Raw genomic sequence first — 72,089 nt, forward strand, 5'->3', positions numbered from 1 at the left:
CTAAGCCTTTGATTTTCTGAGGGACCAGCCTTTATATTAATTTGTGTACCATTTTAATTGATGTCTGGAAAAACCCTTCATACATACAAGAGAGCTTTGTGTGGGCAATGAAGATTTTATTTAAACAGAGAACCAAACTGGCACCACTCAATGCAATGATATAGCAATAAGGTTAAAGAAGTCACTTGGCTACTTGAACCTGTCAGAAAAAAAAAAAGCCATGGGAAGCTGTGTGTGTGGCTTTCATGGAGCAGACCAATCCACAGCCCACAGACAGTGGTGCTCAAGGAGATGGGACTCGCTCCCTGGTAATGAAGCTGTCTTCAGGACAGGGCTGGTCCAGGAGCCCACAAGAGCTAAGGACCAGGCCATTCATCATCAATCCCAGCTGACAGGACAAATAAACCATTCTGTTTCCTCAAGATGCTTGCAAAAGAGCTCCCAGGCCCCAGTGTGCACGGAGCAAGCTGCTCAGAGCCAGTCGTGACCAGGCCTCTCAGATCAAAGATTGGTTTAGGGCAAAAGGAAGTTTTGAATTTGACAGGATTTTCCTGGACACGTTCAAAACAGGAATAACGTGACAGGCTGGGGGTAACAAACTCAACTACATGAGCCTCTTAAGGGCCACAAGGTTGGGTGCATGGGGGCAAATTCTTCAGGGTCCGAGGTGGTCCTGGCTTAGAGAAAAGCTGCAAGGCTGAAAACTGGCGCTCGGCGCAATAATCCACAAAGCTGATGGCGAGACTGAGAAGTCAAAGGAGAGGGGAGGGGAGACAGATGAAAGTAAGCAAATGAATACTTTGACATATGCCTTACGAGTTTTGACACTTTGATAGGAAGAATCTGTTACAGTGCTTAAAAGTTCCAAGCTCACCCCGCAGGGTATGGGGGAAAGAAGCAAAAAGTTCAAAGCGAGTAATTACCTGTTATTGATGTATTATATTTAAAGACCCTGGCTAAGGATTAAAGACGCTCTCGAGGCCGTTAACAGCCTGCAGTAAACAAGTCATGTTTCAGAGAGGAGGAGGAGAAAAGAATTTCAGAAGGATTTCCTCCACCAGTCTGGAACCCTCTGGAGGTAAGGCCGAGTGTGCATATGTGCCTTACACAGAAGGACATATTTAAGACCAGGAAAAGAGACATCAAATACCGCTGGAGCTTTGTCTTGGTCCCTGGGGTTTCCTCCTATGAACTTTACTCTTTTTCAAGGACTTTGGCTTACTAACCATTGTGTTCCTGGCATCACAGAAGGATGCACGTCCAGTAGGTACGTGATGGGTTTTGGTTGGTTGGTTGGTTGGTTGGTTGGGTATCGGTGGGTGGTTTCCTGGTTGAATTCATTTTTCTTTTTCTTTACACTTTAAGTTTTTTTAAAAAAGAAAGAGTTTGTCAGTGAAGTAACTACCTGGAGGCAGGTATAGAGAAGGGAAGGTCTCTCCTGAGTAGTCCTTTAGAAGCCATTGCTGGGTAGGTCTCTCAAAGATGCACTTGACGATCCCCTGTTCCTGTTTCTCCTTTTGTGGTATCTGATCTCTCAGCTGAGGACTATTATTCTAATGAGAAACACTTCCAGGAAATCAGTCCAAGACAGATTTAATTTGATGTGGAAAAGAATTTCAAATGCACGTTATGTCCATCGGAAATTATGACCAGCTTTAGCTTTCAAGTACTCAGATCTGAAGATGCCACAGCACTTTGAAGGACATGAGGAAGAGTACTTCTTTGTTTTTTGTTTTTGTTTTGTTTTGTTTTCAGCAAAAAGTGAAGAAGGAAAAGAAGAGACATCCTTCCCTCCCAGGGAAAGTTCTGATCAACATAATCACAACCTTTGCACAGGCAGTGCCTAGCCATACACTGAAGCCACAAAGCCACATGTGCCTGCTAGAGACTGTCAGGACAAGTCCAGTCTGCACAGAGTGTGTCTGGTCCCCAGAGGCCACCTCTATTGACCCACACTCTCCTATGGCACTCTGCTGCTCAGGAATCTCCAGCCTCCCCACCTCAAGGCCCTGAGCTGAGAATCAAGGCATCCCCAGTCCCCTTTACCTGAGCTTTCCAAGTCCAGCCCCCGTGTGTGCCCTAAATAAACCATGTCCTATATCCTCCAGGTTTGCTCAGAGCTTGTCACCAGAAGACACTTCACCCAGCCTTGGCCAACCCCTCTCTCTGCCCCTTCTACCCCAGAAAGGAATGATTTTTAGAGCAAAAAGGAATGTAATCAACACTGTACCTAAGTTCCAGAATAATAAAATAAAAACATTAGATGTACTTAGATGCCACTGTCTCTCACCTCTCAGCTTTTCAAGACTCAGCCTCAAGGTCCTCCTCATTTGTCCTTCCTGGACTCAGAGGATACACAGTTAAATCAGACAAGGCTCTTGCCCTAGAAATTCACAGAGGTTTACAAATACTCTGAGAACCATCATGGTAAATGCTATTTCTCCACTTAAATATTTTCTAATTGTGGTGAAATGTATATAACAAAATTTGCCATTTTAACCATTTTTGAGTGTTCTATTCAGTGGCATTAATTATATACACAACGTTGTGCAATTATGATCAGTTTTCAAAACTTTTCATCATCCCAAACAGAAACTCTATACCCATTACACAATAGCCCCTCCCCCCGCCTCCTTCAGCCCCTGGCAACCTCTGTGTTACCTATTCTATATATTCCATGTAAATGGAGTCATACAATATTTTTCCTTTCATATCTGGTTTATTTAACTTTAGCATGATGTTTCAAGGTTCATCCGTGTTGTGTAAGTATCAGATTTTCATTCTTTTTTAAGGCTGGATATTTTCCCATTGTGTGAATATCCTCCATTTTTTTAATAAATTTATTTTTTATTGGTGTTCAATTTGTCAACATATAGAATAACACCCAGTGCTCATCCCATCAAGTGCCCCCCTCAGTGCCCATCACCCAGTCATCCCCACCCCCTGCCCACCTCCCCTTCCACCACCCCTAGTTCGTTTCCCAGAGTTAGGAGTCTTCATGTTCTGTCTCCCCTTCTGATATTTCCCACTCATTTTTTCTCCTTTCCCCTTTATTCCCTTTCACTATTTTTTATATTCCCCAAATGAATGAGACCATATAATGTTTGTCCTTCTCTGATTGACTTACTTCACTCAGCATAATACCCTCCAGTTCCATCCACGTCGAAGCAAATGGTGGGTATTTGTCGTTTGTCATGGCTGAGTAATATTCCATTGTATACATAAACCACATCTTCTTTATCCATTCATCTTTCGATGGACACCGAGGCTCCTTCCACAGTTTGGCTATTGTGGACATTGCTGCTAGAAACATCGGGGTGCAGGTGTCCCGGCGTTTCATTGCATCTGTATCTTTGGGGTAAATCCCCAATAGTGCAATTGCTGGGTCGTAGGGCAGGTCTGTTTTTAACTCTTTGAGGAACCTCCACACAGTAAAGGATACAGTCAACAAAACTAAAAGACAACCTACAGAATGGGAGAAGATATTTGCAAATGACATATCAGATAAAGGGCTAGTTTCCAAGATCTATAAAGAACTTATTAAACTCAACAGCAAAGAAACAAACAATCCAATCATGAAATGGGCAAAAGACATGAACAGAAATCTCACAGAGGAAGACATAGACATGGCCAACAAGCACATGAATATCCCCCATTTTGTTTATCCATTCATCCATTGGTGGGCACTTGGGTTACTTCCATCTTTTGGCTCTTGTGAATAATGCTGCTATGAACACAGGTGTATAAGTATCTGTTGTTTGAATCCCTTTTTCAATCCTTTCAGGTATTTACCTAGGAGTGGGACCGCTGGTCATCTTTCCACTTACATTTGATGGATGAACAAATGAATGAGCATTTTCAGCAGAGACACCAGTTGGTGCAGAGGTACCAAGGCATAGAACAGCCCAGGTAACCTTGTGCTGCCAGAAGCCATTGGGAACGATCCACTGGGGAACTCACAGATGAGGCCATAGGGAAAGGAACTCTCCTGAAAACTCACCATTTCCATCTTCTGAGGGTGCTTAATCCAAGTAAGCTCCCAAAACAGCCAAAATGGGACTGGTTCCCAAACTTTCTCCTTCCTTGACAACCAGGAGAGAGGTCACTCAAAGAAGCAAAACACCCCATGCACCGATAACAAAGTGGCCTTAACTCTACTCCTTTTTCTATCAATCCAGAAAGGTCTCAAGCTAAAGAGACGTGTTCTTCAGGAACAATCATTCTTACAGATAAGAAAAGACCAATGTTCAGCATTTTTGTCTGAACACCTTTGTTGCCCACACCCCAGTCAATAGAAACAAGTTACCAGAGGTAGAAAGAGTCCTCTACAGCCTCTGTCTTGTGGATATTCCCCATGATGGATCAGCTGACTTTGGTGATGAGCTACATTAGCCAGGACAAAAATATGGGAAGAGAAGAGGTTTGGGGAAGACAACAGTAGCTTCATTTTTCATATAGAGACTGAGACATGACCCCCCCCCCAACCCCAGTAGAGTAGGAGCTGAGGACAGATCTCCAGGGAAAGGTCAGCCTTAAGAGACAGATGTGGAAGTCATGGACACATGGGATGGGACAACCCAGCTAGAGCTAGAGCTTCAGAAAGAAAGAGTACCAAGGCCAGAAGAAATTCTATTTAAGACAAGTCATCAGAGAGATAGAAGAATAGCAAAATTTCAAGGGAAGCAGTTCAGGGTGAGGTGATGAACAGTATCCAAAAGCATGGTTCAAGGATCCCATGGAGTCTTACAGCCAGGAGCAATCTCAGGGGAGCAGCAGGCATGATATCCACATTGAACAGTGAAGGGAAGGAATGAAGTGGATTCAGAGTGGCTGCCATATTTGGTAACAGAGGCAACATGTGGTCAACACTCAAATGTTTGTCATATATGTAAATGAGGGAATAAATACACACTTGGAAAGAAGCAATTAAAACTATTGTTACTGCTGAATTTATGACTGTCTATATTAAGAGTGGGAGGTGGGCATATTGACAATTGCTAATAAGTTACAGAAAAGCCTTGAGTTTTTATTTTTTAACTAGATGAACTCTGTTTATTGATACGACTATAAAGTTGCCTATGTTTGTAATGAATGCAGTAAATCAGATCATGAAGTACACTAGTAAGTGACTATTAGATACTCAGGCTTTGAAAATCTGATGATCTAAAGAAGACCTTGCTCTGACTCAAGTAAAGGTTTATTTTCCTCACCTAGCTAAAGACAGAGCAAATAGTCTAAATATTTTTGGGTTATCTTAAATGTTTAAGAATATGGATAGAAACAGAAAGGACAAAGACAATAAAAAGACCAACCATCTGAATTCTGGGCTGCTTTACCAGAGAATAATAAACTGAGAACCCTCCTTCAATCCTCCCACTTACCATAAGCTGAGCAGTGTGATGAACTCAACTCCATGCACTTGAGATAAAGAGAAAAGAAAAAAAAAGTTAGTAAATCTCCTACATTACACAATTTAAAAACTTCACATCATCCTTATACCTTACATTAGTTCAAGAGTGGGTCTCACTAATAACCTGAGAGTATCACTGGAAACACTAGAGTCAAGGCAGACAGAACCAGCATTCCACTATGGGGTCCTGGACACTTTTCTTGCTTCAAAAGGAGTTGGTGGCGGTGGTACATGGGCAATAGACCCTCCAAACTGGCCCTTCTCTATCCAACCTCAGTGTCTTGTTTCCACAAGTCTATCAATTTACTCCTCTTAAAATACAATTTCAGGGCAGCCTGGGTGGCTCAGTGGTTTAGCACCTGCCTTCAGCCCAGGGCATGATCCTGGAGTCCTGGGATCAAGTCCCATGTCAGGCTCCCTACATGGAGCCTGCTCCTCCCTCTGCCTGTGTCTCTGTCTCTGTCTGTCTATCTGTCTGTCTCTCTCTCTCTCTCAAGAATAAATAAAATCTTTTTAAAAATACAATTTCATCCTATTACTCTATATCTCAAAAGTTTTCAATGAATTTTTATTTCCATTTAAAAAACAATTCAAACTCCTCAGGCTAATTCCATGCTAGTTCAAGATTCCCTAGATCCTGGTCTTATCTGTCTTACGTGAATTCTGTAACCAAATTGACTTGCCATTGTCCCTCAGAAATAGACTCATGGTCCTGCCTCAGTGCCTTATCTCATGTGAGCCCCTCCCTGAAGTGTCTTTCTCCACTAAGGGCTTCCTGCTCACAGGAAGATGTATATTGAATTTAAGTTTCTTGGGGATGTAGGCTGAGCGTTAAATTCTTGTGTTTCCCACTGTGTGGTGTGGCGCTACTCACACAAAGGCTCAGAAAACACAACTGAAAAATGAGTAGAAGAGTGAATGGATAAAATAAAATCCAAAGTTGGAATGATTTTTGGAAAAAAAAATATGTACTCATTGGGATGCTTTTAACCTGCACTCAAACTTCCTTATGCAATAAAGAAATGTGCCATTTCTTATTATCACATGTAACTGGAAGTCCAGTAGGAGAAAGAGTATCAGAGCCAGCTGCTAAGGGACTCAGCACTGTCATCAGAAATGCAAGCCTGTCCTATCTCCCTGTCCTGCTTCCATCCTACTGGCTTCATCCTAAGCAGGTGACCCTGTGGCTACGAGATGGCCGCCAGCAGCAACGAGGGCCATGTGTGTTTTTGTTCGAATCTGGCGGGAGATAGCCCGCCTCCCTGTGCACATCCCAGGGGAGTGGCTTGGGCCAACCAGCTTGGACTACCTGAGGGGGAAGTCAGCAGTACTGAAAACATTGGACTGCCTTGGCTAGGTTTCTAATGAGACTAGATAGACACTCTTGCTAATAAGCAAGAGGAAGGGTGTTGGTAATTGATGCTCATTAGATAATCTAAGTCCTTAGCAGAGCTAGAAAGGAAATCACAATGCTCTTACATGCATTACCTCATCAAATCACAACACTGAGCTAAGCGTGATTGCTCCTACTTCACTGAAGAGGAAACTGAGGCACAGCAATATCTAGTGACTTGTTTCAGCTTACACAAGTCTCAAGCAATAGAGCCAAGATTTAAAACTTAGGTTCCAAATAACTTCATGGCTTACAATATGACCCAGCCGGGAGGCTGCAGAAAAATGCTACCCAAAACAACTCTATTGTTTACCAATGGCAGGAGCCAAGACAAATCAGAACCACCACCCCATCCACCCTGCCCTCCAATGAGCAAAAATAACAAAGCGTGACTTATTATTACTTGATATGCTTGAAATCAGGTAGTCAGATTGAAAATTAATCACAAAAAATAACTAAATGTGGACTCCAATAAAAAAAAAGCTAAATAGGTCCCAGGCACTATACTAAGCATGTCTTATGTATGCTTTCATTAAATATTCACAAAAATCCAATGAGGTCATATTATCCCCAATGTGCAGATTGAGAAAGTGAAACTCAAGGAGGTTAAGTAACTTGCCTAAGGTAGTCAGCCAACAGTAGGTAGAACTAAAATGTGAACCCTTCCTCTTAAAACCTATTCCGTATCCTTCCATACATTAATAATTCTTATATCTGTCATCTCTTACAGAAACTTGGGAAACTCATTCCTAATTTGCTTAGAATCCATGGAAACAGTGGGCCACAACCTCTGTTCTTTCCATCCTTCCAACACCTCTACTCCTGTCTCAGCAAAAGAAAAAGGAGACACCAGGTATAACCCCTTTGAACCAGGTAAACTTGTTGGAACACTTGCTTGGACCTCCAAAGTCCACATTCTCAAGGTAGGAGACATCACCTCTAACGGGGCACAAATTAATTCTTTGGCACCAAAGACATTTTCTATAATGGTTTGTGGCCTTCCGAAGTGCAATGCTACCCATCAAAAGCTTATTTTGCAGTATTTCATTTCTCTCAATAGGGAGAATTTTAATCTAATCTAATTTTCCTCCTCAGGAAGATGATAATGAAAAAAGTAATTGAGAATCCACTGGGAAATGAACTGAGATTGAGAATGGCCCCCAGGGGCCCCACCTGCACCCACATTCCTTCCCTGAAACTGGGTAGTGTTGGCTGCTAACCAACTAGAGTGTCTTTTCCGACCTTCTCAATTACTTGCAAGAATACAAATGTGTTCTTCACATACACATAAACCTATGTATAAGTGTTCCCAAAAAGGAAGAGTTTTCGAGAGTCCATTTGAAGAATTCTTAGTTAAATGCAGTCCAGCTGCTTTCTATCCTGCGGGACCCACCAATGGACACAGTGACTCTCTGAGAAGTGACCCTGGCACAGCCAAGAGTTTAGGGCACACTTTGGGAAATGCTGCTTCAGGCAAGTCACCAGCCCCAGGGCCTGCCCACACTCAGGATGAGATGGGAGCAAGAGAAACCCTTGCTGACTGCATTTATTTCCTTGCCTTCTGAATTCAGGACGGCCTGATGCTCAGCTCCGCTCTAACCAGGCCAAACCTCAGAAATAAGTGACACAATAGGAAAGCAGAGAGTGTTTTTTGTTTTTTTTTTTTTTAATCCTCATGGCAATCTATTCACAGCAGTGTAAACCATGCACCCCCCTCAAATACACACTCTGTTAGTACATTTTGAAGGGTTTCGGGGAAGTGTCAATGAGGATATGTGGATTGATTTATTCAGCAGGAACATAGTTACAGACAAGAAAGAAGGAAGAAGGGAAAGAAGCAAAACTGCCAGGAAATCCTCTTGCAAAGGGAACCTGCTGAAGAAGATGAGAAACAGAGACCAGAGAGATGGGGTAAATCCCCAAAGTTTCAGGGAGTTAGCAGCCAGGCTGAGCACACAGCCCCAAGAGCCAAGCCAGGCCACTCTCTGCCGACCCGCACTACATCTCACAGACAGGGGTTCTTTTAATGGCATGCACTAGAAGAAAATACTCCAGAACGGCGAAATTGCCAGAATGCCAGCAGCCTTTATAAGGATTTCCGTGCAGCCCATTTTCATTTCCTCCACGTGGTGGGCCCACCTCCTTTGTTCAGATTTCACCTGCACCACCCTAACCCGCAGACACTTGCTATAACATAGTGTTTCCAAGCTGGGATTTTGGAGGAGGCCTACAGGCTATCTTTGACCACTTCCTCCCTTTTCCCCTCTAAGCCCAGTTGGTATTTTCTGAGTGACACCCTAGCCTGGTGTCCACATGCATCTTTGACTGATGAAACAGATATGTCTCCAGCATGATTTTTTTATTCAGTCACTTAAATATACCTGTATTGGAGTCTTCCTGGCCAAGGATCCTAACGTCCCTTGTTTCAGAAATTGCACCCAAGGCTGCAAGAACTCCTAACTGCACAGCATCTTGCTTTATGTGGTGTTTTCCACTGACGTCTATAAAACTCAAAGTTTAGTTTCCATCTTTGGGACCATTAAGTATTTTCATCAGAGATTTTTATTTTACTTAGTGTTTGTGTTTGTTTTTTGGTTTTGGTTTTGTTTTGTTTTGTTTTGTTTTTGCTTAGTGCTTTCTTTAAAGAAAGTATTTTGCATGTGTGCTTGTATGCAAGGAAAGAGTTTTTGAATGATGTTTCTTTGATTATCTCACGTAATCAGCAACCCCCAATGTCACCCCAGAGCATCTTATGCATTGCTAAGCCATGTGTTTGCAATCGGCAGTTGCTCTTTGAGCCCAGCCAGCATATGTTTTTGGCTTTTGAATTCAATTTCAGCAACCTTGAGAAGGCACAACATTGCTAGGCAGGAATTTGAATGGCATTGGCTTAATTTGGATTCTATAGAAGCCAGACAACTGTCCACCCGTCTGTCTTCTCCAGGATGTCTACTCAGGATGTCCCTTTGCATGTGCACACCAGTCACTCACTTAGTCCTAGGCCTCTCAGTCTTGTACATATACAGTGAAAGGAGCAAAAAATGTCCACCGTCTGTTTGATGAAAAGCCTGCAGGGTGGGTCTGCATGAAAAACCCTGCACATTTATACACGATGAGGATAATGAATCCGGCAAGGGTTCTGCTGAGCTCTGGCTTTTAATTAGTCAGTGAAGCTTGATAAATTGCTCACCTCTTGGGCTGTATCTCCGTACCCTCAGACATCTGGAGGGAAACTGGAAGGGAAATGTTCTGCTCATTCCAAAGAGCCAGATGTGTGCCATCACGCGGAAGGAATGTCCAGATGCCGGACATCTCCACTGCATTCCTCCAAGCGAGCCTTTCCCGCAGACTTTTTGGAAGTCAGATGAAGAACTTCTTATTGAGGCTTACCCAGTGTGTTGTAGAGCACTTTCTGCCACTTCAAATCCTTTCAAAGAGATAGGGGTGTAAGTAAATAAACTCATTTTATTATGAGACTAAGGAATTATTTCTTTTTCAAATTATAATTCTATGTCCAAATAGACTTCGTTACCTAGATGGAGTGTGTTAGTGTTAACCAGAGTGTGTGTGTGTGTGTGTGTGTGTGTGTGTGTGTGTGTGTGTTGGCTAGAGCAGGGGTTTTCAAACAAAGCTGCCAGTCCTCGGGCAGTCCCAGTGGTGCAGCGGTTTAGTGCCTCCTGCAGCCCAGGTGTGATCCTGGGGACCCGGGATCAAGTCCCACATCAGGCTCCTTGCATGGAGCCTGCTTCTCCCTCTGCCTCTCTCTCTGTCTCTCTCTCTCTCTCTCTGTATGTGTGTGTGTGTGTCTCATGAATAAATAAATAAAATCTTTTTTAAAAAAAAAAAAAAGCTGCCAGTCCTCATTACATGAAAATCTTTCTAGAAATACAGATCCCTGTACCCAAACTGGACCTATTGAACTAAAGTCTCCAGGTTTGAAATTCAGAAACCAGTACTTTTTAAAAGCACCCAGTTGGTTCTATAGTCAGAGCACAGAGTGGCATTTGGGAACCAGAGAGTGAGGTACATATAAACTAATACTAATGGCCAACTTTCACTGAATTCCTACCATATGCCAGGGCACTGATCTATGTTTGACAGACACCTGACTTAGCTTTGACCAGCTCCATATCATGGAGGTACTCCAGTGTCTCCATTTTAAAATTGAAGAAATTGATGCTAAATCACAAAGCTGGCAAGTGGTGAGGCTGAACATCTAAGATCCTGGTCTGGAGCTGGAGGCTTGGTTCTTGTTAAATTACAAGCTCTTGCCTAGCCAAAGCAGACGTCATTCCCAGAACACTTCCCCTCAGCCCTGAAGTCTCCAGTTGATTAGAGCTGAATCGGGAGATTAATCTATCCTCTGATCTAGCCCAACCTGTTTGTTTTACAGATGAATAAACTTTGACTTAAAGAGAATAAGTTACTCTTCTGGGAACACCCAGATGAGAATGCAGATTTCCTGATTTTGTCAGAGTTCTTACAAAAGCACCACACTTCTGGTTTAGTAACTAAACTCTCTCTGATTTAAACATTAAAAAGTCCCCTTGCCCTGCAAAGATAGCCAAATATGATGGTGCTCAGGTAATTTCCTAAAAGTTCCAGGTGTAAGGATCTCGGCAACTAAGACCTTCTAGAATCCCATAGTGCACCCTTATAGGGCCCGGGTTTTGTTTGTTAGGGGTTCTAGATAAGAAGTCTTTCCAAATTCATCTTAGAAGTCTGCTTTAATGATCGCAGTTCCATGAGCATATATTTAGGGGTTTCAGGAATAAAAAAGTTTTAAAATGGTTGCCTCGTGGCATTTTGAAACTCCAGACACATGTTTCAACAGTTTTCCCTGAGTCCCCCAACTCACATGTTGCTTATTGCCAAACTTCAAGTTAATATGACTGCTTGAGATTTAGACCTCAACAATCCACCCACTGACATACACTGGAAGCTTCCTTTCTCCATCCCACACACAAGATTTCACTGTTGACATTATTACATAACTTTCCTCAAACTCAGATTGCCAAGACTGGTGTGTAGGACTTCTATCGTCTGCTAAGGTGGGGCCACAAATCTGTCTGGATTCACAGTTTTCTCTCAGCCTAAAAGTATACATTCAGACTCAGATCACTGAGATGGAAACTTCATGCTTAAAACTTCTACTGAGAGGAGTGCTAGTGTGTGTCTGCAGGGTAGCCAAGGTGGAAAAGGCAGACAGCTCAGTGATTGGCTTCCTGTTGTGCTCTCATGACAATGGCCAGATTTGCTGTCATTTCTTCAAGGATTTGGTGACTCTCTCTCCCTCTCTCTCAACCTCGATATCAAAGTCTTATTTATTAGAGAAATAAAACCTCACACAATTGTGGGAAAGCTAGGGAAATAGAGTCAAAAGAGGGAGTCATTAACCAGAAATGTGGAGGCATGGCACCAATAGACAAGTCAGCATTTGCCAGAGTTGCTGGGACCAGGCACATCCATCTACAGAGGTGGGATGGCAGAGAAGAGCCAGTGGAGAAGCCTGTGGAAGGGAGGCCTGGCTTGCTGGTGGCCAGCAGGGCCAACTGCCAGAAAGACGAGCTGAACATGGAGTGAGGCAAAGCAAGGACAAGGTTGCCCACTAGCAATAGTCTGACAGACTCTCATGGAGGAACGGAAAGAATAGCCCGGAACCCACTTGTGTCTCTACGTTTGTCTCTCATTACATCTAACCACAACCATCTTCAGAAAGTATTGGCTGCTGTTTTCTTTCCATCTTTCAAACGTCATGCAATTCCTCCTTGAGTGGATCTAACTCACACCCACACACTGATTCTTGGGAACATAGTTCCAGCTTAGGTAAGTTGACACAGTACAGAATCACCACAGTCCACCCCTTTTCCCCAAGACATCCACATACAACTTTTGAAAACATTTTTATTCCCGAGTAAGAGTGATAGCAAAAGAATGTTTTCACCCAACATGGTGCAACTACCATCACACAACCAGAGACATACTAAGTCTCACCCTAAAACAACATACAAAAGCCCATGTGTTACTTCATCCATCTTTGGACGGCCATGTCATCCAAAACCATTTCTAAACTAAGACTGAAGGTTTTTTTTTTTCTCAGTAAACCAGTCATAAGGAACCCCAGTGATGCCATAAGTGGAGGCTGAGAGAGAGGAGGCAATATAGCAGGACTAGGAGCCGTGAGAATCTGAGCCACTAGTTTGTAGAACTTATATGCGTCTTTAGGACCTGCCCACACCTGGTATTGTACATCTTACTTCCACCTGATGACAGAAGGCTGTCCCTGCCAAACTTTATGGCTTGACCTGTCAGAAAACCCTCAGTTCACAATGGGCAGTACAGATTCCACGGTCAAGTGTTCAGTCTCTGCTCTATACAGATATAGGGATTCAGTCTCCATGGCCTTGTAAGGAGCCAAAAGCTATTTTTCAAATGAATAGTTATCAAAGTCTTGGTATAGCATCCATGTGTCAGAGACACATCGGGTGTCATAAAAATCCTTTATTCCCAGGCCAAAGTGACAGCACAGTTTGCAAAGCCACCTGCCACAGAGCCTTCTTTTGTTATGGGACTCACTCAAAACTGACAACAAATTATTCAGATGACATGATCAAATGAAGTGCATGCTGCCTTCTAGATCCAAAATGGCCTGCTAGACTTTGTGTTGTCTTCTTAGTGGAGGAAATGCTAGATGCAGAAAGTTCTCTATCAGCATGTTTTAAAGCATTGAACCTCTAGAAATTTTCACCGAGATAAAAGCTCCTAAATTTTTGTGGGATCTATATTCACCTCTGTTACACGTATGTCTTATCAAAGTGTCTAGGTCAGTTTCCTCCAACTCACTTCTTGCTCACTATGTCCAATCAGCATGATATCATCAATGGTCATCAGTGTAGTAGATCAGTATGATGTCCCATGGGATAGAGGGACAAGCAAGAGCCCTGCGGATTAGGTTATGACAGAGGACTAAAGATGAGTTTGATCAGTGAAGGTACATTGCCAGCCCTGCCTGCTAAAGGCACACTGCTTCTGATAACCTTTACTAACACACACAGAGGGGAAGAGGCATCTGCAAGCTTGATAACTACATGCCAGATGCTAGAGGATATGAAAAATGTACACATCTGGAAAAGGAACTGCAGTTGGAATCACTACCTGATTGAGGGTACAATGATGCACTGTGGGTTCCTAAAATCCATCTGTCTTCTTCACAGGCCAAAGAGGCAAGGTAAATGGATATAAGCATAGGACAGGTCGAGAGACATCCTTGGCCCACTGTGAAATGGACCTGAGTCAAAACCCTATTAACCACTTGACCACAATAATCTGCTACTCTGGCTGATGGGCCATTTTGAGTCCCTAGAAGATGGTGTCACCTCACAGCCAGTCTCACTAATTCCCCTTCCTTAACAACAGTCACCTGCAAAATGGCAGCACTTCCTCTAGAGAAGGCCAAGGAGATTTACAGTATACACTTGTGGTTATGCTTTAGGGTCAGCCTCACTACAGACGAGCAGTCACAGCTTTGCATGCTCAAATGGTAGGCACCCTCCCCATGCTGATGGACTCTTGCACAAACTTGTCCTCTACACACCGAGGACACCTTCTGCTAGGCCTCACAACCCCTGCAGCACCCCTTATTTGGGGGATCTATGTCTCTGCGGCAACCCAGAGGGAAAAAGGCGGCTGCCTCAACTCTGCACCTACCTTATGAGAACATGAGCCCCTAATGAGATCCTTTGCATATAAATCTGTTTGCACCTTAGTAAAAAAAAAAAAAAAAAAGAGGCATTTATAGGTATACTTGTAGGTATTTATAATACTATTACCTATAAGTAATAAAAATACTTATAGGTATTTATAACAACTATAAGTCAGGTATTATAAATCCCTCCTGAGTTCATTTCCTAGGCCTGTTGGAATTACTGGCAAACTAGGTGGCTTAAAACAACAGAAATTTAATTTCTCATAGTCCTAGAGGCTAGAAGCTAGAAATCAAAGTGTCAGCCAGGCCGGGCTCCCTCTGAAGGCTCTAAGGCAGGCTCCCCCCTTGCCTCTCCGGCCTCTGGTGACCCCAGGCATTCTCTAGCTCATAGTGGCATCACGCCAAAGCTTTCTCCATTGTACATGACCTTCTTCTCTAGGTGCATCTCTGCATCTCCTCACCTCTTTTTATAAGGACCCCAGTCATTGGACCTAGGGCCCACCCCACTATAGCACAAATTCAGCTAATTACTTCTGCAAGGACCCTGATTCCAGATAAGATCTTATCCTCTGGCTCAGGGTAACCATCAATTTGGTGGGGTTGTCGGAGGGACACTCGTTAATCCCACAAGCTCTCTAAGAGTATTTCTCAACCCTAACTGCCTTGCAAGCACTTGGTGGCTCCTGTAGACTCAGGCAGCGCAGGTCCCCATCCCACCTCCTGAGATCCTGCTTTAGTCTTGCTAGGATGGAATCCAGGTATCAGAACTTTTGTAAGCTCTTCAGGGGAGTTTTACTGACTGTAGCCCAGTGGCCCCCATGGTGTATGACCCTTTCCAGCCATCCTAGATCTAAGGACAACCAAGGTCTCTGCCCACCTTAAAGTCCGGCTCCCAATCACCGCTGACAGCCACCTGGCTAGCCCAGAGGGATTCTGCAAGGCCTACAGTCACCATTCAAACTTTTGCCTAAAACTAAAAACACAGGACATTGCACCCCCATGGTCAGACTTAGGCCCCCTCAGGTCTACTGCATTCTGGCACCATGTTTACTTTGGGCATCTACTCTATGTTGTTCCCTGAAATACTCCAGGCAGCATATTTCCAGGAGGTGATGGCACTTCCTTAGCTGACATCTTTGCCACACAATGCACCCAATGTGCACAGTAACCTCAGAAAACATAGCCCCTCTTACTCCTGATGCTCCCCCAGGAGAGCATCTCTTGTAGGTTAGGATGTCCCTGGGGGGTGGAACAGGACCATTTGTATTCTTTCCTATCCCCAGTCCCCAGCCTTCAGGCCCACCTTCCTCCCTCCCAATATGCACACACGTACCTAAGTTCCCTTTGGCTTAGCCTATGCAATGGCCCCACGTTCCTGCCTCCCCTGGTGTTTGCACATCATCCCTAGCCCAATGTTGTGGCAATTAAGCTTCATAGATTAAATAAATCTACATTTACTTCAACCCTGAATGCTCATAAAACCAGGAATCTTCCATTTTAGAGTTGCCCCCAAATGGGCTTTCTAAATCAGAGCCTTGTTCACCAAAGGACTGCTCTGACTCTGCATGCCTTCTTGTTGGGCCTGGTTATTGTGTCTTCTCTCGATGCCACTACTTTTGACTGAGCAGCAGGGAGGTAGGACCAGCTTGTCCAGTGATTGGCAGATGACAGTACATTGTTCCCAACACTTCCTAGAATGATCAGCTAATTCTGACATGTTTCGTATCAGATAATAAAATGAATAATCATGTCATATAATATATAATATCATAAAAATAAACTATGTTTTGCATCACCTAGTAGGCCATAGAAAATTCCCATTTATAAGGATATTATCTTTATAAAACAAATCATTCGATTCACAGTAAATTGCTGAGACTTCTCTCCATTTTTCTTTCTTCCATGTCAGTGAAATTCCATCTCTCTCTCTCTCTCTCTTGCTCTCGCTCTCGCTCTTTCTCTCTCTCTCTTCCTGTTTTCCACTCTGCTCCCATTCCACTTGATGTTTCCATCCCTGATGGTTTTCCTTCAAACTCTGCTTGGGGTATTAATATCTTTGTGGTGAGAAGCACATATGCTATTCCTGGAAAACTATATATAAAGCAAAGGAAGCTAATCAAATGCCCAGAAAAGGACACAAAGAAACCTTGCCCAAGTGTTTTCCCCCGAGGCCATTGAAAGCTTTCCTGCTGCTTCCTTCCATGCCACCTGGAAGGGAGCTCTGGCAGGAAAAGACCGTTCTCTACTCCCTACTGGAGATGGAGCATGCAAACACCACTCAGTTCTAGGTTTGCCTCCAGGCAATGGCTAAAAATCAGAAGAAAGCACAAACCCTTAGGCTCGCAGATGCCCTGGGGCATCATTGACAGCACTGGCAGGAACTCCTGTACCTGAAGAACCAAAGTTCCAGAGGAAGCCTGAATGAGAATGGAAGGAGTCAGGTGACCTGGTCAGCCAGGATGACACTCCCCTCCCTGTGCCTCAGTTAACCCATATGTAACAGTAGAGGATTCAGATTTAGTGAACTGTCATATCCCTCAAGATCTAATGATCTGAAATGCCGAGATGATGCAAACTGCCAACAAGGATGAGCAATGCCTGGCTTTTGTGCTAACCATTTGACTAAATTGGTGACATATATTTAGTAAAAAATGTCTCAGTGACTTTCGTCCACATCTAAAAGATCTGCATGGGACACCTGTGTGGCTCAGTGGTTGAGCATCTGCCTTCAGGGAGGGTCATGATCCGGGGGTCCCGGGATCAAGTCCCACATCAGGATACCCAGAGGGAGCCAGCTTCTCCCTCTGCCTGTGTCTCTGCCTCTCTCTGTGTGTCTCTAATGAATAAATAAATAAAATCCTTAAAAATAAATAAAAATAAAAGATTTGCATCAATAGGAAGTTTGTGCTTACCTGTAAATGCTTCACTCAGTGCCCTTCCCACAGGGGCTTACCAGTACGAGCAACCGTCCAGTGTCCACTCGTTACTCCTTAACCCAGCTCTGCTTTTTTTTATCTCTGGAGTCAGTTCCCAGTTGCTATTTGTCCTATTGGAAATAAGGTCACCCCATAAGAGCTAAACTATGACATAAATACTTAAAGGGGGGCAGCCCCAGTGGCTCAGCGGTTTAGCACCACCTTCAGCCCAGGGCGTGATCCTGGAGTCCCGGGATCGAGTGCTACCTCAGGCTCCCTGCATGGAGCCTGCTTCTCCCTCTGCCTGTGTCTCTGCCTCTCTGCGTATGTGTGTGCGTGTGTGTGTCTGTCATGAATAAATAAATAAAATCTTTTTAAAAATAAGAAATAGGGGATCCCTGGGTGGCCCAGCAGTTTAGTGCCTGCCTTCAGCCCAGGGCGTGATCCTGGAGACCCGGGATCAAGTCCCACATCGGGCTCCCTGCATGGAGCCTGCTTCTCCCTCTGCCTGTGTCTCTGCCTCTCTCTCTCTCTCTCTCTCTCTCTCTGTATGTGTCTCTCATGAATAAATAAATAATATCTTTAAAAAAAAAACTTAAAGGACCCACAGAAGAGACGTGTTACCTTACATACAAGAATAATGGAAAGAACGCCACCTCCTTTGTTTAGGAATGCTGGAAGTCCACCTTCCCCAGCCTCCCTAAAGTTGGGTTTGAACCACATGCCTGAGTCCACTTTACAAGCACATGAGCAGGAGTAATGCCACTCTGGGACCAAGGCATTGAGGAGCAGGAGTGCCTTCTCCACACACGCTGGCATCTGCACAGTTGGTAGCAGAGAACTCCCAGATGGCAGAGTCGTAGCTGGAATCTTTGTGGGCCCTTCGGTCCCCATTGGACAAGAGTCTCTAAGAGAGATGTCTAATCTCCTTGGAATGTGGTGTGAGGGAGAAATCAACTGGTTTGTGTTAAGCCACTGACATGGGAGGGTCTGTAACTCCAGCAAAGCCTACCCTATCCTGGCACTTCGACGGGTCCATCCCAAAGTTAGAGAATTAGTTCCAAAGACTGTGAGCCACAGCTCTACCCAGCACTGGACTGAAAGGGGTGTGGGGGCTTTCGTCCTCAGGAGGGTTTCTGCCCTACTCCTACCCCAGCAAAGTCTTCCATGAGGTGGAAACAAATAAGGTTATTCAGTCAACTTGTTGAACTATCTGAAATGATTAAGTTACCAGTTCAATCCCAGCCCCTTGTTCTTATCCACCACTCACCAAAAAATCTTCTAATTATGATTTGAAAGTCAATGTGGTTTTGTTGACAGGTAGAGGATATCACATCAGACAAATTTTGAGTTAAAATATTCCTGTGACAGGGCAGCCCGGGTGGCTCAGTGGTTTAGCGCTGCCTTCAGTCCAGGGCATGATCCCGGACACCTGGGATCGAGTCCCATGTTGGGCTCCCTTGCATGGAGCCTGCTTCTCCCTCTGCCTGTGTCTCTATGGATAAACTAAAAAATATATTCCTGTGACAGAGTCAAATTTATAGCCCTTTGCTTGGGAAATGTCCCTGCCCAGAGGCCAGGCTGAAGGGCAAACTTAGGTAGCCATGTTCTGAACCCTGGGTTTTCCAAACCATAGTCCAGCTTCTGTTTCATTCATTCACTCAACAAGTATTTATTAAGCACCTACTATATGCCTGTTACAGACACTGGGGATAGAGCAGTGAAGAAGCAAACTCCCTATTCTCATGAATATTATATTCTAGAGGGTAAAAAGCAGTTGCTACATATGAAAATAGATAAAATAGAAAACATATGGATATAAATACTCAGAAGAAAAAGAAAGTAGGGTAGGAAGGATAAGGGCATAACACGGGAAAAAGGGGGGATTGTCACTTCTATGTCTCAAGGGAAACGTTTCTCTAGTGAGCTGACATTTGAGCAAAACATGAAAGAAATTTGGGAGATGGCTGTGTAGGCATTCCTCAGAGCCAGGGGAAGGTGATGATTGTGAAAGGAACAACGATTCAAAAATTTTCAGGTAACACAAACTTGTTTGGTGAAGAAACCTCAGGAAGCCGAGGGCGGGGGGAAGGGAGGTGGGGGGCCAGGAGATGAACAGTGGAATGATAATATGAATGAAGATCAGTGAGAAACAGGGGGACAGAACACATAGACTCATGTAAGCATGGTAAGGACTCTGACTATGAGTAGAATGGGAAGTCATTTCAAGGTTGGAGCAGAAGAGTGGCATTGACTTAGATTTTAAAAACGAGAGATCTGAGGGAAGGGAAAGATGGCAGAAGAGTAGGGGTCCTCAATTCACCTGGTCCCACCAACTTACCTAGATAACTTTCAAAACATCCTGAACACCTACGAGTTTGACCTGAGATTTAAAGAGAGAACAGCCGGAATGCTACAAAGAGAAAAGTTTTTGCTTCTAACAAGGTAGGAAGATGAAAAAATTTAAATAAAAAAGAATAAAGTGGGGGAGGAGAACCGTGACTAGCAGAGCTAAAGTGAAGCAGTGAGAGCCTCTGGGACAGGAAAGCCCAGCCTTGGAGAAGCGAGAACTTTAAAAATCCATGCCAGAGTTTTCCCTGATTGAAAAGTACTCACCAGCGGTTAGGCAGGCCAGCTCCAGAGCTCCCTTTACCCTAGATCCCAGCAATGGAAGGAGGTGGCTGAGCCCTATTCCCTTCGGGAGAGGTGGTCCCTGGGAACGTGGGTCCAGCGGCACAGGAACCCAATCCCAGGGCACTGAATAGACAAAGCCAGCGATCCTGCATTCCCCCTGAGACAGGCAGAAGGAGGCCACAGGACAACAAGGACTCTCCTGCTGCTGGCTGCCCCCAAGCTGTGCAGATCAGCACACCCACGCCACCCCAGGAACATCTAGGCCAGTGTGGACTAGTGGAGACTAGTGGACTAGAGGAGACTGTGGATAGTTACCCACAGGAAGCTAACTCCAGAGCTGGAGACCTGGCCACCACTCTTGTTATTTTTCCTCATTGTTTCACCTTGTGCCTGGGATGGGCCGGGGTCACCAGGGAACAGAGGCCCCACGGGGTAAACAGCTCACACTCCGCCCAGGTACACACACATGAGAATCAGCACAGCAGGCCCCTCCCTGAGAAGACCAGCTGGAAGAACAGGGGAAGAGCAAGTTCTCCACCAAGCAGAGCTGGAAAGCTCTAGGACTGAGGGAAAATAGTATATAGAACTAGAGGGTCCTTTTTTTCTTTCTTTTTCTTTTTTCCTTTTTTCCATTATGACTCTTTTTATATCAGACTAAAATTTCCAATATCTTTTCTCTTTTCCCACCTTAACTACAATATTTTACCAGTTCTTCAATTTTAAGACTTTTCCTTTTTGACTTTCATATTTCTACAATTACATGTCTTAGATATATTTTACACTTCTGGATTCCCTTCAATGTATTCAATTTAATTTTGGTAGATATACGAGATAGGTATTGTTTTTTGTTTTTTCTGCCTCGTTTTGTTTTACAAAGGTGGAAGTTTGTACCTTCTAAAACACAACCAGCATACATCCAGAACCAAGTGAAATACTGTGTTGGTTCATTCTGTGAGATTATGTTCTCTCTTCATTCCTATTCTGCCCACCTCTTTTATCTTGTTTATGTTTTTCTGGTCAATGTTGGGGCTTTCTATAAGTATTGCTGGTTTATATAAATTTGGGACTGAGTATCTTCTAACATATGGAACAAAATACACTCAGAACCAAGAAGATCACCCTCTAGGACCCCTCAGGTAGACTACATTCTCTCTCCACACCACTTCCTCACCACCACCATCCCCCACCCCGTTTTTTTTTCCTCTTTTCTTTGCCTTTTTTTTTCACTTTTTATTTTACCTTCTTTGTTTTTGGTTTTTGGCTTTTTATTTGTACTACTTTTTTAAAATTTGTTTTTCACTTTAATGGTCCCTTTATTTTATTTTGTTCTGTTCTTATTTTCTTTTATTTTCTGGTCTCTGACCTCTTCAGAATTACCTAGGGTGGATTTTACTTAGGTCGTGGTTGATATATTTGACTCAGCCCGCCCATACAGCCACTTAGCAATGGACAAAATGACTAGAAGGAAGAATTCACCACAAAAAAAAAAAGAACTGGAAACAATACTCTCTGCCACAGAGTTACAGAATTTGGATTTAAATATGATGTCAGAAATTCAATTCAGAAGCTGCTAGTGGCTCTGGAAAAAATCATAAAGAGACTAGAGACTTTGTTACTGCAAAATTGAGATCTAATCAGGCCAAAATTAAAAATAAATTAAATAAGATGCAATCCAAACTGGAGGTCCTAACTGCTAGGGTTAATGAGGTGGAAGACAGAGTGAGGGACATAGAAGACAAGTTGATGGTAAGGAAGGAAGCTGAGGATAAAAGAGAAAAACAGTTAAGAGACCATGAGGAAAGGCTTAGGGAAATAAATGATAGCCTCAGAAGGAAGGATATATGTCTAATTAGGATTCCAGAAGAGGCTGAGAGAGAAGAACTCAAAGTTTATTTGAACTAATCATAGGTGAGAACTTCCCAAATATGAGGAAGGAAACAGGCATTCAGATCCAACAAATAGAGAGGACCCCCCCAAAAAATCAACAAAAACTGTTCAATACCTCGATATTTAATAGTGAAACTTGCAAATTTAAAAGATAAAGAGAAAATCCTGAAGGCAGCAAGAGACAAGAGATTCTTAACTTATATGGGGAGAAATATCAGATTAACAGCAGACCTCCCCACAGAGACCTGAAAGGCCAGAAAGGGCTGGCAGGATATATTCAGTGCCCTAAAGGAGAAGAACATGCTGCCAAAAATACTTTATCCAGCAAGGCTCTCATTCAGAATAGAAGGAGAGATAAAGAGCTTCCAAGATAGGCAGAAACTGAAAGAATATGTGACCACCAAACTGGCTCTGCAAGAAATGTTAAGGGGGACCCTGTAAAAGAAAGAGGGAGCCCAAAGAAACAATTTAAAAAATAGGGACTAAACAGGTAATATGATGACACTAAATTCATATCTTTCAATAGTTATTCTGAACATGAATCAACTAAATGATACCATCAAAAGATGCAAGGTTTCAGACTGAATAAAAAATCTATTTGCTGTCTACAAGAGACTCATTTTAGACCTAAGGACACCTTCAGCCTGAAAATAAAAGGGTAGAGAACCATTTACCATTTAAACGGTCCTCAAAAGAAAGCCGGGGTAGCAATCCTCATATCAGATAAATTAAAGTTTATCCCAAAGACTGTAGTAAGAGATGAAAAGGGACACTATATCATACTTAAAGGGTCTATCCAACAAGAGGACCTAACAATAATGAATATTTATGCCCCTAATGTGGGAGCTGCCAAGTATATCAAGCAATTAACCAAAGTAAAGAGATACTTAGATAATAATACACTAATAGTAGGAGACTTCAACACGGCACTTTCAGCAAATGACAGATATTCTAAGCAGAACATCACCAAAGAAACAAGAGCCTTGAATGATACACTGGACCAAATAGACTTCACAGATATACACAGAATTTTCCATCTGAACACAACTGAATACACATTCTTCTCAAGTGCACATGGAACTTTCTCCAGAATAGACCACATACTGGGTCACAAATCAAGTCTCAACACATACCAAAAGACTGGGATTATCCCCTGCATATTTTCAGATGACAATGCTTTAAAACTGGAGCTCAATCACAAGAAGAAATTTGGAAGAAACTGAAACACATGAAAGTTGAAGAGCACCCTACTAAAAGATGAATGAGTCAACCAGTAAATTAGAGAAGAATTTTAAAAATTCATGGAAACTAATGAAAATGAAGATACAACCATTCAAAAACTTTGGGATACAGCAGAAGTGGTCCTAAGAGGGAAATACACTGCAATACAAGCCTCCCTCAAAAAAATTGGAAAAAACTCAAATACACAAGCTAACCTCACACCTGAAGGGATTGGAGAAAGAACAGCAAGTAAAATTTACACCAGGCAGAAGGGAAATAATAAAGATTTGAGCAGAACTCAATGAAATAGAGACCAGAATTGTAGAACAGATTAAAAAATCCAGGAGTTGGTCCTTTGAAAGAATTAATAAGATGGATAAACCATTATCCAGCCTTATTAAAAAGAAAAAAGACTCAAATTAATAAAACCACTAATGAAAGAGGAGAGATAACAACCAATACCAAGGAAATACAAAAAATTTTAAAAACATATTATGAGCAGCTATATGCCAACAAATTAAGCAATCTAGAAGAAACGGATGTGTTTCTGGAATACCATAAATTACCAAAACTGGAACAGGAAGAAATAGAAAACCTGAACAGACACCTGCACCCCAATGTTTAAAGCAGCAATGTCCACAAAAGCCAAACTGTGGAAGGAGCCTCAGTGTCCATTGACAGATGAATGGATAAAGAATATGTGGTCTATGTATACAATGGAATATTACTCAGCCATGAAAAATGACAAATACCCACCATTTGCTCCAAAGTGGATAGAACTGGAGGATATTATGCTGAGTGAAGTAAGTCAATTGGAGAAGGACAAAGATTATATGGTCTCATTCATTTGGAGAATATAAAAAATAGTGAAAGGGAATAAAGGGGAAAGGAGAGAAAATGCGTGTAAAATATCAGTGAGGGTGACAGAACATGAGAGACACCTAACTCTGGGAAACGAACAAGGGGTTGTGGAAAGGGAGGTGGGCAGGGGGTTGGGGTGACTGGGTAACAGGCACTGAGGGGGGCACCTGATGGGATGAGCACTGGGTATTATGCTATATGTTGGCAAATCAAACTCCAACTAAAAAATATACAAAAATAAATGAATAAATAAAAACCAAAAAGTCTTTGTCCAATTATATATTACCTTGTGATCTTTGTGTAACAAATAAATGAGACTTCTCTAAAGAAAAAAAGGAAGAAGAAGAAGAAGAAGAAGAAGAAGAAGAAAGATAGAAAAGAAAAAAAAAAACCTGAACAGGACAATAACCAGCAAGGAAATTGAAGCAGTCATCAAAAACCTCCCAAGACACAAAAGTCCAGGGCCAGATGGCTTCTCAGGGGAATTCTATAGTATGTTTCAAGAAGAAATAATACCTATTCTACTAAAGCTGTTTCAAAGGATAGAAAGGGATGGAATAATTCCAAAATTGTCTTATGAGGCTAGCATTACCTTGATTCCAAAACCAGACAAAGACCCCACCAAAAAGGAGAATTATAGACCAACATCCCTGATGAACATGGATGCAAAAATTCTCACCAAGATACTAGCCAATAGGATCCAACAGTACCTTAAGAGGATTAGTCACCATGACCAAGTGGGATTTATCTCCGGGATGCAAGGGTGGTTCTACACTCGTAAAGCAATCAATGTGATAGATCACATCAACAAGAGAAGAAAAAAAAAACAAGAACCATATGATCCTCTTAATAGATGCAGAGAAAGCATTTGACAAAATACAGCCTCCATTCCTGATCAAAACTCTTCAGAGTGTAGGGATAGAGGGAACATTCCTCAACATCTTAAAAGCCATCTACGAAAAACCCACAGCAAATATCATTCTCAATGGGGAAGCACTGGGAGCCTTTCCCCTAAGATCAGGAACAAGACAGGGATGTCCACTCTCACCACTGCTATTCAACATAGTACTGGAAGTCCTAGCCTCAGCAATCAGACAACAAAAAAGAAATAAAAGGCATTCAAATTAGCATAGAAGAAGTCAAACTCTCCCTCTTCTCAGATGACATGATACTATATATAGAAAACCCAAAAGACTCCACCCCAAGATTGCTAGGACTCATACAACAATTCAGCAGTGTGGCAAGATACAAAACCAATGCCCAGAAGTCAGTGGCATTTCTATACACTAACAATGAGACTGAAGAAAGAGAAATTAAGGAGTCAATCCCATTTACAATGGCACCCAAAAGCATAAGATACCTAGGAATAAACCTAACCAAAGAGGTAAAGGATCTATACCCTAAAAATTACAGAACACTTCTGAAAGAAATTGAGGAAGACACAAAGAGATGGAAAAACATTTCATGCTTATGGATTGGAAAAATAAATATTGTGAAAATGTCTATGCTACCCAGGGCAACTTACATGTTCAATGCAATTCCTGTCAAAATACCATGACCTTTCTTCACAGAGTTGGAACAAATAATCTTAAGATTTGTGTGGAATCAGAAAAGACCCCGAATAGCCAGGGGAATATTCAAAAAGAATAAACCAATGCTGGGATCATCACAATGCTGGATTTCAAGCTGTATTACAAAGATGTCATCATCAAGACATCTTGTGCCTTGTGGTACTGGCACAAAAACAGACACATAGATAAATGGAGCAGAATAGAGAACCCAGAAATGGGTCCTCAACTCTATGATCAACTAATATTTGACAAAGCAGGAAAGACTATCCACTGGAAAAAAAGGACAGTCTCTTCAATAAATGGTGCTGGGATAATTGGATAGCTATGTGGAGAAGAATGAAACTAGACCATTCTCTTGCACCAGACACAAAGATAAACTCAAAATGGTCGAAAGATCTAAATGTGAGACAAGAATCCATCAAAATCCTAGAGGAGAACACAGGCAACTTCCCTTTTTGAACTTGGCCACAGCAACTTCTTGCAAGATACAGCTATGAAGGCAAGGGAAACAAAAGCCAAAATGAACTATTGGGACTTAATCAAGATAAAAAGCTTGTGCATAGCAAAAGAAACAGTCAACAAAACTAAATGACAACCTACAGAATAAGGGAAGATATTTACAAATGACGTATCAGATAAAGGACTGGTATTCAAGATCTATAAAGAATTTATTAAACTCAACAGCAAAGAAACAAACAATCCAATCATGAAATGGGCAAAAGACAGGAACAGAAATTTCACCAAGGAAGACATAGACATGGTCAACAAGCACATGAGAAAATGCTCCACATCACTTGCCATCAGGAAAATGCAAATCAAAACCAGAATGAGCTACCACCTCACACCAGTGAGAATTTACAAGACAGGAAACAACAAATGTTGGAGAGGATGTGGAGAAAGGGGAACCCTCTTGCACTGTTGGTGGGAATGTGAACTGGTGCAGCCACTCTGGTTACTCTATGACCCAGCAACTACACTACTGAGGATTTACCCCAAAGATACAGATGCAATGAAAAACCAAGGCACCTGCACCCCGATGTTTCTAGCAGCAATGTCCACAACAGCCAAACTGTGGAAGGAGCCTCTGTGTCCACTGAAAGATGAATGGATAAAGAAGATGCGGTCTCTATGTACAATGGAATATTACTCAGCCATCAGAAAGGACGAATACCTACCATTTGCTTCGACATGGATGGAACTGGAGGATATTATGCTGAGTCAAGTAAGCCAATCGGAGAAGGACAATCATCACATGGTTTCACTAATACAGGAATATAAGAAATAGTGAAAGGAATTATAAGGGAAAGGAGGGGAACTGAGTGGGGAAAATTAGAGAGGGTGAGAAACCATGAGAAACTCCTAACTCTGGGAAACAAACAAAGGGTTGCAGAAGGGGAGGTGAGTGGGGAGTTGAGGTAACTGGGTGACAGTCACTGAGGAGAGCACCTGATGGGATGAGCACTGGGTGTTATACTATATGTTGGCAAATTGAACTTCAATAAAAACAAATGGGAAAAAAAAGGAGAGATCTGGTTGCTCCGGTGAGGGGAGACAGTAGGAGAAATGTGTAGAAGCAAGGAGAAATCTATTGAGAAGTCATTGTAATAATTCAGGTGAGAGATAATGGTGGCTCTCAGGGTCTATGGCATAACTCATCAAATTTTCTTAGGGATCTGAATAGATCATAGCAGGAGAACGAATCAGGGAGCTTCAGGGAGCCACTGAGAACGCATGAAGCCAATAGCCTCCAAGCCCCAGTGCACAAACAGCCTCCCCTGGCCCCTAACCCCAGACCAGACTGCTGACCTGACCTCCTTCTACCAATAGCCTCACCTCTGGGGTGCTGACTCTGTGTGTGTAGATATATAAAAACTTGCCTCAGTCAGCTGTATCAGTCAGTTGATGCAGCATAACAAACCATCCCAGAATGCAGTGGCAAATAATACTATGCTTTCATTCTCAAAATCAAAGATCTATGGTAAGCTGAGGAAATTCTGCTCTGGGCTACAGTCTCCCGGTCAGCTGCAGAAGCTCTGTTCCATGTGGTCATTCTGCAGCCTAGCCTGGAGACATAGCAGCTACCTAATTAAATTTTTTTCCATGCAGAAGTTGGAAGCTCCCAGAGGAGTAAATAGAATCATGAAATTCCTTCCCAAGCCTAGGCTCAAAACTAGCACCCTGTCATTCCCACTTTCTATTGCCCAAGATCATCACTGCCAACCCAGCACCATCAGGGCAGGAGAGTACACTCCTACTCCAGTAGGAAGAACTGCAGAGTCACAGGACCGAGAGGTGTGGATATCAAGAGGGTGAAAAATTGGGAATAACAATGAAACCTATCACAGCACCCTACCAGGAACTGAGTCAGTGGCCTCTGGTAGGGCTTCTCAGACTCTGGCACTCATAAGAATGGCCTCCAGAGCTCATCAAATACAAACTCCTAACCCAATCACTGGAGATCCAGACTCAGTAGGTTTAGGGTGTTTCCAGGTGATGCTGCCACAACTGGTCTACAGGCCACATGTCCAGTCACAATGAGCTAAAGCACACTCCAAGAGCCTGAGCATCAGATCCATGGGATAGTAGGTACAAACATTTTAATTCTCCAGGTAATATCTAATATCTCATAATGCAATGTGAGGACATCTCCTTAGCTAGGGAGAGAAGCCTATTTAGACCCATCTGAAGAGCTTGAGGGAACTGACATCTTATTGCTCCCTACCTTTGGGTAACGGAGAGCACACAACTTGTGCTAAACCCCTCAGCTGTCAAATAAGGATTATAACTTCTAAAAAGCATTCTATAACCCTACCCCCAACACATGCATGCCAAGTTAGTCCTTCCTTCCACTGAGCAATACAATCTCTATTAAAATAGGTATGCCGGGATGTTCCCAATTACCTCTTTTCCACTCTGCTTTCCCCAGAGCTGGTAAGTTCTGTGACAGCTGCCTCCATGTCTTCTCCATGGGTCTCATCTAATGCCTGACACTTATTTGCATCCCAACTCATGTTTGCTGAGTGGACAAAAGAGAGGAAGACCAAGATGTACCTCTCCTAGGGAGACAGGACTCCTATGATGCTGTTCAAGAACACAAAGGATCTGATCACCCATCCCATGCTGGGCCCCTGCCCCACTGTGGCCTCCAGCCTTTCTTGAATTCACATAAAGCAGTGGTTTTCTTCCTGGCTGCATATGACAAGCACCAGGAGATAGTTTTAAAAATCTCAATCCCCAGGCCACCATCCAAACCACTTAAATCAGAAGGCTTGGGGTGGGACCAGGCATTAGTATTTTTTAAGCTCCTGGTGATTTCCACATGCATCCAGGACTGGGGACAGCTGAGTGGCAGAGGGCAGTCAGCCCCCCAGCTCGCAGGTGTCACTGTGAGGCAGACACAGGGGGACCGACGAGTCATGAATGGAATTGAACCGTCTCTGCCACAGGCACTGCAGCTATTTGGAATCAACAAACAATCTGGAGAAACAAGAAACAGATTCTTCCAACCCTGTTATGAAAACAAGGGATTAGCTATTATTGCATAAAAGCCGGTGCCTCACTAATCCTTACAGAACCTGTTTTGTCATGAGTTCCAAAGAAGCTAAGGCTCCACAGAAAGCCCTCTGGGCTAGCAAAAGAGTTGGTCACAGGCTCGGAGAGGGCAACCGGCAGTGGGGCTGGTCTAGGGGCCCTGAGAACAGGAGTGGGGTGGGATGGACCCTGACATCACAGAGTGGGGCAGAGCACAGGGAGAGGAGCACATGGGAATCATGTGCCAGGAAAGTTGGAGAAAGCCCAGAAAGAGGAGGAGGAGAAGAGAAACCCAGATGAGCAGGAAAGAGAGGGTGGGAAGGCAGGGAGGAGAAGGGTTGAGAAGTGGGGTTGGGCCCTGGGAGGTGAATTTGCTTCTCTCCTCGTGGCCAGGATGTGCCCTACATCTCCTAGCCCCCATGGCCCCCCTCCAGCAGCCACTGGGTAAGAGCCGGGGCCGAGAACACAGGGCTGTCTCCTTTCCTGCTGCCCGAGTGCTCTAGGTACCTCCTCCCCAGATGGCCTCATCCCCAGGGACAGGAGATCATGTTCTCCAAGCAGGGAACATGTGGAACCCAGCTGTGGCCCAAAGTTCCATGTCACAAACACCAGGCCGTTTAAGTGCAGGAGAACAATACTGGTGGCTCGGGACCACTCCCACAAGACGATCTTATCGGTTCCTTATCACCCAGAGGGATAAGCACAGACTTGGACTTGTAAAGCTATAAACACCCTCTGCGGATGAGCATCAGCTCAGCAGCAGCGCAGCTTGGCTTTATCAGAGGCCTCTATAACTGAACACCGGAGAGCGTCCTCAAATCCAGTTATCAGGAGCAGGTGATCCATGTGACCATGGGAGTTCAGCTTCAGAACCAGGGCCTCTGGGGACCCCAGTTTGGCTCACTGGTGTCTCAGAGACAAACTGATGGTGGACAAGGGCAGTCTTTTGGCCTGTGTCATACCATCCAGAGAGCACAACATGACCGTTTCCAGACGTTTCTTTTACAGCAGGTACCGCCGTTGGTCACAGCCCATCACATCAGAGTGAGACTAAGCAAAGCACCCACCTTCCCCCTGCCCCACTGCTACATGGGAGAAAGGAATAAGGATGTTGCAGAGCTGGGGGTTTCTGCTTTGGCCAGAGCAGAGGGGACATGCTGCTTGATCTTCTGATAATATTTTGCCTTCCGAGGAATCCGATGGCAAATCCAGTTTAAAGTGAACCATCAACTCGGCAAAGACCACTCACTCCTGCATTGGGATGGTGGTGGGATTCTTCTCGACAGCATTCAGCTGTGATTGTACTGGTTCTGCTGAGGACACCACCTTGCTGGTTCACCCTTGTATTCAAGCACTGCAAGCCTCAGGCAGCCCCAAAGCCTGCCTTCCAGACCAGCAACCAGGACAGTCCAAACCAGGCAAATACCAGGTTGGGCTCCATTTGGGCTTAACATGTGGCAGCAGCCACTGCCAGCAGGTCATGGGGGTGAGGGTGGGGGGTCCAAAGGGAAAACACACTGACCACTTGTGACCCTGCCAGGCACGTGGTAAGTGCTCAAGGACTAAGCAAATCCACATCTGCCCATGGGATTCCTCAAGAGCCTGTCTACCTTCTGGTCACCTGTCCCTCACAGCCACTGGTCCCAGAACCCAATTTTGTTTAACATGCAGCCCAAAAAGAAAGCTGGTTCTTGGCAGAGTGTCCAGCTGTGATGCACAGAGGCTGGATCATAACTTTGCTCCCCTGTCCCTTCAGCCTGTGAGCTCTGGAAGAGGCCTTAAGTTCCCAGGAAAGAGATTAATAGCTAATAGCCCCATGTCCCTCGGCTACCCCATCTCCCGCAGCCACGGGCAACTCCACTCTGTATCTGGAGTGGTGGTAGGGAGTGTGGCTAAGTCATGCTCTTGTGTGCTTGTTTTTTGATTTGATTGCTTTTGGAGAAACAAAGAATTTCATGGTGTGCCAGATTTCTCTACAGAGCTGAAAAAACAGTCAAGAACCCTCTCTGTAGCCTCTGCCACACTCACCCACCTGTAAATAACCCCCTTCCCACCTGTTCTCCCCTTACTCCTCTGTGTCGTTATCTATTTCTTCTTCCATCTTGTCTCTTTCCTTTCTTCTTCCCTGTTAGACTGTTCCCCCTCCTCCCCTTCATCCCTCTCTACACCCACACCCCGTGGGACCCCTCTGGGAAGACGGCAGAGGGGTGATGGTTAGCCATGGGGGTCGGGTGGGGAAAAGCTCCTTTGCACCATCTCATCTACTGCATCCACAGTAGATTGAGCAATTTCCTTTCATTATATTGTGCATTTTAGGATGAAAGTCCCCCTCAACTGAACTTGAGAACTTATTTTTTAAATGGCAAAGCGAAAGAAATGTGTCTCGAGTAACTGAAAATAATCAGCGAACCTGGTGACCATCTGCATTTCTATGACAAGAAGTAAATTAAAACCCACTAGAATGGCATGAGGGTGAAACAGGATTGTCTTCATACCAGAGTAAACAAATCTGATGGTAAATATTTACTATGACCCTACCACCAGCAAAGTGTAGGTCTTCAGAGTTTCTACCTCAGGCTCGCCTAGATTCAGATATTCTGGGGAACTTCTCAGCAGGGCAATTCTGGACAGAAAGGGAGAATGCCTCATCTCCCATGAGGCATGAGGTGCGGGCCTCATCCCCCACCGCACACCACCTGCCTGACCCTCGATCACCCCAGCCTACACCTGTCAAAACTCCTCCCCCACGATGGGAGCAGTGGCCACAACTACATCTGAGCCCCCTTGTGAGGCCATGGACTCTGGTTCTGAGAGGATGGGTGCCAACCTTGGTGGATCCAAGCCAGCAGCCTCCCTCACCTCCTGACCCACCTCCAGGGGCATCTTGACAGGACCACTCTGAGCTCTTTCTCTTCTCTCTCATTCTCTCTCTCTCTCTCTCTCTCCCCAGTCTCAGCATTTTGTAGCCCAGCTCATTCCGTGACTGTCATGCTAGTTGGGACATCATTGTGCCTACCCACAGAGGCAAAAAATGTTCCTGCCCTGACAGATGGGCCTTTAAGAAGATGAATAATTTTTACTAGACGTTCTCCACAAAACAGTCACGAAAAAAATTCAATGCTCCAGGGTGCTGACCTAAAGACTTCCGATCATAGCTACTCCCATTAAATGTCAAACTTTTCCCAGAACACCTCCAAAATGAGATGAGTTCAAGACTGTACAGTAGATGCTTATGAATTCAGCTATTTTGAAATGGTATTGCAATGAGATTGAGTCTTTGAGAGACATATCCTGGTAGAAATTTCCATGCAGGAGCCCTGTTGAATTTGGTCTTTCAATTTTTTAAGACATTTGAAAATCCCATTCTTTCTGCCATGGGAGTGGGGACAGCCTGTGGAGGGAACAGTTTCTGGGACTTTAAGGTGGTGAAGATCTCTTCTGCTTCACAAGGATCTATTTATGTTCATCCCTGACTGCTGGTGTCTTCTGATTCCTGTTGGTACACAGTCTAGTTGCCACCTGGGCCTGGCCTGCCTGCCTACCATACCTGTCACAGTATCACTAGGGGGCAAAGTCATCTCTTTCATGGGTTGTTTTGAGGACAGTTTGACTTTCAACTCATTGATTTCTTTTCTTCCATTGTTAGAGATCGAGAAATGCAAATCCAATTTACTATTTTAATGGGCACACCAATAAAAATAACACTTGTGTAACACTGTGGATTGTGGGGCATTTAAACAAAAATCGGGTTGCTTCATCGTTCAAACAGCCAATAACATAGGAATCGCTATTTCCCCAATATTTTGATCCCTCCCTGGGTGGTAGGGAGATTAAACAAGTTGCCAGAGGTCAAACCACCCACAGTGGTAGATGGGGCTGCGGCCAGAACTGGGTTTCTGCCTCCTTGGTCACTGCTCATCTACCACAGCTCTCTTCCATCAGAAGCTGCTGGGAAGCTTTCATTCTTCTGCCTTCCAGCAATGCCACCCTTGCAGAAAGAGCAGAGCCCACTGTTTCCAAAGTTCTCCAAAGCAGATGCCCCCAAAGTCTCTGGGGGAATGCAGCCGAGGCCTAACGTCACCACTTCACTGTGTCCCAGAGGACACTCCTGTTCGGTGGTCTTTGGCATGGAGGAGAGTGGCCAACCTTCTTCCTTCAAGTCCTTCTCATCTCATAAACAGGGAACTAACTCATGTTTCAGCCAGAGTGCAATCAGCGCCCCAGACCACATTGAGTGGTGTGGAATACGGGCTTTATTACAGAGAATAGCCCTTCCACCATGCTGGGAGCTAGATGAGGTGCCTGTGTGAGTGGCTACCTCTGAGCCCGGTGCTTGGTGGGCAGGAGGTCAGCAGGCCAGCCCCTAGCAGGGGAAGAAGGACAGAAGATCTGTCTCTCACTGCGTCCTCCAGCCATGATGACATGGGTGACCTGCAAAGTAAATCGGATACAGAAGAGGAGATGCACAGAAGCCAGAGCTGTTCAGACCTGACTGCTGCTCCACTGCACAAGGTCAGCCAGCAGGCCAGGGACGTGCGGCTCCATCCACACTACGGTGCCTGCCCTGCTATGACCTGCTGAGCATAAAAACAGCCACTAATTTACTCTTTCCAAGTCTCATACAAATATCTCCTATGGCAAACTGTATATTTTTTCACCCCATCTACCCATATAAATGGTTTGACCTGACTTCAGATGCTTGCTAGTCTCTCTGCAGTTCACATCACATAGATAGAGCCCAAAAGGAAAACCTAATTTCAATAGGGCTGAAGCCAGACTTAGGTTAAGGTCCAATCTGTAGGCCAAAGCCTATTTTGAAAAGTCTTCTTTAATATTGTCTACTGAGTCCTATTTCACAGAAACTTGCATGAAACTTTTTAGAGACATGTAACCATGAGTAAAATACCCTTATTTCTTGCTCAGGCAGCAAATCTCACCCCAAAATACACTAATACTATTGACACACTGAGATTCACATCTTGTCACTTGTCTAAAAAACTGTGGACAGGCTTTCAGAGAAGATCGCCTTCTACTATTCTAAAGTGTGGCTTTAAATTATTAAACCAGGGGCCACCTGGGTGGGTCAGTCAGTTAAGCGTCTGTCTCTTGATTATAGCTCAGGTCATGATCTCAGGGTCGTGAGATCAAGCCCCCGTGTTGGACTTCTCACTAGATATGGAGCCTACTTAGGATTGATTCTCTCTCTTCCTCTGTCCCTCCCCAACTTCTCTCTCTCTTAAAAAAAAAAATCGTTAAGCCAAAGTAACTTCTGACCCCTCCATAGTTCATCCACACAATATGAATGGTGGTTTATCCCACTCTGCACCAATGCAGGGCCATCTCAGGCTCAGATAAAAGGCAGCATACACCAGGGCTTCCTCTAAAAAAGAAGACAAGACATCTCATGTGTTCCTTAAAGGCTCTGGTTGATGAAATCTAGCAAGTCTTTCTTCTGCACATATGTATGACACACACACAATGATGAATAAAATCTGTCCAGATGGGTAAAAACTTTCTGATCTCTGTTATGAATACCAAAAGGACCCAGAAATCAATAGATTGCCTGAGAGTGTGGTGGTTTTTATTTTCATTAGTTGATTGAAGTGTCCAAGACACCATGATGAATGAAGCTGGAGCATCACTGTACTGGGGGAATACGTCACATTATCCCAGGAAACCCTTGCAAAATTCCCTGTCTGGTTAACTGAGCTTTCCTATAAATTCAGTATTCACTATATCAATTTTACTGTCATCATTGAAAATTTCAATAAAATACACTGGTCTATTTTCCTGCTTTACTCTATAACACAGGCCTAGCACATGCTAAGCAATAAACAGTAATGAATGAAATAATCACATTTTCCACTACTGATCTAAGATTTCAAAGGGCTTCAAATTTATATTCTGTATGCAACAATTCCTTTCCAATATCATAAAAACAAAAGCTAGGTATAAACTACTGGCTGGATCTCTAATAAACTTAGACTATGCTTTAAAGGGTTATTTTAAATAAATCCCTACTATGAATTTGTTTTCTTACCACTTGCTTTTTGGACAAAGGATTTCCTGTCACAGGATACTCTGGTAAATTGAGGAAATCCATTGATTTATCAATTCAGCAAATTTTTCACATTCTCTTTGTTGTAGACGCTATGTTGGCCTTGAAAAATGATAAATATAGAGTTCAGCCTCTATCTTGAAAAAATATGGTCTAGATTTCAAGATGTACCACAAAGCTATAGTAATTTTAAAAGTATGGTACTGGCACACAAATGGGCACATAGATCAATGGAGCAAAACAGAGAGCCCAGAAATAAACCCAAATTTATTTGGTCAGTTAATTTCCAATAAAGATAGAAAATACAATGGGAAAAAGTTTCTTCAACAAATGGTGTTAGGAAAACTGGACTCCTTCAAGCAAGAGAATGAAACTCAATCGCTTTCTTACACCATACACAAAAAAATAAACTCAAAATGGATTAAAGACCTAAATACAAGACCTGAAACCATACAATTCCTAGAAGAAAACATAGGCAGTAATCTCTTTGATATTAATCATAGTAAACACATTTCTAGATATGTCTCCCTTGGCAAGGGAAACAAAAGCAAAATTAAACCATTGGAACTACACCAACATAAAAGGCTTTTACACAGTGAAGTAAATCATCATCAAAATAGAAAGACAACCAACCAAATAGGAGAAGATATTTGTAAATCATGTATGTGATAAGGGGTTAATATCCAAAATATATAAAGAACTTACACAATTCAACACCAATACAAACAAACAAGCAAGCAAGTAATCCAAATAGAAATGGGCAGAAGATATGAACAGACATTTTTCCAAAGAAGACATACAGATGGTCAACAGACACATGAAGAGATGCCCAGCCTCACTAATTATCAGGGAAATGCAAATCAAGACCACAAGGAGATATCATCGCATGGCTGTCAGAATGACTAAAATAAAAAACACAAGAGTTGACAAGTGTTAGGGAGGATGTGGAGAAAAAGGAACCCTTGTGCACTCTTGGTGGGGATGCAAACTGGTGGAGATACTGTGGAAAACAACATGGAGCTTCCTGAAAAACTTAAAAATAGAAATTCCATATGATCCAGTAATTTTACTACTGGGTATTTACCCAAAGAAAATGAAAACACTAATTTGAAAAGATATATGCACTCCTATGTTTATTGCAATATTATTTACAGCAGCCAAGATATGGAACCAACCCAACTGTCCATCCATAGATACATTGATAAAGAAGATATGGCATATATACAGTATGGAATATTACTCATCCACAAAAAAGAAGGAAATCTTACTATTTGCGACAACATGGATGGATCCAGAGGGTATAATGCCAAATGAAATAAGTTAGTCAGAGATATACAGCTCGCATACAATTTCACTCAGATGTGGAATTTAAGAAACAAAACAAAGAAAAAAGAGACAAACAAAAAAATAGACTCTTAAATATAGAGAACAACTGATGGTTGCAAAAGGGGAAGTGGGTGGGGGGATGGATGAAATAGGTGAAAGGGATTAAGAGTACACTTATCTTGAGCACTGTGCAATGTATAGAATTGTTTAATCATTCTATTGCACACCTGTAACTGATATAACACATGTTAATTATATTTTAATTTTTTAAAGCAACACCACCAAAAATGCTGACCACCACCACCAACAACCACTATATATAATCTAATTGATGATGTAGAGAAGTGAAGTAAACCAGAAATTACAAGACAGTGGGATAAGCTAAGATGACAAATGCTTTAAGTTGAAAAGACAGATGCTCCTACAGTGAGAGAGGGCCACCCTGGTAAGAAGGAATAGTCTATTTCTGCCACTGTGTAGAGTTGCTAGTACTGATGATAGACTAACTTTGGTCAATTTTATCATTCTTTTAAAATTCTCTGCAGACCATGCACCTCTCATTATCCGCATGCTTCCAGGCCACCTCCCTTCCCTGATAGCCCCTGATTGACAGGGAGCCAAGAGATTTACCACAGAGCAGAAGAGGAGAAGAGCACGGGCAAACGTGAATCCTAGCTAATCAGAGACCACCCCTCAGAGAGCTAACAAGGACTTCGGGGGAAATTGAGTTTCTGGATCAGATCCATTGTAATCTGGTCATAATTGGGACATTAATCTTAATATGAGGTTACTGGTGGCCAAGTTGGTAAGTCATGGTAATAATCAGGTAACATGACAGAAGCCTCCACAGAGGGGCCCAAAGGGATAATTCTCTATCCTGTGGTGGGGGACACATCAGTAAAGACATTGGAAAAGAGCCGCATCTGTCTGGCCAGGTAGATAGGTGAGTTTGGGGATCTCTGGGCAGAGGAAACCCGTTGGGCAAAGCCTAGAAAGGCCTGTCACTAAGGGCCACCTGTTAGCATAGAGGGACTTGGGAGCAGGTGCAGGAGGGTCAGACGATATGGATGAAGAGGTAGATTAAGGGCATCTATACTATCCTGAGGATTTAGGACAGAAATTTGGAGCAAATCTTGTGCCTCTCTATTCTCCTATGTCCCTCTTCAGATTTTGTGCTAGGTAGCTAACACATCAGAAAGCATTCTGGGGGTCACCTGGGTGGCTCAGTGGTTGAGCATCTGCCTTTGGCTCAGATCAGGATCCCTGGGTGCTGGGATTGAGTCCTGCATTGGGCTCCCCATGGAGAGTCTGCTTCTCCTTCTCCCTATGTCTCTCTCTCTCTCTCTCTCTCTGTGTGTGTCTCTCATGAATAAATAAAATCTTTTTTAAAAAGAAAAGGAAGGAAGAAAGAAAGAAAGAAAGAAAGAAAGAAAGAAAGAAAGAAAGAAAGAGAAAGAAAGAAAGAAAGAGAGAAGGAAGGAAGGAAGGAAGGAAGGAAGGAAGGAAGGAAGGAAGGAAGAAAGAAAGAAAGAAAGAAAGAAAGAAAGAAAGAAAGAAAGAAAGAAAGAAAACAAGAAAACAAGAAAACAAGCAAGCAAGCATGCATTTTGGGTGAAGGTGATCAAAAGGTACAAATTTCCAATTTTTAAAATAAGGAAGTCACCGAGATGTCACGTACAGCGTGGCCATTATAGTTACCTATACTGGATGGTATATTTGAAAACTGCCAAGAGACTAGATCTCATCACAATAACAACAACAACAAAATGTGTAAAATGTGTAAAACAAAATGTGTATGGTGATGGATATAAACTAGACTTATTGTGGTAATCATTTTGCAATGTATACAAATATTGGATCATTATGTTGTACACCTGAAAGTAATATAATGTTACATGCTGGTTATGCCTTAATTTTTAAAATTGAATTGACATGGTCCTCCAAAAAAAAGCACTTGACAATTTTTCTAATAAACAGGCACCAGTGGAGGATATTAAGCAGGGAATGCCATTGGGTTGTGTTTTAGATACCTCACGCTGGCTAGATCTGGAGACTGGACAAGGGGAGGGAGCCAGGACAGGGAAGACACAGTCCAGCCAGGCCTGATGCTGACCAGAAGAGGAGGGAGGAAGATCATTCAGTAAAGAGGAGTTGTGGGATTCAGTATCTGATAGACATAACCCTGAGGGAAATGGCCTGGCCCTGGTTTCCGGCACAAATGGTAATGGTACAACTCACAGGGGGACATATCCAGGAAGAAGGTCATGATTCAAAGGAAGGAAGAAAAGAAGGTGGGATGAACTGTGGCAGGTAGATTTTGAGGTGTTGAAAGACATTCTGCTGGAGTCATCCTGCAGAGAGGCTTCTGCAAATCTTATAGGTTGTACACATTCAAGCAAACGGGGCTGGGGGGAGGGGGGGTGGTCACTCAGCAAAATGGATTGTGTAACAAGAGAACGGGATAAGGGACAGAAGTCCAGGAAGCGCCAACATTGAGGAGTGGCTGTGGAAACTGTCAGCGCTCTCAGGAAACATGTCAGAGGGAAGAGGAGAGGCTGGGGCTCAGAAGCCACGGGAGGAGCGGGTTTCCAGGAGCAAATGACCCACACAGCAGGGCCGTCAGATCGAGATAAAGTGCAAGACGCAGTGTTCCCGTAGCTCCACTGAGAAGAAAATCAAAGTAGGTGAAACCAACTTGAGTAACATATTTTAACCCCCTCTAGCCAAAATTGTAGGATTTCAAATTTTAATTAATATAAAAAGTACCGAGAAACTTAACATTCTTTGTTTCAAACCAGATCTCAGAAACCTGGTGTGTATTTTACACTTGTACATCTCAATTCAGATGCTAAATTTTTACCAGCAAGGCGTGAGCTATATCTGGATCTCATAAAATTTACAGTTGAGAAAGCTGCATTCACAGACCCAAGTTGTCCCAATCATACTTAAATGTTGTTCAAAGAGCACCTGGGTGGCTCAATCAGTTGGGCACCTGACTCTTGGTTTCAGCTCAGGTCATGATCTCAGGGTCCTAGGATAGAACCCTGAGTTGGGTCCCCCACCCAGCAAGGATCCTGCTTGGGATTCTTCTCTCCCTCTCCCTCTGCCTCTGCCCCAGCTCTCTCTCTCTCTCTCTCTCTCTCTCTCTCTCTCAGATAAATAAATAAATATTTTTTTAATGTTTCTCAGTAACCGAATCAAGTATGTCCTTTTAAATTTTAAATAATTAAAATTAAGTGAACAATTCAGTTGCTTAACAAATGCTCTGCCACATTTCCAGTGTTCTTGAAATAACCCTCTGGCCAGTTGACCACTCTTCCAGACACTGCCGTGGATGGTGCCGAGCCATAGAATCAAATGACACAGAGCAGCCAATGGACACAATGGGCCAGAGACCATGACACAAGGCAGTGGGAAGAAGCAATGGTTCCAGTGGCTAATGGTGCCATAGCTTGGGAGTAGGGGGTCAATGGATGGAGGAAAACTAAGGGAAAGTCAAGAGTTAAAGTAAATTTCTTGGATATCGACTTCGTAATGAAGGAGGGAGAAAATACAGTAGCCACAGTGAATGCAGAACCATGGGACCTTGGATTTTTATTTCATGAGACAGGAGAGTATCAGGAATGTTGGCAGGCCCAGGGAAAGAGGCAGTGCTGAGACAGAGGCTGCCGCATCGGCGGATAAGGGAGGCGATCTTTGAGACTTTATTTCTCTGAAATCCCTGGGTAAAGCAACACGTGCTAATGACAGTCGTACAATAAAGTTTATGAAGCACTTACTATGGGTTGGTCGCGCTTTCTTCGTGTATCATCACATTTAATCAACCTGTGATTCCAGAATTGTAGATTTTACCTGGAGAAGAAAAGCAGAGACTGGAATGATCATTGTTAAATCAGTTGGAACTGACGCACAATCATGATCATCACATGATCCCCGAGGAATATGCTGACATTTGGATCTCGGAACTAACAGGGAAGGCTTCCAATTATATTGGCTTCCTCTTTCACATGGTGGGCTTTGCTGGCTCATATGTATCACTGCCATGAAGCAGCTTCTGACTTGGAAGCGGCATAGGAACAGCAGGAAGGACAGATGGATCCTGAGTCCCCTGTCCCAGGGCGGTGCCGCCCCTTGGGGGTCATGGAGCCTTGGCGAAAACGTTGCCTGCAAGGAGCGTTTGACGATTGCTGCTCTCGGTGGAGCCAAGGGCCCACCTATGAAATTCCCTTCTTTGTTCACGGTGACCAAATCATGTGCAAAGTCCTGTGCAAGATCCCTCTGTCAGTGACTGGAAACCGTAGGGAAAAATGGTCCGTCTGAACCAGCCTGGCAGAGAGGCAAACAGCTGCTCACACACGCAGAAAACATGTCTAGCCCACTTCAAAGACCTCGTGCATGTCTTAACCACCAAAGGAAGGAATTCTGAAAAGAAACCCATAAATAAGTCTTGCAGGGGGAAGACATGTTCAGCATTTTTGATTGCTTTGTTGAAAGGCAAAGCTTTCTTCCCCTTTCTTCTTTTGCTGATCTTGAGCCAATAGAGCTATTGACATCATTTTTTTTTTAACTGAGTACCAGAAATGTACTTTTTTTCTCTAAATTTGCCCATCTGGAATAGCAATCCTGGTACATAAGAGAAAAGGCAGTAGCCTCACCTGGTTTGCAGGATTCCAGTGCTGGCCAGCTCCATAAGTTCTGCACAAGAGATGCTCTTTGGGCCACAGCGGCAGGCACCAGAAGGAAAACCTTGGGTGGAAAGGTTAATCTCAGTGTTCGTCCTCCCTACGGTCGCGCTGGTTTGTTCGGATGAAGAGGGCTGGCTCAGGGGATCGGCAGTGTCAGGTCAGTACCAAGACCATATTAGGACTCTACACAAACTGCTAATACTTACGTGAGCGAAGCGTCTAAATGCTTTATGTATTCATATATTTAAATTCCTTTTCTCTTCATAACAGCCCTCACAGGCACAGAAAGGGTAAGTAACTTATCCAAAGTCACACAGCTGTCAGGTGCCAGAGTTTTTGACTAGAGTGCTTGGCTCTGAGTCTGCAAAGTGCCTGCTAATCTCATGTGTTTCACTTTCCCTCAGCTCTTCTCTGGACTGTTCTTGCATTTTAAACCCCACTGGGCCCACTGAGAAGGAACTGACTCAACTAAGGAAGAGTCCCTCAGCTAATGCAAAGCCAAAATTCCAACCTATGTACCTAATGGATATATAGATGCCATTTTAAAGGTCAAGGCTTGACTGAAGAAGGGCTAGATATTCCCCAGCTTACATGTCAATAAGAGGCTTGTTGCTACCATTTCCAAAGGTGGGCCTATCCAGATGGACAATTGGTAGCGTTTGTTGGTCATTAGTCACATCTATCCCAGAGCATAGGAAATAATATGAGTTTCTTCATTTGCTGGGTTCTGGTTCTGGCTGCTTCCAGAAGGAGCCAGGGAAGCAGGACATCACAAACATTACTGAGCTTTGCAGAGAGGGCCAGGAGCGGTGGAAACAGGAGGTCTGTATGGACCTATTGTTTCTTTTTCATCTCTGTGCTCAGGCTCCTGTCACCTTGAAGAAATGACTGACTTACTGCCAGAGGAGATGTCAACAAGACAGGTAAAATAGGGTGAACACCAGCTGGAGCAGTAAGCTTTCTGAATTCAAGATGGCAAATTCCAGGAGATATACATACCAGAGAGCCTGGAAAGTTCTAGAACTATCCCAAATGTCAGAAAAAAATGACTCCAACCTCCTGAGATCAATAGCAGCCTTGGAACTGGGCCAGCTGAGTTCCTACTAACTGGAAGGGAAAGAAATGGACTCCTGGCCCTGGGCTGAACGACAGTGCCCCATTCTGTGGGCTTCTCTCACTGGTGGGCAAGCAGGCCAGCTGCTGGACACAAAAGGAAAGAGTAAATGTGGCCACTTCTGCAGCTCTGTGGGCTGGTCAGGCTCTTCAGAACCATAACAAGTCCTGGTCATTTCTTCTGGCCCACATCATAGGCACAAGGAGGACAGAAACTTGAATGTGGCTGAGTCGTGCCCTTGCATTTCTCTGGGCAGCCAACTCACGATGACAGGACTTCTAAAATGACAAATGCTAGGAACCAGGTTTTGTCCACACATTTTCCCCACTTAGTCCTTAAATCCGTGTGAGGTCAGTGTCACTATTCCTATTTACAGAAAAGGAACAAAACACAGAAAGGTTCTAAGTGTGGTTTCCAGTTGTAAAGCCCCTCTCCGAACCCGGTCGTGTTGAATCCACTACCTCACTCCACTATCCACTCCACTCCAGGATAAAAATCCTGGGACTTTTATCAACCCAATTAATTTTTGACCGTGGATCCTAGAACTCATGAGCTGGGAGAGGCATCAGAGCCCTGGCCCAAACCCTTCCACTCCACAGAGGAACCAGGGCCCCAAGAGCTGAAGGCAGCACTTCCTTACTCACGTGCTGCTATAGTAACGAATTGCCATGAACCTGACACCCTAAATCGACACCCACTTATTATTCAGTTTCCCTGGGTCAGAAGCTGGGGCAAGGGGTGGCTCAGCTGGTTCTCTGCTTAGGGCCCCACAGGCCAAATTCAAGATGTCAGCAGAGCTACAGCCCTTTCTAGAGGCTCTGGGAAGGCCCTTCTTTCAAGCTCATTGAGTTTGTGGGCAGAATTCAGGTCCTAGTGGTTATAGGGCCAGAGTCCCCATTTCCTCACAGGTTGTCATCCAGGGGCGCCTGCATTCCTGTCTCATTGCCCTTCCCTCCTTAAACCAGCAAGAACATATGGAATCCTTCTCTTGATGTGAGTCTCTCCAACTCCTCCTTCTGCTGCATCTCTCTGACTCTGGCCAGAGAAAGGTCTCTGCTTTCAATGGTGTGTGGGGTTCAGTTGGGCCCACCCAGACAATTCAGGATATCTCCCTATTGTAAGGTCCATAACCTTTAATTAAATCTGCAGCGTCTTTTTGCTATGACATGGTCGCACGGTCTAGAAATTAGGGCATGAACATCTTCCAGCTGTGCTGCCAGTTAAAAACCCAGAATAGGTGTTTAACCACCCAAGTCAAGCATGGTGTGCAGTGGGAGCCTCAGGGCTCTCTGCTGGACAGGTTTCACACGGGAGGCTTGTATCGGCTGTGGTGATGGCCCCATTCCCTGCCACCAGGTGAGGAGCAGGGGACCCAAGGCGTGCTCTGGTTTCCTTGGTCTCTGGGGCCTATTTTGGCAGTGTGCCTCACCACTTTGTGAGGGCGGCTGCAAATCCTCAGAACATCCAACAGACAGATGTGCAAATATGAATACCAAAATCTATTGCAAAATATTCATTTGTATGTTAATGTATTCAGTCATTCAATAAACATTTATGGAGAGCAGGCAATGTGAAAAAGATTTGTGGATTTGCAGCCACTCTGAATTATTTATAAGGCAGCTCCCCTGATTAATATGAATAACAGAACTGACCACATACGGGCATTTGCACGGGTCACCATTCATGCAGATTGTGTATCCTGAAAAGCCTCTAAGGGCCGTGGCTGGGTCTGGTGGTGAAGTCAGCAGCCCACGGCACAGGTGGGTGGAGGTCCAGACTGAAGCTGAGGCCCCTTATAGCAGAGTAGGACCTGCTGTCATTGTTCCTTCAGGCCCCAAGGCCATGTCTTTCTGCCCAGGGCACCCAACATGGAGGGACAGGCAGGAGGACAGGGGTCCAACAGCATGCGTACCTAGCTTCTCATGAGGCCAGCAAGGATGTCCTATCTGGGGACAAATGGAATAGACCTCCATTCGCACTCTGCCAGAGACCTTTCCTTGTGCAGCTCAAAGCTGTGCACCATTAGAGTATCAGCTCCTCTCCAGAAGGACTGACATGTGAAAATCTGAAATTACCAACACTACTACTCAGTTTTCAAAAAGATTCAGGATTTATTATAAAACATCTCTAAACAACAAGCTTTCTTTAAATGTGATTCAGTTGAACAACAAATTCAGATTGGTGTAGCTGGAAGGGGACTTGAAAGATGAACTTTTTATTCTAAAGCAAGAAAAATGAGACCCCAAGAGGCAGAATGACTTACTTGGGGCCCAGCTAGTAGGTGGAGGTGGGACCAGAACTCAGAACCTCTGAGTGTCTGCCCTCCCTCCATCGTGCCAGTGGGCCCCTGGCAGCAATGTTTGCAAATTGATGTTCATAAGCTGGTAAACACGTACATGTGGATATATTATATGCTAAGTTATACTCCACGTGTATAACACTTCATACAGGGAGAAGCAGGGAGAAGTTGGGGAGAGCTGGCCAAGCGGCAGGGGAGCCAAGGTCTGGTCCCCATTCTGTAAGTAACAAGCTGTGTGACCACAGGCAAGTTGTTCAACATCTCTGGGCTTCATTTCCCTCATATGTAAACTGACTGAAGTCTAAAGCCTTTCCTATACCCAATATCCTTGGCTAAATGCAAAAAGTTTTATGGGGTTAGCTCTGTGCCACGTGTAAAATAGAAATATGCAAGGATTTGGGCAGAAAATTCTCACTTAATTTGTTCTGCGCAAGGAGGGCACTGAAGCAGGGGTCTGCAGAGCTGGAGTAAAGGAACCCCTGGTCCATGATAAGATCCCCTCTTCCCGATGTGCCGAGGCACCTTGGGGGAGGCCAGGGAGCCACCAGGCAGGAATAAAGGGAACAGGTGGTTGCTGCAGACCAGACACCTTGAGGCTTCTTGAATCATCACAGTTGATCTGCTGTCTGCACACTTCCCGGTGCCCTCTCATTCTTGTCAAGGGTAGCAGGGGATGGCCACTGTGTTCTGGGCTCTTGCACTCTCTACCTGAACCTTAATTTGATTTGAGTTGTGAGGCAAGGAGAACAGAGGAGCACCCTGAGTCCCATGAGCCCCAGCTCTGCTTTCTGGAAGCACCACCATCACTGACTGGGAATGTCTTCCACAAATGTCAGGAAACTCAGATAAGAAGGATATGAAGAAGATGTTCTGTGCCTAGCATCCGTACCCTGTGCATGATGAGAGAGGCCAAAAATACACAGAAGCTCATAATCTAGTGAGAAAAACGCCTCCAAGATACTCGAAACCACCAGAGGAGGCTAACCAAGTCCTAGCTGGCCTGACTCATGTGGACCGAGGTTCTGCAGAAGCTCAAGAGCGGGGGAGGGCAGTGAAGAGCTCATCACTACCCTAACACCATTTGCCTGGCAAAAACAGGTATGTTGAATCTCAAGACAGTAATAAATGCCATCTGCAGGCAGAAAAAAAGGAGTCAAACCCCAGATGTTTTTATTACTTGAGCAATATTATGGTTCCCACTGTAACATTTGCCCTCTATTTACAAAAAGAGGGCAGGGAAAGGGGGGCAGATGGGACTTTTCACAGTCATTTTTTTTTTCCCCAGCTACTATTGTGGCTTTTATTATCAGTGGACCACCTGAAATTCCACCAGCACAGGTCGTTACTCTGATCTTTCCCAGCAGAAGAGTCAAGCAAGTAGAAAGGAAACCATCTCATTAAAAGTAGAAACACTCTCAAAAGTTAGGAACCAAAATATTGAGAAGGGCAATCCCTTAAAAAAAATATTTAAGTCCAGCAAATGGGAATCCCCCACTGAAAGAAGAAAGGTGCTCAGCCCAGATGAGCTGAAGTTTGAAGGTTAGTAGGCAAGGCGAAGGGAGTCTGTGTTTGTGAATGAAGCCATCTCATAGCACATGCTCGTGCCGTCCCATAAATAACACCAGTGTGGGTGGTGGGCAGGGGGCATGGCCTCCTTGTACCTCGGTCACACACTAACTATATCTGGACCCAAGGTGCCCCTGGAGGGTTATAACTGTGCAGCTATCAGCCTAAGTCTGGGCTGGCCCTTGCAGATCACATTTTGGCAGAAGCGAAGGTAGGCTTCTCCTTGGTGGGCCCTGGGTAAGGATGGAATGCACAGAGTTCCAGAACCAGCAGAAACCTTGCAGGTTATCTGGCCTGTCCCATCATTTTACAGAGAAGGAGCCTGAAGGCAGAGGGAGGGAAGTGATTAGCCTAAGGTCACCCTGGAACATGCTGGCAGAGCTGGGACCAGGACCCAGATCTTTGCACTTCTGGGCCTCAGAGGCCTGTAGTATCTTCAACTATCAGCAGAAAAGCTGAGTGCAGACCAATGCTTTGCCCAGTCCTGCTCCAGCCCTTGTGAGTTTTCCTTCATATCCTTATCCTTCCTTCTCTCTTGTCTCCTCTCCACCCTCTCTGCATCGTGCACGTGGCGAGGGCGAGGGGAAGTGAACCTCTGCTTCACTGACTGCCCCCTGCATACCCCAAGCAGTACCTCCATCTCTCTGGAAAGACCTGCATGAGTAAGGGCTCTGTGTTGGGTTCAGAAGGAGGGGTGCAGGAGGGGGATTGCAGAAAGACAGGTGAAGCAGGAAGGGTGCAGGAGGAGGGGTACAGGTAGAAAGGGTGCATGAAGAGGGTGCAGGAGGAGGGGTGAGGTGAAAAGGGTGCAGGAGATGGGGCGGAGGGAGGCAGGTTCCAGCCTGGAGCACACGGAGCGTGTACAGGGAGCTTAAAGGAATCGGATTGTGACACTTCTGGATTGGTTGATTTTATAGTCCACAAAAAAGGAATGGTAAGTTAGGGACAGGGGTTTAAGGCCTCGTTGCCCACATCAAGCTGTCCCCAGGAGGCAGCCCCCCACAAGGCCGAAGCACCCTGTGTCTGTCGCAGGACACCAGGCTAAAAGGGGCCTAGTGACTGTGCCGCAGGTGTCCCATATCCCTTATGCTGGACGCCAGCCGAGAGGATTGTATTTCCTGCGGGACCTCCGGCTGCGCAAGGCTGGAAGATTTACAGGCTGCTGCCTGGATGCCTGGAGCTGAGGCACCTCACCCGCACTGGGGTGAGACTGATTTTCTGACTTGATAGCTCGAAAAGGCAGGACATTATTTTTTTTAATACCCACTAGATTCTAAGAAAAATAGGGAGGACTGGCAGTTTTATCAGCATGCAGCTGGAATGTCTGATTGTCCGTTTTAAAAGCCTACATCTATTTATGAGGCGAAGTTTAACCTCTGTGGAATTTGTAGAGTGCATGGATTCGTATGTCTTGATCGGCAGAAAATACGAATGTCTGTGTGATTTTAGACTAAACAGGCAGATACTGGTCAGTCTTCTTGATCATCTGGAAGTCCATTTAGACCAACCAACCCGAGTGAACGGATGAGTCAAGTATTTCCAGTCTTTTTTGTTCTTTAACTTACTCGAATTCTAACTTTGTAAGGGATGTTATATATAAATGACCTCAAGTCATTTGAAAATGAAATTAACCACCATCCTAATTTTTAGAGTAACTATCAGTTATAGAACATTTATTAGGATAGCAACAAAGTAAACACTAAACTTTGTACCATCATATGTATATTCAGATCTAACTGCATACACTCATCTCGGAGGCTATATCTGATTGAAATGTGCGATCACATCACTATGCACTCAGGAGTATGGGAAGTAAGAATGAGCCACGACCGCACCGAGTGAACTTTTGCAAGCATCTGCTGTATAAGATACGGTTTCCCAATGGCTAAGCAATAAAGTCTCCATCTGCAAAGTACTTCCTGGTGCCTTTGGGGCAATAGGAATCTTTCCTGAAGAGCCTGGCTCTGGACACAGGATTCTGTGGACTATTGATATGTTTTATGTTCAACAGAAAAGGAAAAAAAGTTTTATGGACAAGTAAGATTTAGAGAATTCAAAGAATTCAAAGAAAACAAAGAAAACAACTTTTCATACAGTGCCTAGCCAGCTTTACTCCCTCATCCTATCAATGACAAGAACTCTAGGGTAAATTGAAAATTGAGTTAGATTTCTGTTAGCTATAGGACCAGCTGACAGCAGAGCCCCAGATTACCAAAACCAACAGTCCGGCACCAAGAGAGAGATTGGCACTGGAATGCCCCTGAGAGACACAAACGTGCTAAAAAACCTCTGAGACAGTCATTCCATCTTTTCTCTTTTCACCCCAAACACTAATGCCACCAGCCCACCGTCTTGGCCTCTCTCATCAACAGAACAGCCAATTAAACAGTGTTTAGTGCCATCTGCAAATAAACTAAAAAATAGATGCTCTGCATACAGAGAAGAAAGTCATCTTTCCTCCTTTCCAAAAGGGAATAATGAATCCTAGATGTTAAATTGGCTTTAGAGGTTAAGAAATCAAAAGAAAGCTACTTTGTTCACATATACTTTTAGGCAAGAAACATTGCTCTATTTTGCAAATAATGTGTGTATGTGTGTGCACATGTGTTTTACATACACAAACTACATCAAGATGACCCCAAGCATCCTGATAAAAACTGACAAGGTGAACCAGCGAGCTTGGTGCCTCCTTTCTCCCAACTTCCCACTCTTTGGCATTCTATCAAGCCCCTACACCCATTGGAGGCTAAGTTACCCAGCCATCACTGGATCACAAGGATCTTGGTTGGACCACATGCCCAGCATCAAGCCTGCCCCTGGAGCAGTGCCCACAGGTGTAGAAGACACAGCCCCTGCCCTGAAGGGCTTTGCAAACCTTCTAGCTCATGTTACATGCTCTATTCACAGCTGAGCAGGAGAGGAATTGGAGGTAGAAGGTCAGGGTGACCATGCTTGATCTTTGTTCTGACAACAGTGTATCACCAGGCTTCTCTCTGGCACAGAGGATTGAAAGGCTGAAGTATGGGTTACTACTTTTACATAATGGACACAACTTTTCCAATTGCACCATTGATTATGTTCCCCTTTCCGTGTGCACAATGATATACTATCAGTTTAGAACCTGACAATGGAAACCAGGATGGGTTTTCCTTACAGTTTTATCTCTTTCTATAGAAGGCCTCTCCAGTGCCATTCCCCCACCTCCCTTAGCAGCGGGCGCCATGCTAAGACCACCAGGGCTCAGGAGAACTGGTTAGCACCCTAATGCCAGGACTGGGAGAATGATTTCATGCTTCAGAAGATAGCCATTGACTATAAAAACCAAAAAGTGATGGAGGGCAGCTTGGGATTTGGCTTTGCTGAAGCCCACTCAGCTTTATGGCAGGTGTCCTTGCTTCTGCCGGTTGCCATAAATTCTGAGCAAGAGCTGCACAAGAAAGGCCTTGTGTTTTCCATAGCTCACTCGTATTCCTTCACCCATTTATTCATTTAGGCAACACAGAAGATACTGTAGGTATCTCCACACAGCAGAGCATACGGTGAAGGAGGTGGGCAGATGAGAAGAAAGGGTGCAAGGATGAGGCTAGAGAAATACTCAACTCCACCAGGAAACAGTCAATGCAGGTCCACTCACACAAAGGAATGATGAAGCTCTTCAGGAAACACACTACATAAAGATCTACCAACAAGAATATTGCAGCACAAAAAAAGCTGAGAGAAATCTCTAAATCTCCACCAAGAGCAAGTTAGTGGAATGCGACATAGTAAATGCACACATTGGAGCCATTTGACAGAACAGTTTACATAACACAGATACACAAAGATTCCTAAAATGGCATTAGAAAAAAGATGTGACAGGGGATAAAATCAGCTCATTTTTAAATTTCTTCATTGAAGAATAATTGACATACAATATTGTGTTAGTATTAGGTGTATAATAGTTTATATTTATATACTTTATGAAATGGTCACCACAATGAGTGTAGTTACCATCTGTCACCACATGAAGTTGTTACATATTATTGTCTATTTTCCCCATACTGTACAGTACATCCTATATCTTTATTATTTTATAAGTGGAGGATTGTACCTCTTAATACCTTTCCCCTATTTTGTCCATCCTCCATGCCCCTTCCCCTCTAGTAACCATCAGTTTGTTCTTTGTATCTATGAGCCTGCTTCTGTCTTGTTTGTCTGTTTTGTTTTTTAGATACCACCTCAGGAAAGTCGTATGGTATTTGTCTTTCTCTAGCTGACTTATTTTACTTAGCATAATACCCTCTAGATCCATCCACGTTTTCGCACATGGCAAACCTCATTCTTTTTCATGGCGAATATATCCATTAGATAGATATATATCTATATCTATATCTATATCTATCTATCACCTTCTTTATCTCTTCATCTAGTGATGAACATTTAGATGGCTTCCGTATCTCAGCTATTGTAAATAATGCAGCGGTGAACACAGGGACATATATGTCTTTTCAAATTAATGCTTTCATTTTGGGGAAGGGATAAATACCTGGAAATGGAATTGCTGGATTGTATGACTGCTCTATTGTTAATTTTTTGAGGAAACTCCATACTGCTTTCCACAGTGGCCACACCAATCTACGTTCCCATCAACAGTGTACAAGGGTTTTCTGTTCTCCACATCTTCTCCAACACTTGGCATTTTCTGTCTTTTTGATAGTAGCCATTCTGACAGGTATGAAGTGATATCTCATTGCGGTTTTGATCTGCATTTCCCTGCTTGTTAGTGTCATTAAACATCTTTTTGTGTCCTTGTTGATCATTTGTATATCTTCTTTGGAAAGAAAAAACAGAAATAAAACCTGTTTCAGTTCTCTGCCCATTTTTCACTTAGGATGTCATGTTTTTTTGATACTGAGTTCTATGGGTTCTTTATATGTTTTAGATATTAACCCCTTTATGGTTTCAGGTCTTATATTTGAGTCCTTAATCCATTTTAAGTCTATTTTTGTGTACAATGTAAGATACTGGTCCAGTTTCATTCTTTTGTGTGTAGCTGTCCAGTTTTCCTGGCACTATCTATTAGAGACTGTCTTTTCCCCATTGTATAGTCTTGCCTCCTTTGTCATAGATTTGTTGACCATAAATCTGTGAGTTTCTTTCTGGGCTCACTATTCCATGCTATTTATCTATTTTTATGCCAGTATCATACTGTTTTCACTACTATAACTTTATTGTATCATTTGAAATCAGGAAAAATGATGCCTCCAGCTTAGTTCTTCTCTCTCCAGATTGCTTTGGATATTCAGGGTCTCTTGAGATTCCATACAAATTTTAAGATTGTTTGTTTTATTTCTGCACTGAAATGCAAAGATACCTTAAAAGGGCATTATGAAGAAAAAATACAGAGTGGAGGGAAAAGTTAGCTCATATTTGTTTAACCAAAAAGTATACAGATTCAAGTCTGTGCTTTCAAACGCAATGAAAGTTTCTGGAAAGCTAAACAAGACACTGTTCACAATAGTTATCTTTGCAGAATGGGACTTCCATTTAGTTTGCATTTTTTACCATGAAAATATATTAGTTTCATCTTTTTTATAAATAAAAAATAATCCTACCCAAAGAAAACTAGCTCGAATACCACTCACACTACCTGTGGGCTTCCTGGGTATGGCAGGCAATAGTACATCCTCTGAAATTTGGGGGATATGATTTATAATTCTTTTTTATAAGATTTTATTTATTTATTCATGAAAGACACACAGAGAGAGGCAGAGAAATAGGAAGAGGGAGGAGAAACAGGATCCATGCAGAGAGCCTGATGTGGGGCTTGATCCCAGAACCCTGGGATCATGCCCTGAGCCAAAGGCAGACGCTCAAACTTTGAGCTACCCAGGCATCCCATGATTTATAATTCTAACAAGGCCATATTGCTTTGGTATTTGGCCTTATACCACATACCCTCTCTATGAACCAGCTACACCTTCAACAAAGTAAGGATTATCAAGAGCCTCTGTCAGAATAAAGGATGGAGAGGCACAGTAATAAATAATAGTAAAAATCATAAAATATTAGTTAATTAACAGAATTAGCAGGGTATAAATTAAGTTTACTTAGTTTATTCTTAAAAGTAATTTACTAGAAAAAAAAGCTGGCAAAAAACGAAGCTAAGACCCCACTACATGGTTGGTCCCCTTTCACAATGTTCCCATGTTTGTCGTAACTACACAATCTGCAAGATCTAGATCTTTTTGACCTCAAACCCCACTCATTCACTCACTTACCTCCAGCCACACTGATCTCCTGTTTCTAAAATAGGCTAATGACATTCCTGCCTAAGGATCTTTACACTTACTCTTTTCTCTGCCTGAAAGCTTCTTCCTCTAGTCAGCAATCTCACTTAATTCATGTCTCTAGTCAATTTCCACCTCCACGGAGATGCTATCCTCTATTGCCCTATTTAAAATATCAATATCCACCCACCCCATCATCACAGCATCCCCCTTTATATTTCCTTAAAGCACATTACATTTGACATGTTTGCCTTCTTCTCCCACTAGAATGTAAGAACGTAGAATAGCACATAGTAAGGAATCACATAAGTTTGTTGAATGAATGAATGAGTAAAAATTCCTTTGTACTTCTACATTATAAGCTCCATATGAGCAGAGACTAATTCAATCATAGTGTTTCCTATATTCCAGTGCTTAAAACAAAGCTTAGCCTGCCACAATGGAATAACAAGAACCAGATTTATCTTCTCATCTTAAAAACCTGAAACACTGGACAACAGAGAGAAAACAATGGTTTCTAGACATTGGACAACAGAAAATGTAGGATAATGATTCCCGAGAACAGAGAAACAAACAAAGGAGCCCTGTGATTGTCCCAGTGTACTGCCTACAGAGTTTCCAGGCTGCAAGGCAAGAGGGGAAGCCCAAACTGAGCCCTATGGTTTCACTGAGCTGAGAAGAGAATGCTGAGAAACCAGAGAAGCCAGGACAGCTGGGGTTCACAGGACAGAGTAGCAGAGAAAATCCTGGAACTACTTCATGTACCCACCAGCCAGAGTGGGCAATGTCACATCATACAGACCATCAGGTACAGCATGCCAGGAGTAGGGAAGAATAAGTCCTAAACCAGAGACTGCTCTTATCCCACCTAACAAAGTTTAAAAGAAATTTTCATCACAGTCAAATGACTTCAGGCAAGTAACATAACTTATCCCAGAACAAAGCCTAAAACTACTTAAATGAATACCAAACCCCCAGTACTTTACAAGGTAAAATGTACAGATAAAATGTCTAGCATCCAAACAAAAATTACCAGCTATGCAAATAACCAGGAATATAAAACCCAGAATGAAAAGAAAAATCAATCAGTATACACATTTAGAAATGACCCAAAGGATTGGAGTGCCTGGGTGGCTCAGTCAGTTAAGCATCTGACTCTTGATTTTGGCTCAGGTCACAATCTCAGGGTACTGAGATCTAGCCCTGTGTCAGGCTCCACACTGGGTGTAGAATCTGTCTAAGATTCTCTCTCTCCCTCTCTCTCTTCCCCCATCCCTGCTAATTCTCTCTCTCTCTCTTTCTCTCTCCCTCTCTCTAAAAAAGAAGAAAAAGAAATGACCCAAAGGATAGAATTAGTAGGCAAAGACATTAAAACAATTATTGCAATTTCCTATTATAATTCTGTACATACCAAAAGGTGGAGGAAGGCATAAACATGTTAAGAAAAAACATGAAAGATATAATAAAGACTCAACTCAAACTCCTAGGATTGAAAAATACATTGAATGAAATTAACAGCAGGACTGTAGGCAAGTTAGACTCTAGCAATATAATCTAATATGGAACATTGACTAAAAAAAAAGACTAAAAAAATAATGACTAGAACATCACTGTGTTGTGAAACTCAAGGCTTACTATACATACATATTTATATTTATAATTGAAATCCTCAATGGTAGGGACTGGAAAAAATATTGAAGAAATACTGGCCACAGTTTTTTCCAAATTTGATGAAAACTCTGAATCCACAGATCGAAGAAATTCAACAAACCCCAAACACAAGAAGTATGAAGAAAACTACACCGAAGCACATCATCCTCAAATTGCCTAAAACCAGCAGTAAAAAAAAAAAAAAAAATCTTAATAACAGAGAAAATGGACACATTACATACAGAGGAAAAATATATTAAAATTACAACAATGTTCTCTCTCCAGAAAAAAAAGGTAAGTTTGTGTTCAGCATCGTGAACATGCTGGGAAAAAAACTGTCAACCTGGAACTCTATACACAGGGAAAAAAAATCAGAAATAAAGACAAAATAGATTTTTTTTTCAGACATGTAAAAGCTGAATGAATTCATTCCCAGAAGAACTGCACTGCAAGAAATGTTAAAGGAAATCCTTTGGGCAGGAGAAAAATGATACCAGATGGAAATCTAGATCTCCACAAAGGAATGAAGAGCACCCAAAATGGAAAGATAATCATGATAACATTTTGTAAACAATTTCCCAGCAGAAGCTGACATTTTGCTCTTTTTTTCTTCCCCTATCTCCAAGTAAGATAGTTGCACACAGAACTTTAAGAAATGTCATGAAAATATTAACCAGCTAAGAGTATTCAAAATATGTATTTAGTGAGCCATCACTGATCTCTCATAGAAGATACTTAATAAATATTGAAGGAAGGAAAATAGAACCCGCCGGGCAAGAGGGAGAAGGAAGAGAAACATCAACGTAGCATATTGGAGGCCAGTTGAAGTCATCACATGAGCTGACAGCTTCCGTAACATCCCCACTTTGGTTTTAAGAACTACCATGCCCTCCGAGGCTCAGCAGAAGGCCTGGCTTTCCTTCTGCGGAGTGCTCCCTCACCAGCCCTTCATCTCCTGGGTGCAGTAGGAGGAACAAGCCTGAGTGGGTGCCTGAGTGGCTCAGTTAGGCATCTGCTTTCTGCTCTGGTCATGTTCTCAGGGTCCTGGGATCGAGCCCCACATAGAGCTCCTTGCTCAGCAAGAAGCCTGCTTCTCCCTCTCCCTCTGCCACTCCCTCTGAGAGTTCTCTCTCCCCTGCACTCTCTCTCTCTCAAATAAACAAATAAAATCTTTTTTTAAAAAAGAAGAAGCCTTAGCATTCCATCTTTCAAAGTCTGTGGCCTCCATTCTAAGGACTTATGGGCTACTGGACCCACTCCCTCAAAGGAAGCCCTTGACTCAATAATGGCAAGGCTAACAGAATGTTGCTAAATGTCCACAGATATGGTTTCTATACCTTGTGCAAGGTTTAAAGCAGAGGACAGGCTCAGTGCATTCCCTGATGCACTTAAACTTGAATTAAATCATGCATAGCATATTTATATTTTGTGGCCTAAATTTTACTCCTAGGAAGAAGAAAAAGAAGAAGAAGAAGCAGCAGCAACAGCAGCAGCTGCCTGACCTGGGTTGAATATAACGAGCCATCACGAATGCCCTGTCCTGGGAGCCTGGAGGCCAGAGGAACAACCACAGCCTTCCACGGTGCCTCTCTTTGGGCCATGCCGCACCATATCCAGGCTGCCAAGCAATTTCCTGACAAGGGAATCCAATAGTTACCTAGTAATCTCAAAAGAACAACAGAAATGTTTCTGGCATTTTCCCTGCTTGTTACATGTAGACATACTCTGCGGATCTCAAGTTTTATCTTCATAATGCAAAGCGCACCCAATCAAAACTACATTCCTCTCAAGTCAGTTTGTCTACAAACTAAAATCACTGCCTACTAACTGCCTGAACTTGTCATATTTGAAGTCTCCGTAGTGAATAGATACAAGGAAACTGTCTCAAGCGTTCCTCAGTCCCAGCTGGCGTGAGTCCTATCCCTGTTGGTGAATCTGGGTCCCACCTTCACTTTTTCAGAAGCGGGTGTGGGGACCCCAGCCACATGGGCTCATGTGACCCTGCAAAAGGGAAGGGGGTCCTCAGCAGTCCAGAGAAGGGGCTGCTGGCTCAGCTGACCTTCCCCAGGCCAAAATAAACAGGCTCTTTGTGGTCATTATTTTAATTAGATAATTTAATCAGGCTTGACATGCCTTCTATACACAGACAAGAGCACGCCCGAAGTGCCATGGGGTCAGTGATCCTGAAAAGGTCTGATTTTTCCACTCACTCCTGGGTACAAAAATAAAGACAAGCTAGGAAGAGTTTTATTAACTCATTTTTCCTTCACACAGTACCACTGAATTTTTTCCAGAGGTCTAGAAAAGAAAACAAGCCTTAGTGCCAATTTTTTTTAAAGGAAGTTATTCATTTTTCCTAATCTTCACGAAACAGGGTGATTGTGGAAAGCCCTTGAGACAACTTGCGTTCTCACGCAGCTGCCCTGGGTGAGATCAGTCCCCGGTGGAAGCAGTCGAGCCCTCCTGGGTGCATCTTCTGGAAGAAAGGAAAGGGGGCGGAGGAAGAGAGGCAACAGAGGGGCAACAGAGGCAAAATGAGGATGCTTTTGTGTTTTTTAGAAAAGCAGAATTAATAGGGAAAAACAATACAAGTTCCTTCTTTCTTTTTCAGAAGCAACATAATGCTCTTGCTGGCAAGGGGATCACAGAAATATAGAGTCCTGGGTCAAGAATTCTTTTCCAGGAAGACTTACTTTTTCTGCTCATACAAAACTTTCTTTTAACCTGAAGGGTGGTCTCAGTATTTTGCTTCCCTCAGAGGCTGTGTCAGGGCATCTTTGGGGGCCTGGGTCCCTCCCTCCCACACTGCTGCTCCCTGTTGGAAAGGAGACCATCATGTTACCACTTGGCCACTTCCCATGAGTCTGGAAGCGTGAACCACTCTTCATTTTTCTTAAGCGACCAAGGCCAGGAACTTGTATTTGCTTTCCTGATGCTATAAACTCTGAGGCACCCCTTGCTCAGTAAAGTCACCTCAGCAGCTCTGTGTCAATGATCCCTCCTGATTCCTTTCCCTTAGAGCAGCTCCAGACTGACTCTTCAAAAGGTCAGACCCAGTGATCTGCACATATTCGAGATACCAATAGCTTGTGACTTCAATGTATTATAATCATTTTCTTCCAGCTTTTGTGATTTGATCTTCACTTTTTTTTTAGTGTCTTTTGATAAACCAAATTTCTCGTTTTAATGACTGTCAAATCTATCATTATTTCTTATTTATGGCTTGTGCTTTTTTGTGTCTTCATTTGAAAAAAAATCTCCCCCCTCCCCCAAATGGCATAATAATATGTTGTTATAATGTTTTCTGGTGTCTATTTTCTTGATTTCATATTTAAGTTGTCAATACAATTACAATGAGTCTTTGTAAGACCATCCTTTTTATCTACTTTCATTTGGATAACTATCTGTCTCTGCTGCTTTTATGACATAATCCATCCTTTTCTCAATCATGTGCAGTGACATCTGTCACTTATCAAGTTTCTACACATGTGCCTCTGTCTCCATATATGCACATTAAAGACAGGAGTTCCTTCTGAGAATTTCAATTCCAATCCAACAACCCTAGGGTTTATTCCAGCCTGCCCCCTTAGCTTATTTATAACTCCTTTCTCCAACAGTGAAAAACATGGCTCTCATTATTTACAATATATTTACTTCTTTGCTCTATCCTGGAATAAACACAAAATATTCTCAATTGTTTAAAAAAATTGGGGTGGGGGCAGACCCGTGCACAAGCCAAACAGGACATTAGCATCACCCCAAAGAAATAGGTGTGGAAGAGAAAGACCCAAGTCTGCCTGTCTCCCTCCATTGCTAAGAGCAGAGATCTGGATCCCGGCCCACCCCAACTGCAAGCATAGCAGCCGTGCAACCTTGCACATGACAGCACCCACCCCACGAGTAGGGTCTGAGGCAGGGATTAGGATAAAGAATGTAAAGCTTAGTGCTGAGTCTGATGCAGACAGTCGTGGGATGGTGGTCCTCACTCTGTGGTTGGCTCCACATTCATTCACCCTCCTCAACTCAGAAAAATCCTCCCAAATTTTCCTCCTGTCTCATTTTGCTGCCAAAGGGAAACCCATAGAGAATTATAACAAAGAGGATTTTGTTTCTCTGCTGAACGCTCTCGAGGAATTGGTTTGGAGACGTAAATGCAAGGTGTTAACACCTGCACCATGTTTTAATCTATTCTTCCAAGTTGCTTTGGGTGCCTTGGAGGTACTGTCCACCCATCTGGAAGCACAGGAAAGCAGGACAATGTGACTTCTGTCTTTGCAGGCCACTCAGGCAGAGCCAGCGAGGCTCCTAGATGAAAATTTTAGAGCTTTGCTTTCCACTGAACCATGATGCTTTCCCAAGATGTTGAAATATCTAGAGGGAAACATCTGGGGGTGAGTCTGGGGGAGGTGAAGAGCATGGAAGAGCAGAGCACCCTCCCTTCAAAGCCAACTTTCCAAGCCTGAGCCGAAGGAAGTTCCATTCCTCCCCACATGTCTCTGCCTGGCTAAATATAAATCCATCTTGGTTTATATTACGCTGCCTCTAATTGAATCACATTCTTCATTTGTTTAATTCAGAAACAATAAGCCATCCTGAGCCTTCCCCGGGAAGCCTGCCACGGCCTCGGCAGGCCTGGTTCCCAGGCACGTTGGGTGGGGCTTGGCATCAGCACCTTACCCAGGAGCACTTCGGGGTCCCAATGTAGAGATAGTGAGTGGGCCAACTTCAGGAAGCCCTTAACATGACTGCAACATCAAGGAGTCCAGTCAAAAACCTAATGGCCACCAGATGCTGAAGAAGCCTTTCTGGGCATTCACCCTTCGCTCTTGACTTTAACCAAAAAGTCTTAAGTGAAATTGGAACAGATGGTACTCCTTTGATGTGACAAAGTATCTGCTGCTGAGCAGAGGCCAGCAGCAGCTCGCCTCGGTGGTAGAGCATTCGGGAACCGCGCTGGAAAATAGGGAGACTGAAAGAAGGGAGAGAGAAAGCAAAATGGTCATGGTTTGTAGAGAATACGCTTCTTTATAGGAAAACCCAGGCAAATCCATTAAAAACTGATAGAATTAGAATTTAGTAGAAGCCTGGTCATACATCAGTACCTAATGCCAGTAACTCTAGGAGGTCTTGATTTATGGTTCAGTATGAGTAGCCTTCTTCCATTCACCTGGCAACTACTGGGCACCTCCTGAGTGCTGGTGGGGCTGCAGGTGTGGGAGAGCCAGCAGAGAAGAGAACAGAGGCCCCCCTCCGCCCTGCAGCTTACCTCCCCGGGAACTAACAGGAAAGAGGAGACCAGTAGATATCAAACTTCCCACAGTGAGACAGACTATGGCAAAAATCAGGCCATGTGAGGGATGAGGACAGGGCAGGAGGCTGCTATTTCTGTAAGAAAAACAGAGAAGTCCTCTGCAGAGCTGATGTTGGGTGAAGTTCTGGAAGAAGTAGGGGCACCAGTAATTGAAACTGAAATCCAGGCTAATCCCATTTCCCCTGACCCATCAAAGCAGAAGAATTATCTCCAGTAGATACCAGGGGAGAACAACATCTCACAGAGAGGGCATGGGGAGGGGAGGGGCTTGGTGGGTCAACCAAGTGGTATCGGGGGCAGGAGACGCATCAGTAGGACATGAGGCAGAAGCCAGTGGGGGACCTCTTGCAGGGCCTGGAAGGCCACAAGGAGGACTGTGGCTTTCACCAGTTACAGGTTTGCAGCAGAGAAACAGCATGATCTGACTTTCTGTCAAGAGAGCAGGACACTCTGAGATAACCATCTCACACCTTTTAAAATGGCTGCCATGAGGAAAAAAACAGAAACAAAATAACAAGTGTTGGCCAGGATGTGGAGAAATTGGAACCCTTGCTCACTGTTGGTGGGAATGTAAATTGGTACAGCCACAATGGAAAAGAGTATGGCAGTTCCTCAAAAAGAATTAAAAATAAAATTACCATATGATCCAGCAATTCTGCTTCTGGGAATATACTCAAAAGAATTGAAAGCGGGGACTTGAAGAGATATTTGTGCATCCATGTTCATAGCAGCATTATTCACAATTAGCCAAAGGGTAGAAACAACCCAGGGGTCCATCAAAAGGTGAATGGAGGGATACCTGAGTGGCTCAGTCATAAAACGTCTGGCTCTTTGGGCTCTGGTCATGATCTCAGGGTCGTGGGATTGAGCCCCAGGTTGGGCTCCATGCTCAGCAGTGAGTCTGCTTGAGATTCTCTCCCTCCCTCTCCCTCCCCCCAGCTAAAATAAATAAATTAACCTTTTAGAAAAAAAGATGAATGGATAAACAAAATGCAGTCTATACATACATGGACTAAAAAGGAAGGAAATTCTGACCAACATGGATGAACCTTGAGGCTATTAAGCCAGTCACAAGAAGACAAATGTTGAATGCTTCCACTCCTCTGAGGTCCCTGGAGTAGCCCCTGGACACAGCCCCCTTGGTGTTCACCTGTCTCTGGGCCCCTCATCCTCACCCTTCAGACTCCAGGGAGCCCATTGCCTTCCCAAAGCCTTCTTGTGGTGAGGCAAGCAACCTGGATTTTGCTATCAGGCTATAGAAATGGCCTGTTCTTCTGAATCATGTGTCCTTCTGGTAAATTATGAAATAAAGCCAAATAACAGAAAACTATCTCTTAAATCCCATCAGTGACTAGTGAAGAGGTCCACGCTGCCCTTAGGTGCTATGAATCATGCCAGTTTGTAAGTTTCTGGTCCTGTATTTGTGCCAATCTGCCTTCCAAAGAGGTACATGTGAGAAGCTTCTAAATTTGGGAGATTCATGGACTCAGGAGCCAAGCTGACTGGTGTCCACTCTCTGGACTCCCCGTGGGGGCTCAGGTGAGGCCCCAGCCACCTCCTGTTAGGTCATTGCCAGTTCCCATCCTTCTAACGTCTTCCATCTCAAGGCCAAGCTCAGAGTTTCTGTGGTTCTGGGTTTTCCATTTGATGTGGTTTTTGAAAATACAACTAATCCTTAAAGAGCATCTCTTATTTCAAATCACAGATCGAGGCTATTTTCCAGGAAGAAGTTAAACTCTGCTCTGAACTTTCTCCTTCCCACTCTCATAGTGACCAGTTAGTTTAATTCACTGCCCAACTGAGATTGATGGCACAGGAGGCAGAAGGTGTCCAGGAAAAGACTTAGAGAACTGTCCTTGTCACCCTGTTCCCCTCCCAAGGCCAAGGCAAGCACCACCATGTGCTGGGTCCATCCATGGAGCTGTGAGCCGTCCATGCAGCCTGCCTCTTAGGCTGGGCTCAGGCCTCACCACACCAGCCACAAGAATGTTCTTTCCCATTCTCTCCCTGGGCCTCCACATTCTCCTTTATGAAGAGGGAGTAGCAATCTCCAATAAAAGACAGAAATATAAAATAATATTGGCTGATGGCCGAGCAACAGCTGAAAGTTATCACTTTGCTTCTTCACATTTCTCTGTCTGTGGATATTTGCTCTAAAAAGACACATTTTCCCTGTAAAGTGGTTCCATGCTGTTTCTCATAGCAAATGTGATGACTGAACAGACAACAATTCTCCATTTAAAGTTTGCATTTTCACACGGTCCCAGGAAGTGACTTTTTTCAAATGTCATATTTGTGTGCAGTGTAGCTTACAGACACTGAGCACCATCCAAAGTTCTTTCTAGAACTTTGGTCAAAGTGACATCCAATCCTACCATCCCAGTGAACTGTGAACTCTGCATCCTCTTCATCAGGTCACAGCAATATCGGGGGGCGCCTGCAAAGTGGCAGAAGGTATGGCCTTTGGATGCCACCCGGAACACCGGAACCTGCAATACTGTGAACCAAAGTGAGTCCTGGGGGAGCTCAGATCTGCCTCACACCAAGCAACAGCTGGTACATCGCACTGCTTTCGGCCCTCGACATGAGCTCATGTTATCCTCACAACAATTCTACGATAGAGATCCTTGTGTTTTTCAGAGAACCTGAATTCTGCTTGTAGAGAATGCTGTTGATAACACTCTGGGATGGCAGGCATCCCACCCGGATGCCTGAAATGTGTCATTCCTGAGATCCAGGCTTCTTTGATCCCATAGTAGGGAAGGGCTGATGGGGTGGGCCCTGTTGGGGAATTCAATTGCAGGGGAAACTGAGGGAAAAACCCATTGTTAGGGATGGGTGAACTGAGGTGAACACCTTCAGCTAACAAGGAACAGGTCAGAGTCACATGGAAGGGTGGCAGAGTTCACTGCCGCCTGCCTGCCTGCCAGCCAGAGACTGCCCTGATTCGCTCCTGCTGATGCACACCTGGTCCTGGCCAGGGGAGGGGACCAAAAGCTGAAGAGTTCTTCTGACATGTCCCCAGGCTGCACGTGTCTGAAGCGGCAGCGCCAGCGACATTGGCTGGGCTGAGGGCAGAAGCAGTCCCGTGGGGCCTGCACAAGGTCATTTGCGGATGGACACCTAGTGGCCGTGAAGAAGCATCAGCGCCACCACGGTCCCAAGCACCAGGTCCCAGACGTGCCTGGGTGCCGGGCATTAGCTCCAGCGAGGGAATTGTTCCAGAGGAAAACTGAAGACAAGGGGGCTGAGGATCGGTGCAAAAGCTTTGGAGCAAAGGGGACATGCCTTCCATTTTAGTAGCAGAAGCCCTTCTCTGTATGTGCTCACCAGGTGCCATGCAGGTAAGGCCCTGGGCACTGGAGAGCTACACACAGCGGACGCAGGTGTCCAGGGGCTCCGCGTCCACAGGCCTCTCATGGGGCTTCTCACCACTTACTGAAGCCAGGCCTTCCATGACCCTTTTGGCCAAGTTCCTCAAGGAATTTCTATATACACACATATATTTTTTTTTCTCTACTTTACATTTTGCTTTCGCTCCCAGTAAAACTCAGCCAGGCTGAGTCCTCTAGGCCATCTGCAAGTTTGGCTGCTCCCAAACCTAGGTTTCTCTAGGCTCAGCGTTGGTGAGTCCCATTCCGCTTCCATCTGGGCTCCGTCTTCGAGATCAGCTTTCAATGTGAGCAGAAGCCCTCACACATCTCTTTGGATGATGCCTTCCCAGTTTCTCTTGGAAACATAGCTTTGCTTTTCATCCAATTATCAAAAGAACACATGCATTCAAACAAGACAGAAAAGAAGAAGAAGAAGGTAAAGGTCACCTGAAATCTGGTTTGCTCCTGGTTAGATGAACACTTTTACATGGCCAAATCAGTATTTCTAGCTTCTAGAAAGTAGTAAGGCACATGTAGTGAGGCACAAGGGGGGAGGCAGATTGGGTTTGGCCCCCACCCTGTTGGCCTGTCTCTGCGGCGGCCACACGCAGGCTGCCCCTGGGACGCAGACAGGCAGCTATAGGCAGCTCTGCTGTCTCTGCCACCAGCATCCTCTCAGACTTAGGAATATTGAGGCCTTGCAGGCAGAACTTCTTTGGGCACATCAGATAAACAAATTATAACTGCCAGGTGTTCTCGAGAGACCTTTGCCCACCTAGCGTAGGAAGCCTACTTCCTCCGTGATGTCATGCACCATTCCCCTGTCTCGACCTCTCCCCTGGCATAATTTACTTTTTGACACGGATAATTCAGCTGTTTGACAGACTTTCACTAAGACAGGGTCTTCTTATCCTTTCCTAAACCAAAGGGATTTTGCAAAAACAACAGGGTGTAAACTCTAAGCAGTGTTAATCCCAGAGGGGGACGTTCAGTGACCCAGGACTGCCCAGCAAGCCAACCAGTAGAAAATCACCTCCCACACTGATCGATGGACCTCAGGCCTAGGAACGGTGTCACCAGAGACACTGTCAGAACCAGGTGTCCCATAAGCAATCGGATTTGACCAATCGTCTGCGTGACCTGTGAATTATGGGTCCTTTTCTTGCAAGTGTGTTTTATAAGCACGACGTTGGCCAAAATCCCCATATGGCTGGTGTCTGGAGGAACAGAAGGCAGAGGACAGTTGAGCTAGCAGGGTGGGGAGACATCTTGAAGTTTGGGAAGAGGTAAAGTCCCACCCACTGACGAAATGGGAGCACTCCAGACCTGTCCCTCCTCCCCATGTGCTGGGACCCTCTCCAAATGAATGGGAAGCTCATGGTGTGGGCAAGGAGTGGGAGGCTTGGTGCTGGGAGAGGGAAGCTGGCCAGCTGAGCCATTGGGCTTAAGAGGAGGAGAATGTGAACCAGGTAGCCTGAGGGCAGCAGGGAAGGATTCCTTCTCCTACACTCTGCATGAAGTCAATCAGCAAACTGCCAATTCCACCTTCCCACAGAATCTGAATCGCCCCCCCACCCCATGGCCATTCCCTCTACTCAGGCCCCCACCTCCCTCACCTTGGTTAGACAGAACCTCAGCCTCTCCTGGGCCTTAAATCTGCTGTCCTCTCCCACCCATTCATTTTCCATTGTCCACGTTGCACCACACACCCCTTTGATTATTCGAGCTATAACTATCCACTGTCTCCCACGCTGCTCTGAGCTGGTTCCCCAGAAGTTCTTTGAGTGAGGGTCCAATTCTCAGCTTGTCTCCACCTGTGCCTTCATGTCAGCTTCAAGTCACTTCTTGCTGCCTCCCACAGCGCTCCTGCCGAATGCCCCACAAGCATCTGTGTCCTTCTGTGCCCCACACCCACTGTTCTGGTCCTTTTCCGAGACCAACTTCCTCCCTTTTCCCCTTGCTCACAATCCAGCACTTACAAGTCACTGAATTCTGTATATTCCTTCCTGGTCCCACCAGATTGGGTGATTTTCATCAAAAGCAGAGATTCTCAATTCTGGCTGCACATGAAAATCTCAAAAAAAAAAAATTTTTTTTTTATTAAAAAAATTTTTAAAAAAAGAAAATCTCCTGGAGGGTAATTGGAGAAACTGCACCAATGTCCAGGCCCACCTTTCCCTAGAACAATTAAATCCACCTCCCCGGGGGGTGCACTGGGCCAGGTGCCAGAGGGCCAGGTCTGAAGGCTTTTGGCCAAGCCTCTGCTCCCCAGGCAGCAAGTTCTTAGCTGTCATAGCGCTCATCATACACTGAGAACTGCCCACGTTGCCACCGCACGGCCAGCAGTAGCACCATTTCAGTCATGATAATCCGGGACAGGCGACTCAAATATCCAGGCTTCTCTCTTGCTTTTTCACAGTTCGAAGTTGAAGGCAGTGCCCATCTTCATCACCAGGCTCCCTTCCAAAGCATGCTTTGACACACAAAGAGCCCACACCTGTTTGCTACTTGGCCCACTAAGACATCAGGTGCTGCATCTCTGTCCACTTCTGTTGTTTTGACTCAGGAAACAAAGCCAACAAGTGAGGCCACACGTTGGAATGGAGTTTTCCGGAGGCTCTCAGACTCTGGCCACAGGTGCCAAAGCATATCTGCGCAGAAAGGCTCTCTTAGCCGTGGTTTGGACAAAGAACTGTTCTCGTCATTGTTTATTATGAAGAGCCTGCAGAGATCCCCGCAGATTAGTGCACAGGGCCCGTGACTCTGGCCTCTGTTGACGGCTCAGTGACTGTCATTGTTTTGGGAGCACAGCTCATAACATGAGCTAGAATCACTCAGGCCAGCTAATCAGAAGGAAGAGGTGATAACAGCATCTTTATGATATACAGTTATGTGATAAGATGCAGACGTAATGAGAACTCTTTTCTTCTGGGAAAGATTAAAGACATAAAGTCCTGGCTTAGGAAGAAAAGACTCTTTGTCCTGCTGAAGCAAAGTGACCGGATGTCTTGATTTAGGTGGAACAGGGTCTGATGCTTTAGGACTTGTCCCCCATCTGTGGTCTGGGGTTATTTCCCTCTGTTTGCTAGGTTCCTGAGGCACCACTTAAAAGGACCTGAAGTCTTCTAGGGCTGCCTTCCTTCCTCGGGAAGTAGTGGTCCCACTCAGAGACAGGGGCCGGCTCATCCCAGAGAGGAGGCCAGGGGAAGTGTGCCCTGAGCTGCTTCCTTAGTACCCATTTTTGGTGGGTGCAGCTTCAACAACTTGAAAAGACCTACATCTGCAATCCAGAACCGGCTCCCTGCTGGTCCCCTTCCACGGAAGCTGCTCTGCTTTGCTTCCTGCGAGGATCCATCAGCTGGACCCATCGACCAAGTCAGAGGAATAGGAAGAAAGATCCAGAGATTGGGAACTGTTATCTTCTGAGTTGGTGACCATGCTGGAGTGGGGTGAAGTTGGGAGTGGGGAAATGAGGAAGCTGCTAGTAACTCACCAGCCACCTGGCCTGGGACAAAGTGAGTTTCTTTCTCTATGTCTCTTTCTTCCCCTGAAAGGATGGAATGAAAGACCAATGCTGTGTCCCCAAAGGCAAGGTCTAGATCCATTATGGTTGACCTTGGATCTCCAGCACCTTACACGGTGCCTGGGGCATGGCAAGGCCTCAGTAAAAACTGTTGAATGAAGTAATGAATGCCTTTGGGAATGGAACATTCACCTCTAAAGCTCCCTTGTGGCTCTCAATTCCATGATTCTTGCCAGGTTTTTTAAAATCACTCAGCCAACACTGAGCCCAACCCCTCATAACTTGGTCACTGTGCAATGAGTCCACAGGATCTGCCTAAATGTTTGATCCTCTGTGGGGATTCCCAGAGAAAACTGAGCAAAACTAAGCTAAAAGGAGAGATAGATCACATTTAGGGTTTTGCCTCTCGTTACCCCACCACCAACCCCCCAACCTGACCACCTCTGCCCAACACTCCCCTCCCCCAAGGTTCAGATCCCATGACCTCAGTGCTCTCCATCGCCCTGCCCTGCCAGGGTCTCCGCAAGCCCTGCCCACACCCACCTTTCCCTGCTCATGGTCCCTTTTTGCCCTGCAGTAGAGATAGATCACATTTAACAACTTCTCATTTATAAACCCTGCGGGATTGTGGCACGCTCTAGATTTGGAGACGGAAAACGTGATCTGAAACTTACTTTTGCCAAATATCAGTTTTTTGCCTTTGGATAAGTTGCTTGATCCCTCTGAGACTCAGTTTACCCATTTGTAAAGGTGGGTAACCGATGTAAGAATCACATAGACTCACACATGTGTACTCACACACTCTTGCAGGGTTGTCTTCATGATTACATGAGAAAATACACTGAGCATATTTCATAGCAAAAAAAAAAATGCAATCACGTGTAATATAAGCCAGTGGTTATCTTCAAAACTGGTCTAAGTGGACAGAACATAAAAAGCAATTACCGGTGGGGCTTTGAAATCTGACTGGACAGTCATCTTAGGAGCATGCCAGACGCTCTCCTGATGCTGCCACTATAGAACTTTTGAACATCAAACAAATACAAATCTTCTGAAATAACATTTTGATGTTTTTAGTATACACAAATGAGGAACATGTAGATTGAGTTTCACTGCATACACACACTAGGCTTGCAGAGGAAAATCCTGGGGAAGAAATGTGAGATTTGGGAGAACCCTAAGGTATAAAAAAAATACAAAAATTCGAAAGAAAGGAAAACTCGTATTTCATGAGCACATGGTATTGGCCAGATGCTTCATGTACATCATCTCCCTTAATCCTCACAACACCCCATGGAATGCGGACTGCTGTCCCTCGTTTATAGATAAGGCAACAGGAGTTCAGAGAGAGTGAATTATTTACAGGAAGTCACCAAATATGCCAAAGCTGAGACTCTAGCCTGAGTCTCACTGAGGCTGATGCCACCGGCCACATTCTCCTCTGTCCCACCCTGCTTTGCAAGACACTGAAGTCACTACTGCCCCCTTGCACATAAAACGTCACCTTCCCTTAGAAAAATGTGATGTCCCCCATGCTCTGGACTATGATATGTTCCCATGCTGGGAATAGTCCATAAAATGGTCTCACTCTGAGAACGAGTGTCAGTGACTACTGTACTAAAGCTCAGGCAGGAACACACTTCCAAGTGCATTTGCTTATTTAGTAAATATTTGTATGTCTCAGGCACTTGGCCACATCCCAGCCAGGCTTGGGGAAATACCATATTTGGGAACTTTACACTGGAGCAGAGACTCTTTGATAAACAGTGTGGAAATGACCATGAAATTAACTAGGACTTCTTGGCTTCACTGGAGGAATCTGGCTAACTCTCCCACTCCATTTTCGGGGGCGGCGGGGAGAGGGCATTAGCTTCCTACCTTCCCATGAGAACAACAGTCTGCTGCTTTCTCCAGCCTTATGGGAGTCTACCAGCAAATAGGGTGACACACTTGTCAAGGCAGTGACCCACACAAGCATCCCATCAGACCTGAGGAAGTGCTGGCCTGTGCACAAGGGAATGGCCACCTGACTCCTTAGGTCTGCAACCAGAGCTGGACAGGTGTTGGAGAGGCAGAAGGGAATGGACACTCCATGTGACATGTGCATCCTATCCTGGCAGTCTTTATACATCATCCTGTAGAGAAAAAGAAGGGAGGAGCTTGTTGAATGTCAAGGCCAGTGGACATGGTTTTAGTTGAAGGATGCACCAGGCTGAGATACACCTTGTGCTTGACCATCCTGAGGCTATTCTATCCTCCATGAGGAAATGCTGTCTCACACACACAAGCCTCAGAGATGTTCAGTTACAAGAACTTGCTATTAAACAAATCAAAGAGGGACACCCGGTGGCTCAGTGGTTGAGCATTTGCCTTCAGCTCAGGTCATGATCCCAAGGTCCTGGGATCAAGTCCCATATTGGGCTCCCCACAGGGACCCTGCTTCTCCCTCTGCCTATGTCTTTGTCTTTCATGACTAAATTTTTTAAGAATCTTTAAAAAAATAAAAATTAAAAATAAACAGACCAAAGAGGAGTTTCCAAACTCATAGGTCAAAAACAAAAACAAAACAAAACTCCCAGGAGAAAGGTTTCTCAATGCATTTTCGTTTTTGTTACCCTAATACAACCATTATCACAACTCCTGAGGTGAAAATGGTTATTGCTGCTGTTGCTATTCTCATATTAAACATATGAAAACCGGAACAAAGGGAAGTTAAGGCATTTGCCAACACCCAACTTCAGTACTAACGCTGGAACTCAAACACAAGCTTTCTATCCAGAAATCCTATGATCTTTTTCTGGATTTCTCTTGGTATTTTTCTTGGTATTTCACTTGGCTGACAGCTTCTTGTGATAGGAATGACATCTTCTGTGCATTTGTTAACAGAGCCCAGTATCGATATGAAATGAAAATATATGACGATTTTAATACAGAGCTTGTGGTGGACACTTTTAGAAAATAACTGAAGCTAAACGATGAAGCTAAACAATATTAAGGACAATCATGTCTATTTCTTCTATTACCTTCCCATTACCTGTGCACATCATTGTAATCATCATGAATACACATTTTGCTTGTGTTCTCAATATGAATATATATGTGCCATTTTTATTGCCTACATAATAAAACATTACATTTCTGCACAACAATTTACCAACCCATTTCTCCATTTGGAGTTTTCAAATTATTTCTCCACTTCTCTTTTAAAACAGAGTTATGAATTCCAACTCCTTGCATGCACCTGGCTTCTTCTGACCAAGCTCAGTTAGCTCAATTTTACCAGACAGGTAAAATTCCTTTTTGTACCTGAGCTACTTATTAAAAATTAAAACTTATTGATTTATTTGTTTGTTTGCTTGTTTATGAGAGAGAGTGAGAAGCAAGCAGGGGGAGGGGTAGAGGGACAGGGAAAAGCAGGCTACCCACTGACCAGGGAACTCCACATGGACCTCAGTCCCAGGACCCTGGGATCACAACTCAAGCCAATGGTGGACACTTAACCAACTAAGCCACCCAGGTGCCCCCCAATTTATTAAAACTTTTTGGAGGCAGGCCAACTGAATCAGAACCCCTCTGGAAATAGGTGTAAGCAATCTCCATTTTAACATTTAACAGCTCCCTAGTGCTCTCACACACCCTGCAGTTTGAAAACCGTGAGTTATTTATTGGAATCTACATAAAGCTAGATGCTGTAGATAATTTAGTGCCTTTCATTTGTTTATCTGATTCTAGCTTAGTCTTCAAGTTCTTCCAACCATTATAAACCATCTCTCGTCCTCTTTTCCTAAGCAGACAAGGATAGTTCTCGCAGACTCTGGGTGAGGAGGAGTTGTCGAGGCTTCATCTCAGCCCAAAGAGGTAGCCACCTTTGATTTCTCAGCCCGTGACTGAGTAGGAGTCCAGGGAGGGGAAGGCCTCTGAGAATGTATCTGGCACTTTCTCCAATAACCAATTACCCAACTGCTGCATCAACTCCATTATAAACACTCAGACCACCCAACGGAAAGGCAACATCAAGTCTCCTTTTGCAATCAGCTTGCCATGGTGTGTCTGTGTCTGCGTGTGTTACTAAATATAAAGCAGCCACAGAAAGGGTACATGAATTTCCCAAGATGGCTCCCAGAAGAACTCTAAAGAATGTCTGGGGTTTTTTTTTTCTTTACCAAAACATCTATTCTGTTAGAACTTGGGGAATACTTTTCTACAAAAGTCACTCACCAAAATGCTTTTTTGGTATTGGCAGCCCAGTATTTGCAAAGGCGCGACTCTTCTGTGAAATATGGTAGGAAGCTCTGGGCTCTTTCGGTATGAATTCATGAATTTGCTCATTCAAAGGCCTGTGCTCATCATTTTGCAGCAAGAGTCTGGGAAACCACTGAAGTTTGAGTTCCCAAAGTCAGAGCTACCCCTGCATATTGCATGGACCGGCAAAGCAAGAGGGCCAGGCTCTTTCACCGTGATTACTCTCAGGCTGGCCTGATGGGTGGCAGTGGTATTAGAACGTTATAAAGAAGAGCCTTTGGGTTTTGAAGTCAAACAGACCTGGATCTGAATCCCAGCCTGGCATAATCTTGTATGAGTCAGCTAAGCGCTCAGCTACTCCTGGATCTGCTTCTTTTTACTCCCTGTGGCTCATTTGCTCAGCACTCTACTTCAGCAAAAGCTACCCTGATAAACTGTTTATGAAAGGTTCTCATTGGTTGATGCTTTGCCCTTTGTAGTATAGCATCTGAGCTCTAGAAATAGCCTTAATGCCTTAAACTTGTAACTTCCAAAATGATGATCCCAGGTTTGGGGCACACTGAACAGAGGTCCTGGTGGGGGAGCTCCAAGCTTCTCTCCCGCCTCTCCACTCACAAGCTCAACTATCACCTACTCGATTTAGCAGAACTCTGCCCAAGCCTGCATTTGAGAAAAATGAAACAGAAAAGTCCCAATTCTGTGGTAATCAGAATTCTACAACATGGGACACCATCCCAGAACTCCTTGTGTAATCACCAGAGCCTGTGAGTATGAAGAGCTACCACTTCGATGATTAGATTACGTTCTATGGCACATTTGACCTTTGGGGAAATTATCCAGGTGACCCTTAAAAGCAGTGTTTTCTCTGGCTGATTGCAAAAGAGGGAGGTGGAGAGATTCCAAGCAGAAGGAGAATTGGGCATTCACCTTTGTTGCTTTGAAGATGAAGGAAAACTAATACTTACTGAGCACCAATGGTGTGCAAGGCCATTTCCCTTTCACATCTTCATGAGGTATAACCATCCACTCCTATTTCACACAAAAAAAGAAGGAAATTCAATACAGATTAAGAATTTTCCAGGGTTCCTGGGTGGCTCAGATGGTTAAACATCTCCCTTTGGCTTGGGGTCACAATCCCAGGGTCCAAGGATCAAGCTCCATGTCTGGCACCCTGCTCAACAGAGAACCTGCTTCTCCCTCTGTTTCTGCCCCTCCCATTCCACCCACTCCACCCCTTCTCATGTGCATGCTGTCTCTCTCGAAAATAAAATAAAATAAAATAAAATAAAATAAAATAAAATAAAATAAAATAAAATAAAATAAAATATAAAAATAAAAATAAAATAAAATAAAATAAAAACAAAACAAAATAAAATATTTTTAAAAAGCTCCTTTAAAATAAAAGAATTTTCCCCAAACTTGATAAGTGTAACTAAGATTCAAAAGCCTGGCTTCTCTTACAACTAAATAAAAAAAGATATCTTATTAAAACACTCTGTAAAAAATCAAATAGGCTGTTCACAGAAACGAAAATAGAAATGGAC

General features: G+C 44.1%; 1 long non-coding RNA gene across 1 annotated transcript; it reads right to left on the bottom strand.

Moving 5' to 3' along the window:
- Positions 1-5,324: 5,324 nt before the first annotated feature.
- Positions 5,325-41,288, bottom strand: LOC140634627 (uncharacterized). Its single transcript, XR_012032037.1, has 4 exons — positions 41,168-41,288; positions 40,292-40,364; positions 9,994-10,230; positions 5,325-5,418 (listed from the first exon to the last, which is right to left on the bottom strand). It is a non-coding gene; the product is annotated as an uncharacterized lncRNA (long non-coding RNA).
- Positions 41,289-72,089: the final 30,801 nt, after the last annotated feature.

Source organism: Canis lupus, chromosome 6, assembly GCF_048164855.1.
Source record: "Canis lupus baileyi chromosome 6, mCanLup2.hap1, whole genome shotgun sequence".
Classification (NCBI taxonomy): Eukaryota; Metazoa; Chordata; class Mammalia; order Carnivora; family Canidae; genus Canis; species Canis lupus.